The sequence below is a fragment of the Rhododendron vialii genome, chromosome 6a (assembly GCF_030253575.1).
Source record: "Rhododendron vialii isolate Sample 1 chromosome 6a, ASM3025357v1".
Lineage (NCBI taxonomy): Eukaryota > Viridiplantae > Streptophyta > Magnoliopsida > Ericales > Ericaceae > Rhododendron > Rhododendron vialii.
In genome coordinates this window covers 23279651-23340598 of record NC_080562.1, presented here as the reverse complement: position 1 = coordinate 23340598, position 60948 = coordinate 23279651, and the positions used below count along the sequence as shown (strand labels likewise).

The 60948-nt window shown below is 38.2% G+C and overlaps 1 protein-coding gene, 1 long non-coding RNA gene and 1 other non-coding gene across 12 annotated transcripts; all 3 read left to right on the top strand.

The window, feature by feature from the left end:
• Positions 1 to 724: 724 nt before the first annotated feature.
• On the top strand, positions 725 to 11225 carry LOC131328807 (uncharacterized). 4 transcript variants are annotated; one of them, XR_009200523.1, is made up of 7 exons: positions 725 to 867; positions 1495 to 1576; positions 3606 to 5806; positions 5956 to 5998; positions 7886 to 8016; positions 8778 to 8897; positions 10678 to 11225. It is a non-coding gene; the product is annotated as an uncharacterized LOC131328807 (long non-coding RNA). The 4 variants fall into 4 exon arrangements; XR_009200522.1 differs by having other exon boundaries at positions 801 to 910; XR_009200521.1 differs by lacking the exon at positions 725 to 867 and adding an exon at positions 968 to 1106.
• A 1666-nt stretch (positions 11226 to 12891) lies between these two features.
• LOC131331622 (small nucleolar RNA snoR100) lies at positions 12892 to 12999 on the top strand. Its single transcript, XR_009201432.1, has one exon. It is a non-coding gene; the product is annotated as a small nucleolar RNA snoR100 (small nucleolar RNA).
• A 10166-nt stretch (positions 13000 to 23165) lies between these two features.
• On the top strand, positions 23166 to 43988 carry LOC131328806 (uncharacterized). 7 transcript variants are annotated; one of them, XR_009200520.1, is made up of 8 exons: positions 23166 to 23717; positions 24233 to 24371; positions 24505 to 24548; positions 30597 to 30650; positions 33288 to 33352; positions 34365 to 34441; positions 42939 to 43024; positions 43282 to 43334. XR_009200520.1 is itself a non-coding variant. In XM_058361717.1 (7 exons), the coding sequence occupies exons 2-7, from the start codon at positions 24262 to 24264 to the stop codon at positions 43324 to 43326; spliced, it is 396 nt and encodes a 131-aa protein (XP_058217700.1). In that variant the 5' UTR covers positions 23166 to 23717; positions 24237 to 24261; the 3' UTR covers positions 43327 to 43988. The 7 variants fall into 7 exon arrangements, 6 of the variants coding, with proteins under 6 accessions (XP_058217700.1, XP_058217697.1, XP_058217698.1 ...); XM_058361717.1 differs by lacking the exon at positions 34365 to 34441 and having other exon boundaries at positions 24237 to 24371; positions 43290 to 43988; XM_058361714.1 differs by lacking the exon at positions 34365 to 34441 and having other exon boundaries at positions 43290 to 43988.
• The last annotated feature ends 16960 nt before the right edge of the window (positions 43989 to 60948 follow it).

Genomic DNA, 60948 nt, shown 5'->3' with positions numbered 1-60948 from the left:
CGCTATTAGGGTTCGAATGACAGCTTCTTTTCAAAAGGAGCAATTTAGGTTTAAATTATAGCTCCTTTTCAAAAGGAGCTATCTACGTGACGGCCACATGGCGCCTAATCGTTATAATGCCTTTTGAAAAGGAGCAATGACATATTTTTACAAAACGTTTAGAAAAATGGGTATTCTCTCAATTTGATTACAATTTATGGCCATTTCTGCCAAAAACTTACATAACTTACCCCGCCAATTTCTATAGGTATTCTCCCAATTTGATTACAATTTATGGCCATTTCGGCCAACTCACGGTAGTATTTGGTTGGAAGTTTAGTTTAGTTTAGTTTAGTTTTGGTAGTGGGTAGAGAGAGAAATAGAATAATGATTGAAGATAGATGTAATGATTGGAGAGAGATAGAGAGAGATGTGAAAGTAATAATTGAAAAAATAAGGTAATAATTGAAAAAAGAAGTAAGATAATGATTAAAAACAAAACTAAAACTAAAACTAAGTTGAGAACCGAACAAAGCGGTGCACATAACTCACCCCGCCAATTTCTTCAATTAATCCCCTGCTTGCCTTGGTGAAACAGAATCCCAAAGCCCTAGAAACCACATCCACCCGGCCGTATCGTTCTAGAGATTTTGTAGACTCCTCTCTCTCTCTCTCTCTCTCTCTCTCTCTCTCTCAAGCCTTCGTTCGCAAGTAACGCAAAACGTCGACCCCCTCTCCCTTATGAAGCACAACGGCTATTTCTCTCTCTTATCTCCGCCGCCTGTGCTTTCTCTCTCATTGTATTTCAAATTCAGATTCCATCTCCCGTTTCATATCCTCGATCTAGCGTGATCCTCGTTGATGTCCTCTCAGATCGCTTTTGTTCTGGTATTGCCTAGTTTCGTACACGCCGTCGCCAGGCGTTGCGTTGGTAATTTGCACATTATTCTTCTGTATTGAACGCTCTTGATCAATCTCGCTATTCTCCGTTTGGTTCTCGACAAAACTCGAGAAAGGGGAAAACCTAGTGATGAATGCGTTCCTTTTTCTTTTTTGATTTTTTAATGTCATCTCGATCGTCTTACAGAGGGTCTAGTAACGCGCATTCCACGTTATTCATTGCGCTGGTAATTTCTTTTCTCACATTCTTGTGTATTAACCGCTCTTGATTTCGTGTTTTGTACGTTTGGTTGTCGAGTAAACTCGAGAAAAAAAGGGAAAAGTAAAAGAATGCGTTTGTGGCTTTTTATTAAGTATTCTTCAACTCTCTCCATTGAAATCTTTTCGATGTTTTTACCAGTTACTTCTTTCTATTGCTATGGAACTATACGTACGACTTTGTTCCTTAAACAACTTACAACTTGTTCGTATCAGTATTGCGATTCTCTTTTCGCTTCTGTTCTGGTAATGCGCACTCCACGCTAACCAGGCATACATGCTCTTCTATATAACTACTTACAACTTGTTCATATTGTTATCTTAGGATTCTGTTATTTGTTTTCGAAAATTTTTCAGATCAACGGTTGGAAAGATTTCAGATCAATGGTGGAAGGAAGGTGGATGTTTGATCAGATGTGGATATTCTTCCTTTTATCAGGTGCGGATTAATGTTTCCCTTTGTGGTTCTTTACATCAACTGTTTAAAAGAAAACGTTTAAGAATGCGTTATAATAGTTCAGCTTTCCTACAACTTGATGTTTTGGCCTGTTCAAAAGTAATCTTTAGTGTGTCAGTTCAGCTTTCATTCAACTTGACGTTAGCTTTCCTACAACTTGATGTTTTTGCCTGTTCAAAATTAATCTTTAGTGTGTCAGTTCAGCTTTCGTTCAACTTAACGTTTTTAACTTCTGAACTTTTCACCTTACTTTATGGCTTTACTGGTCCCTTTACTCTTTGGCTGGATGATTTATGTGTCATTTGCTGATGTCATGATAATGGCTTTTGGTGTGTGATAAGACAAGATGTATGGTAGTTTTAATTTTCTGTCTTTAGCATAGAGAAATAAAGCTGCTGCCTACTGGTATGACTGTTGATTCAATGCTGCTTCTCCTATGGACTCATCACGTGTACAATGTTTGCATTTTTCTTTCTTTAGCCTGGAGAAAAATAAGCAGTTGTAACTTGTATGGCCTTTTCTTACTATATGAAAATAATTCCTTACTATATGAAATACATAACTTCCTTATCAGTTATGTATTGTATTATACGATAGTTCTTAATATAAAAAAGAATAATCATCAGATCTTACATTTAAAAAAATCCCCTATTACATACTAAATGCATGTAAACTTGTTTATCACTTCATGACAATGAGAAAACATAATGCTTACTTGAAAATTCTTATTCAAAGTTTTTTATCCTCCACTTTTTTGCTGGTTTTGATGTTTTTCTAGCACTTTAATTTATTTTTTGGGCATAGATATAGCAGGTGGAAATCCGATCCCCATCCGAAGGTGGGTTTGGTGATTTGTTCAATATCCCCATTGAGGATGGGGGCGGGGATAGTAAAAGATTCTCCGATTGAGGAACGGGGGTGGAATAGGGTCCCCTGATCCATTTGTCCGAAGAATGGCATGTTGTAAAGTTTTTGAAGTACCATGTGTAGGAAAACACTGTGGCCATTCTAAAGAATTTATTTGTAAGTTGTTTGCTTTCTTTTAGGTCTCCGTCCCTCCCTCCTTGTTGGATGAGTACTCTTCGACCACTTATTGTTGTTCCTTTGCTTCTTCGAGCCTAGCTTGTAATTCAATGCGGCTCATTAGCTCGTTCATGTTAGCCAAGGGAACCGGAAAGAGGACTTCGAAGTTTGGACCCTTAGAATCACAAGGGTCCAATGGTTGTGGTAGTAGTAGTAGGAGAAGTAGCAAATAATGTGTAGAAAATTTTGATGCAGGCTATTTATTCTTGATAATAGATTGATATTTTAAGGACTTGATTTCAATGGTTTCTACAAACCCCAGTTCTACCTTCACCTTTTTAAGGTGAACCTATTGTAATTTGGGAATTAATTTAATTTAGTTAGTGAAGAGTTAAAAATCTATATAACAAGGAAGGGATTCTTTTCAATATAAAATTGTTGCCGTTCTTTCAATCTCAGCCTTTCATTCCACATCACCCAATGGCCTAAATTTATTCCTCTCACAAACTAACTTTTTAATGGTAATTCAGTAAATACTCCAAAGTTAAATGACTAAATTGGTCAATCCACGGCTCAACCTAGCATAGAGCCGCAGACGTCTCAACCTCTTTGCTCTCTCTCTAAACGTCCAAAGCAGATCTCTCTCTCTCTCTCTCTCTCTCACACACACACACATGGGAATTCAAATTTCAAACATCTGTCTCCCCCTCAAACCTCTTCTCTACAAGACGTCTCAACCCAAATTGGAGATTTTGGTCGGAGTGAGTAAGGTCAGCCCCCTAGCAATCTCTATTTTGATTGTAAGTGATCCAATTTTATGACCATCTTGAATGATGCCACCCATTCCTATGCGCGTTTCTTGGGTTCCCCTCGGACCTGCTATCGTTGTTTAGCCTTACCCTTCGTGCGTGAGGGGAAAACATTCCAGTGTTGTTGCCATTAGTTTTTACTTCACTTACATTCCATTTTTTCCTCTTAATTTGATCAGGTTCGTAAATCGGGCTTCTTCTTTTATGTGGGTTTGATCTAGGGTTGGTTAATGGGCTATCCAGAGGGCTTGGAAAGATAACTTTATAATACTCAGCTTCTTTTGAACATTAACTTCTTTTGGGTTCGTTAAATATTTGGATTAATGTACGCAATTTTTGGATTTTGTTATTGGGGTTCTATTTGTTCTCCGTTTCAGATTTACCCCATCTCCCGCAACCCCGCTACACTGATGTCTCCATGCTGCAACCGCTTCAACCCATAACTCAGATTGGTGGCAAATTTTATTTCGGCTATGAATAATTTTGGTGTCCATAGTGGAAGCCTTAAAATTTTGGCTACTCCAATCTTTACTGTTTTTACATTTGGTTTCACTTAAAAAGAATATTGTATTCAAGTTAGGCTTTTGATTGGAAAGCAAGGTTTTGGGTATTTATATGGTGTTGACAAATTAGTTGCTAATGTAAGCTATAAAATCCCTTCCAGATTAGGGGACTTAGAGTTCGAATTGCCTGAGCAACGCTACAGTTTTTGCAGTTTTTTACCATCTTCCTAATGAGTGTACAGTAGTATCATGACAACCAACTGTAGAGTGGCAAAATGAGTGACAAGAAAGACATAACTCCGCGTACGGTAGATTGGCTTATATTTGTTTTATTTTCTTTATAGCACGTAAAAGAATCTGAACTTCTTTATGGATTAGTGGCTCAGTCCTTTTGTAGTAAGAGCTGACCAGGTATGCCAATAGATTTAGCACTGCCGTTTTGAACATAGTCATCCTCCATCACTCATGTTTGTACCACCAGTTTGTGCAGAGTCCCCATCAACATATAAGATGCTGGTGATATGATCTGGAGTTGTCTCACATCGTCAATATGAACAGAACGCAAAATTGTTAAAGCTTCATTTTCATTTAGTGATTTTTCGCACCATTGTTGCCCTTTTACGTAGGGGTGATACCGGTCCGGTTTCGACCGTTTTTGGCCTATTTCTGGGACCGGACCGGAAATTTGGTTTGAAAAGAAGTGATCTGGTTTCAACCGGTTCAATCGGCTTCGGTCCGGTTTATCCAGTTTCCTTGGATCGGACCAATTTCGGGCTAGCCAACAAAAAAAAACCCAATGATTGTAGATCGAGACCGAGAGAGAGAACCGTGATAGAAATCAGAGAGGAGAGAACATTCTTCAACAAATTACAATAATTACAGCAACATTAACAAGAGTTCAAAACCCAACAGACAACAAGTCTTCAAGCTTCAACAATTCCAAGGATCCAACAAAGCAACACTACCAATTTAGGGCAGAACTGGCGTAGATCGAGAGAGAGAGAGTACTTGCTACTTGCTTGTCGTGGTGGTCCACGGAGTCAGCGAGGCTGCGAGAGTGTCACATAGAGCTGAGAGAGAGAGAGAGAGAGAGAGAGAGAGAGTCACAGTAGGGCAAAATTGCCATCGCTGGAGATGAGCTGTGAAGTCTGCGTGTGAGAGGAAGAAAAGAAATGAGATAAGATTTGGATAGGGTTTGTATTTATATACGGTATTAAGTTATATATGTAATGAGTATATTTATTCTACATTGTATATATGTTTGGCCGAGTGGTAAAGGTGAGGCTGTGAAAGGCTTAGGTCTAGAATTCGAGCTCTACTCCTTGCGATTTTTGCATATCTGCATAAAACTGGTCGGGTCCGGTTCTTCAGTCCTAAAATCGAAAACCGGACCGAAATAAATTTTTAAGATTATTTAAAACCGGACTGGCCCGGGAAAAAGCGTAACATCTACTATTGCCATTTTTCGCAATATGTACTGGTTTGGACATCCTTTCTTTTTGTGGGAGTTAAAATGGGAATAAGAAAGGCTTTGAGTCGGGTGAGTAAGTCCAGATTGTTTTGGATCCTTTTGTACAGATCAACTTCTTGGTAGTTTCAGTCAATCATATGGTCTTACACACTTTAGGAAATTATATTTGGCGCAAATGGTTGTATGAAGAATGCTGCAATTGCAGAAAATTAATGTATCATATTCGTAGCACAGCTAAAATGTCTGGTTTCTATCAGTCTAACTCCTTAATTATTGGCATTTGATTCGGGCATTGTTTGATTGAAGGTTGCATTTCATGCTTTCGGTAACAAGTTTACATAGAGGATGGAGGTCGAAGGACCTTAGCTTTCTCTTCGCATTCTAATTAAGTCACGAATATACTAAGGTAATAAACAAATAGAGAAAACTGCAGCCTTCATCTCGTAACTTCTTGATATGAAATCTTCTTTTTGATCCAAAAAATTTAAAAGACTTTTCAACTGATTGTGTGGTGCCTTGATTTTTTATTGTGTGTGAATGATGGTGTAACTGGAGGGCCATTGATGGTGTATCTGGATGCCTCTACAAGCTTGGTAAGGTAATTTCATTTGTTGTAGTCATTTACTTTTGTAAACTCTCTCACCTTTTTTAGTAAAGTCTCCCACCTTTTTTGGGGATCTTAAAATATATATGGCCTTAGATATCAAGGCTCAAAATTCCATGTTAACACTTATGCCCAACCATAGATAGGAGTATCCAGGGGTGGCCTAAAAGGGGGCAGAAATAACAAAGTCCGACTTTGAACAATGTAAGTTTGGAGATAAAAACATCGTGGAATGTGTTCTTTTTACAACTAGGTGGTAAATCTAATGAAGATAGATATTGACCCCAATATAGGTGAAACAATTTCAAACTTCTTAAATTGGAAGATTGCTACCTGTTTGAGTTCTTTCCACGTTCTCTAAATAGCAGCTGGCCGTGTTTGTGGCCTAAATAGCATAGCACTCTGGTCCCAAAACCTTCCCAACACTGTGGTCCTTTTTAATAGAAATTCAACATTTTATTTTATTTTATGTTTTTTTTTTTGGTGATTTTAATTAAATTGGAAGTAGTGACTTGACTGATGCTTAATACTTTTCTACTTATTTTTATGTTTGTCCTAAAATACTGCTCAAGTACATCGAATCGTGACGCTTCAGATCTATTAGTATTTCCTTATTATGTAGAGCGCTGGTTGGTGTGCTTAGATGTACTTATGTTGTTAAATGCAAAGCATTGGTTGGTGTACTTAAATTTGCTTTTATGTAGTTAATTGCAAAGCACTGGCTCTGGCTGGTGTGCTTAGATTTTTACTGATTTAGTTGATGGTTGGTGTGCTTAAATTTTAAAATGTTGGTTATTATCATCTTACTCTTTTAGGTTTAAAGTATAATGGAATAGCAAAAAAAGGGAGGAAAAACTCCTTTGTCGTTCTTTAAACCAAAAGTGAATATTTTATTTTTGTTAAAAGAAATCTGGTGCTTGAGTTTTCTTAGATTGGAAGATTGCTACCTATTTGAGTTCTTTTCATGTTCTCTAAATAGTAGTTGGCCATGTTTGTGGCCTAAATAGCGGTTGGCCATGTTTGTGGTCTAAATAGCATTTTTTAAGACCTGGGTGTTCTTGCATTAGTCGGATTATTTGTCGCATTTCGGCGGTAAATGCCTTCAGGCACGGGCATAGTCACTAGAAGTTTGAATATTTTCATGCTCATCTTTTTAGTTGTTTGATTCGTAGATGTTGTAGTTGACAGCCTCCTAGGATGGGGTGTCCAACTTGAGCTCCTACTTTGTTTTCCTTCGGAAGGAACTGATTTTCGCTCCTATTTCGGACATGACACCATTTGAAAGCCTCCTAGGATGTGGTGTCCAACTTGAGCTCCTACTTTGTTTTCATTCGGAAGGAACTGATTTTCGCTCCTATTTCGGACATGACACCATAATTGGGGGTGTTGAAATTCCTAGAACACAAGTTTTAACTCTAGAGAATTAATGCTCCATTGTAAAGGGAAATCCATATAACAACCACGTTCCTTAAAACCAAGTTTTGTTATCTGTGGGGTAAAGCTTAGTGGAATAGGTTGTGGGAAGCTACGAGATTTTCTGGTGTACATAACTAATTTGGTTTGGTGAAACTCTATGAAGCACCAACACTCCTAGAGATTGCCGTATTCGTATCGGACACTCCAAAGACACTAGACACACCGGAAACATGTGCGTGTCCATTAAATTATATTATGATTAATGGTGGGACAAGCCGGGGACACGACAATGTGAAATATAAATTTTAAGAGCCAACTACATGAACCTAACCGGTCCTCTTTGATGTTGCTTCCTTCACCTTCGTTCCATGTTTCTTAAACTTCAATCATGCGTATGGGATTCTATGGCTCAATATAGTTGCTTTGATTGTGGTTTTCAATGAAAGCTTTTACTCTCTCCTGCAGCGTATTCGAATTGAAGACACTAGGAATGATGAATGGTTTAAAAGGGGTTATGTTCCTGCCAAACTTATTGAATATGAAGATGGTAACCTGGATGATGTTGATGCTGTTTTTGATGATCCTGACTTCCTGAGGTCCATATCACTTGTTCGTTTTCTGCTTCTTTTTCAGCTCAATTGCAAGGGCTAAGAAATGAAAGGTTTCCACAGTTTGGGACTTTACACATAATTTGTGGCAGCAGTAATTTGCATTTTGCTCCTAGCAAAGCCTCTTCCTACTCTTGGTTGCTTTTGCTCTGAATCAACAAATTGCCTGATTAGGGTGTTGATTTTTCTCCACCCAAGGCTTCTCTTCAGAGATTGTGGATCACCCCAGCTATCAACTTCAATACTTCTGCAGGATAGAATTCTTTCACTATTAACAGTTTTAATGACCACCCGGCATCCACAACCCTTCACATCACTGAGTTAGAGCTTTGACGATTCAAATGGAGTTCTTATATTTAGATGTGCATGTTCCTTCAGAGAAATAACCTGTTTGCACGCATAGTGTTGCAGCTCTTTTGAGTATTCTACAGAAATGTTTACATCATCACTTTCGATCTTTCTCGCCTTTAGGTTGGTTGTTTAGGTTTGCATACTATAGATGGAAAATTCAATGAGGTTGGTGAGTTTGTGCCCACTGTTATTAGATGGAGGAATTTCACTCATTTGTTCTGCTATAACCTTTTGGGTATTTGGACGTTCCTTCTGAAAAATGGTGTACCAGCTGATTATTATGGGAGGATCTCTATCATTGAAAACTAGTAGGATCAATGTTAGGTTTCTGCTAGTAGTTTCTTGGTATTCATTAGGGGTTTGCCTCACATTTACCACACCTTAATGTCCTTTTGTAGGAAGACCGGGTCGATGAGCAGTACGCAAATGCAGATTTGGGTCCTCTGACTCTTGATGCATTCGACCTATTTATCCTTTCTCAAGGCTTAAATCTTTCATCGCTGTTTGACCTTCGGCAGGTAAGAGTTTGTTACTTTTAGTGAAGCAATCTCACCCTTAACTTCTATTCATGTCCAAAGTTGTTATGTTGTTTTCCGCATTGTATTCCTTGCTGCTATCAGCTGCTGATATGTTTTCAAACTTGCCAACTCTTGGTAATGAGCATGTTGATGTCTCACCTCACTTTATCACTTTTTTTTTTCCAGGAAGTTAAATTCATTAAAAGCACAACCAATTACAGGTTTTTAGGGGCATAACCCATCAAAACAGAACACAACTGTCCTCAGCGACAATCGACACCAAAAATCTACATGCAATACATTCCCACCTAGGGCCTAAGAGCAGAACACAAAACCTTCAGAAGAAAATCCTTTGAGAATCTTCCGTTTAATCGGTTTTGCATCTGTAGCGGAAACAATGTGGTGGATATTAGTTAAAATACTCTTGTTGATTGTAGTTCATTGTTTGGCGATATTATTTTTCAAGCTAGTGTTGCATGTAACTTTCTACTTGGGGCACTTTCAGGTTAAGATATTTCTTCTAGTTCTGAAGATTGTAAAGTCACTTAGGTTTTCAACCGAGGTTACATTACTAGCCTGTTACTTTTATTTTGTTATCTTGACCCTTCTAAAATCAAGTTTGATCTGTAGTCCGGGCTTTTGTTCCTATAAATTACCCGAATTTGTTAAGTTTATCTAAATGTCTCTTATCTTCAAGATGTAAAGATAATAGTTTTCTTGCTAAATTTCAAACAGCATTTGCTTCCTAATTACCTGGTAAGAGTTTTTATATCTGTCCTGTAGCTCTCCTCTATGAAAAGGTTCTTTATTAATTACTCTTACTACGACATCCATGTCCTCTCAGTTATAAATAGGATGTGTACTTTTGCTTCTCAATTAAAACTGATCCATCCATTTCCCTCTCAACTAAAGAGAGCTTGTCGTTTCGCTTTTTGCAGCAGCTCAATTTCAAATTTGAGGACTAACTCATCAGAACATCTCTTGTTCGGTCATTTGTTATCAGATTTGTTGCCCTTGGCCCACCATATGATTATTTTCCAAGTAATGTGTATTTAAAATATTTGGGTCTTTTTCTGATTTCTGTTCTCTATCATCTTGGTACTGATTGAGTTTCCCCGAAATTTATCAGATTATCACAATTATATACATGTCTGCTCTATGATGGTTGAGAGTTTGCCTCTCAATCAGAAAGTAGTGTGTTGTAAGTGGACTGTACAATCGTACCTATGCATTACTTGTGTACTTGGGCAAGCTAGGAATGTGTTTGTTTCTTCTGGTAGGCTCCACTGCTTGTCTCATAGTCATAGGTCCAGAATGGTTGGAGGGGTTGCCAACTATTTTGAGCTGTGGAAGGAGCTGTAAAATGTGCTTCTCTTCTTCTCATCTTTGCATGGGACTTGTTTTCATCGCTCTCAATCAGCAGCATGAAAGGAGTCTGCTTGATCAGGCCCTGTTTGGAGAATGACCTATTATGGCATGACTATTCATTTTTAGCTGGTCCATTCGTATTGAACTTTATGGCAGATTGCTGCAAGTTTGACAGATTATCTGTTGATTTACAGTTTCAGTTACACTTCAGTACTCCTTTCTTATCATAAGATTGGTAGGGTAAGATCACACTTACAACCATATCTATCAAATTGTATCCATTGGCACCTACTGAAAATTAGCTTGTCTTGTACCTGCATCTTTTATCTACAACTTTTTTGCAGCTTTTGTTCTGTGTATTTATTTTACTATAGTAATCAGTATTGGTGTCCTCCTGCTTATATGTGTGCAGGCACCTATTATCACAATGTAGAACATGTGACGACAGAACTGCTGTTGTTCGAAGACTATGAAGTCAATGATAAATAAGAACATACGCATGACTTTTTCCCTTTTCACGAGTAACTGAATGAAAAATGCATCTATTGTTGACATGGCTCTTTTTTTGTTGAATGGGGGGAGATATAATAATCTTTTGGTTTCTAAATATCTTGTGTTTTTGGATTGTACAGATTTCGACTACATGAAATGCTTCTTGATTTATGTTGATTGCATCGTTGGGAGCATATATTAGTTTTTATATGTGTGCAAGCACCTATTATCACAATGTAGAACATGTGACGACAGAACTACTTTTGTTCGAAGACTATGAAGTCAATGATAAATAAGAAGGAATGCATGACTTTTTCCCTTTTCACAAGTAACTGAATGAAAACTGCATCTATTGTTGACATGGCTCTTTTTTTTTTTGTTGAATGGGGGGAGATATAATAATCTTTTGGCTTCTAAACATCTTGTGTTTTTGGATTGCACAGATTTCGACTACATGAAATACTTCTTGATTTATGTTGATCGTATCGTTTGGAGCATATATTAGTTCCCCCCCCCCACCCTCCCCCCCCCCCCCCCCCCCGATTTTTAATGTCATGGAGTTAATTAAATGTATTAGCAAGCGTGATGGGCCGCACTGACCGAGTTGGCATCAGCTATTTTATCACCAATGGAATCGATTGGCGGCGGTATTACATTCAACCAAATCAATATGTACTTCTTACCACAATTTTCACAAAAACTGTGAACAAAATAGTTATAATCAGTTGTCCATCCCATGTGATAAATATATTAAGAAGCTAAAAATCACCTGTCACATGTAGTGCTTTTTGCCTTTCCTTATTGTTTGTTGTCTCAACTTTACTTACATAGCTGTTTTCTTTCCTTACCTCACACATTCTAGTGCTGATTTCATTGATAACGTTTAATCGAGTTTTTCTGTGTACTGATTTGTGGTTTTTATACCACTTCTCACTAATGGAAGAATAAGTTGTGGTCATTGCAGCCTTTTGCTGATAAGTGATCAACTACGTGCATCCAATGGTTGATCCATCTTCTCTAATGCAGTTGTAGTCTGCCACATTGTCACAAAGAGAAATTGGATCAAAATGATGTGAATTCATTTAGAATAATTCGCAGAGATTCTGAATTGCACAGTTTTGATTTTACCCTAGTTTTGTAGCTCTTGCAGGCGTTTCATAGTTTTGTTGCTGTGGCTGGCGAAGCTGAAGATGGACCGGTACATGCAAGTCCTCTCCAAAGCTTAAACTGCTTGTGAGAAGAGAATTTCTATTTCCTCCATTTATCTCCCTTGTTCCATAGACCAGGGGGAATGTGCAAAACTCTTGCTCTAAGGGTAACAATTCAACGCTTTTTGCTTCTTAAGAGAAGTTCGAGGATGGAAAGAGAGTATTCTATATTGCACTTAAGCTTCTATTAGTTGTCTATCTGAATACCTTCCAACATAACTCCTTTTTTTCATGACGAAGTAGGTTTACCTTCTTTTACAGCTCCACATTTTCATTGTGAATGAGGTTTCCCTGCAACAAATTCCATCAAATTAAGCTAGTAAAGGTGAAACTGTATGAGAATAAAGCACTTTTAGTGGCCAAGTTATTGGAATAGACCTTTCGGTTAAGTTCTTGAATTTCATCAATGAGTATTTGGTCCTACAAAATTAGAAGTGTTAGGATAATCCAGCTGTGGATGTGTGTAACAGATCAACAGACAACTATTTCCATAGGGTATGGAAGTTTCAGACCTTTCTTGAATGAACACCTTTAAGACTCATTTTCAGTTGGTTTCCCAAATTCTGTAATTCGTTGACATTTAAACCAGACAGCTCTTCTCCCATCAGTCGCCTGTAACAGTCAGGAGCAAATATAGTGGCTTCTGTGAGCAAATATAGTCAGTCGCCTGCCATTGTTTATTATCCACAACAGAGGCGCATCTGTGAGATAATAGTGGCTTCTTGTTATTTCAAGTTTTAGTAGGTTAAGTCTTCAATGCCTTTAAGAAGTTTGTCTCTATCTTTAGGTAAAAATCTGGTCTACAAAAGGATGAATTCTACATATTAAGGCGAGCCGATTTTTGGCTAGCTCATTGATCAATTTCCCTTTTTTTGTTCGCATATGCTACCTTGACTTTTTTTGTGCATACCGATGCTCTGGACTATTAATGAAGGAAGCATGGTAATGTGCACATAAATTGAATTGGGTCTCTAGGCCTGCCTTCTCTGATGCCATTTGGTTTTAATTTGGGGGCATGGTTCCGCAGCAAAACAGGTATAGGGGGCCACTGTTTCAGTGGTATTCTGAGAACAGGCACTTTGTGCATATTGCCAAAGGTTAGGTCTTTCTCAAATCCTCCCCCGCCCATACCCCCAATGAATGGGGACTACATGGTTCTGTTGTTGTTATTGTTGTTGTATGTGGGTTTGACTGGAAATGTGTTGTGTTACTTAGCCCCAATGCATTTGTATGGCATGTAAATTATAGTCATGACTATTTTTGTTGCAATTGTCATGTTTCACCACTTTTTGACTCATGTAATTATTGTTGGTCTATGTTGAAGCAAAAAGACCGTCCACATGGCTCACTTTTACTGAACTGATTAGGAAAATTTTCTTCATGCTAACTTTTGGTCTAGTTTATGTTTAATTGATTGTCATGTCATAAAAGGCAATTAGAAGCTTTTTGCATTGACTATATTTCAATAATATTTTTTTCCCTCTTAACTACTTCCTTTTTATCAGTGGGGTTCTTGTTTTGCAGTTTTTTGGTTGTTTGTAAGAACTTCAGTATTACATGAGAGGGAACGGGTCAGGATGTCGGGATTGAGATCCCACTATGAATGTAGAAGTTGGAGACCGACCACTCTTGGCCCTATTTTTGAACTGAAGTAGCAAATGTATTTAACTCAGATATCTCAAGCTAGGCAAGATGCGATGAGGTTTTGCTGATAATTGAGAACTTATGCTAAGGAGTTGGGCTTCAGGGTTTGATAGGCTTTGGTATTCAGCATGGCCGCTTAGTCATAAATTAGGTGCAACGTTGTTGTTTCAGATGTGTTACTATGACTCTGTTGATCGAGAAAATACATACAGGATGAGTCTAAAGTTACCTTTCAGATGTTTGACTATGACTGTTGATCAAGAAAAATACACACAGGATGAGAATTAGGTCTACAGTTACCGCTACATGATGAACAAAGAAACGTGGGCCCTTCAACGTGCTTGTCAGTCACATGAAAACATTAAGAGCAAATAACACATTTTGACACATTTTTTCTGCTCGTGTAATTACTATAGAAGTTTTGACACATTTTTTCTCGATAGGAATTCCTTGTTTGAGATGTTGACTTGAGTGCCCTTTCCCACGATTGCTTGATATACCTTACCTATAAAGGAATTAATTTTGCAAAAACTGTTTCAAGTGCGTGGTGGGATGTGGTTGTTTACATTGTGGCCTTGCAGGTATTGAAAGAAATGGGACAATGATAGCTCCAGTTACAGATAAAGATCAGAGCATAAAGATTTACTGGTGATTCTCTTGCAGGTTCTGCAGTTGTTGCCTCAGCATTGCTGCCTCCCTTTGGCAGAACTATCAAAGTGCAAAAGGTGGATTCAATGTTAACCTCAGATACTCAATCAACACGTCTAGGACTCTAGATTGATTTGATGAGCTGTTCTCTGGGTTGTAACAGGTACACGTTGTGTTTAATATAAGTAGATGCATCTAAAGGACACGAAGTGTGTAATTAATTTGAAATTGTGAATTAATAGAAGTGAGCATGCATGTGGATGGATTTAGGAATGAGTTGCATGCTTCTATGCAAATCTGAATCGTTTGATGAGCCTCAAATTATGTGTCTGTCCGTGTGAGCATGCATGTGGTGGATGGGTAAGTAAGGTCTAAGCTTTTACGGAAATCTGAATCGTTTACAATTAATATCATGTGATAATGCTCCAAGATACTTGTAATAGGTTTGAACTGGTTTATCGATAGTATGTTTAGTTCTCTCTTTGAATGGCAGACTATGCCGTTCATAATTGTTTTATGAAGTTATGAACAGCTATAATAGCCACACATATTGTCCAATAAGAGGTAGTCTACAGCGTTGCAGACCAGCTTATATGATGATCTTTTAACCCGTGATGAGTTAGAGCAGCTTGTATGATGTTAAAATCTCACGGCGTTGTATTCAGTTGGTAATTGTGATGTTCTATCATATCTAAAGAAACAACTCATCTTTGTTTGAAATCTTTCATAATGGGCTCGAGGATCAGTATGTAAGTGACTTCTAGGAAAAAAGTTCACACATTGTTGATGGGGTTGTATTTAAATATATCTGTGCTACTGTAGGATAAAGAACTTTCACTTAGATGATATCTGAATGAAAGCTTCTATAATAGGTGAGATGGTCCTGCTAATAGGACATTGATGTCTTATTTCTAGTTAGAAATCTATTGTATTTTGTTGTAATATATTATGTGAGATTATTCATTATCATCAGTCTTCCTGATAAGAGCTTCTTAGGATTGTAAAACATATGTTGAGGGCTTATCATAAGTAAGTCTTAATCCCGGAAAATGGTAAGTCATGTATTAATTTCTTGTCAGTTTATGAATTACACAGGATTCTAGGCAGTTTGAAAAGAGGTTCTATTGTTTGTTTGTTTCCCAGTAGAAGTTTTACCATGTTTGATGGCAACTTTTATCTGCTGGAGCAAGTTCAAGTCATGGGAAGTAGTCTCCAAATAAGGAAAAAACAATGGAAAACTTCCTATCTGTTGCCTCTCCCTAAACCTACTGTTAAGTAGGAGCCTTATGTCGTGCGTATGACCTTTTGATTTGAAATCGCCACCACAGGTTTGAGGACCCAAATTATTACTGAAGTAATTGTGAGAGTATGTGGAGTGGTCAATCTTGACAAAAAAGTGAAGAACCATTGCAGTGACATTTGGATGTTTGTTGAGATGAGCAAGTATTTATAGTGCCTGGTGAATAGTTTGATAATTAGAAGAAATCTAGTTTATTGTGCCTGGTGAATAGTTTGACAATTAGAAGAAATCTAGTTTTTCATTTTTTTATTTGCAAGCAAATAAGGGAAGTAGAGCTCCTGACAGAAGTTTCATGTCACCCACAACATTGTTGGTACCTACAAGTTTCATCTCACCATGGAACATCTTAGAGCAAACATGGGTTGCATACTGACACATTTATTCTGGCCTACAGGTCATCATTCTACCTTGAAAACCTCTTTTTGAAACTTAAACCATTACCATCGCTCTCTCATGCCTCATGGACACGTGCACCTTCACACTTGAACATTATGATATGGGTTGCATGCTTACACACATCATTGAAGTTGCATTTTTTTATGGTTGCAATATTTCAAACCATTAACAAAGGCAATAAGTAGACTTTTACTGTCTTTAAGCTGATTCATAACCAAAAGACTTTCTGCATGATTCGGTGGTATCTGGTTACTGAGAAGCACAAACATGTTGGGTTGCATACTTGTGTCTGCCATGTGTCAGACCCAAACATGACAAGATACTCTCCGAACACGTGTCAGACATGCCTAAATTCTGGTCCAATGTTTTGTTATTTCTACTAGTCGGACAATATGTAACACGGACACGGACACGGACACGGACACGGACACAGATACAGACACATGACACGACAAATTCTAAAAAAAATGGGGATACGGACACGGCGGGGGACACGACACGTGTGTATTTATAAATAGATATTTATATTACTAATTTTGCTATAAAAAATTCTGTTTCTTCTTGTATGGAGTACATGTCTCTATATGTTTCTGTTTTTTCTTGTAAGACTCGTATGGTTTTGCATATATGTACATATATAAATACATACATGATACATACATACGTATATATGTATATGACAGAGAGAGTGGCACACAAGAAACATGAGAGAGAGAGAGAGAGAGAGAGAGAGAGAGAGAGAGAGAGAGAGAGAGCGCTCTGTTGTCGACTGATCCAGGGCTTCAAACGAGAGTAATCGACTGATCTCTGATGTTGATCTAGTAGTAGTTTAGGTTATAAAGGTTTAATTACATTATAACCTACATATTTGACTCATAGCATATTAATCCCCAAAAATTAAAAACATTACAGATTGACCCTCGCCGTGTCCTCAACCGTGTCCCCTATCAAAAACTAATAAAAATTAAGGGACACGTCACATGGCATGTCCAATATGTATTTGGACTTGTCCCCGCCGTGTCTCCTTATCCGACACGTGGACATGACAACCTTTTGGAGTGTCGGTGCTTCATAGGACATGTAGACACTCTTGGAGATGCTCGAAAAATTTGTGGAACTCATTCGGGACATTCTTGGGACACGCTAAGTTCACATTAGGTGTTTAAAATGTGAATTTCAAAACTAGGCATAGAGTCAACATTTCCATGGGTGTATAGTTCATGAACTCTCATATAGTAACCGTTTGTTTGTATCTTTATAATGTTATTCCCATAGTGGGTTTTATTGTAATCTGGTACCAATAATATTTTGATCTTTTATTTGACGTGGCCACAACATTTCTGCATTCTAATTTGTGAAGGAATGACGTGTCTGTATCATGTCATGTCTATCTGTGTACCGTTATTTGTGTCGTGTCTGTCTGTCGTGTCATGACGTGTCCGTATCGTGTCGTATTTGTTAGTCTAGTTATTTAGCCATTCTTTCCTTTGGAAATAGTTTTAAGGCGTTACATTTGCCTTTGCAAGTAGTGAGTAAATGTTTATATATGACCGTGGAGCTTTGGTTTTATTCAAACTAATAGTGGGGTGATTGTCTTTTCCAACTTTTGTTGACACATGTACCAAAATGATTTGGTTGAACAATTGGTAGAACATTTCTTATCTAAAAAAATTAAAAAATTTGGTCAATAGTGGGGTGATTGTCTTTTCCAACTTTTGTTGACACATGTACCAAAAAAATTAAAAAATTATTTTTTATTTTCATTAGATTTGAGCTTGAAATTACCTTATTTTTGAAAAAGAAGGTTGAAAAAGAAAGCGGAACGGCACCTTAGGTTTAGATTCATAGTATTCTAGTTTCCTACATACATGATTACTTGGATGGGTAAACTTAGTTTCCAATGTGAACCACTCTATACTCAATACAAAACCCAATCTGATTAGTTAGGAAAAATAAAGTCAGTTAACTCATGTCATTAGTCCACATTTGAGCTGGATTCGGCCCCTTAATTTACCTCACATTCGAAACTCTAATTGTGAAATCTCAATGTTGGCATCCGTATGTATGACTATTACGTTTACATTTGCATTTATAGATTACTTTTTTCTCCAAATGGCTCCAAAGAGGCATTGCCTAAGTTTAATGAACACCATGTAATTGAAAAGACAGCGTTGTACAATTCATTGAAGAGCAACCCACTGTTGAAACTAATATACGCATCCTCAATGGAAACATGAGAAGTAGCTTTTTAGTGTGGTTTTGTTAGCATGTCAATAAGTGTGCAAACTATTGAGAGAATGTGAAGTGACTTCACTTCATTGTTGCTAGAACAAGGATCCCAAACCTCTGTAGTCAACACTGCTAAACAACCAAATGATTACTTGTTCCCCCACCTTGCATGTAAGATTATTTAGAAATGATGTGCATATTTCTAATCAAGTATTGGTGGTGTAAGAATCTTCCATAGGATGTAATCTTAATTCTTAAAATAAGCCACCTTGGATCAAGACACACCAAATCCCCTTTTGGGTCAAGAGTCCACAAACTCTTATAAACAGCTTCACTGGAAAACATATTTGCAAAGAGGACATAACCTTATAAAAGCTAAAGGACACCTACGAATCCATATTGTTTATTATACAATGTTGGGATTGGTAGGTCATATCATAGTCCTCAAATCATAAACAGCACATAAATTGACCCTATTTTGCATATCAAGCTAGTACGTCCCCTCGCATGTGACTCTATCTTGCACAGGGAGAGACAAACCTGTTAATTTAAAGTGTGCGCACGAACACAAGCACAGTAGAGTACAGAATGACGATAACAAAGTGACTACTTGAACCCATATCACTTGTGACAACAAAGAGAACTGATCCCTGTTAGATAACTAATTGTTTGAACTTTATGTATCGATATTAAGCCCAAGAAAGTATATCAAGCTAGAAAGGATCAAGGAACTGCCACATGTATTTGAATTTTGAACATTATGGGTACATAAGTGAAGAAAACAAATGTATGTATTAGTATATTTGAGATACTTATCAGTGAAGTGATAATGAGATCATAGAAAGAGTAGTGGGCAATAGATTGGATGGATTTAGAGAACCCAAACCCAAAATTGTTAGGTATTCGGCACGAAGGTTTTGTCGTTTTGGACCTATGTTTGGGATGTCTTAAAGTTTAAACTGTTTATGTTTGTGCTTATTTCATCTTTTTTGGAATTTTTTGACTGTTAGGGTCATTAAGTTTTTATTTTTTCTCTGTCTTCATGAGAGATGTTGGGAAATATGAAACCAATTTTGAAATAATAAGTGAAAATGAGCTAGAGGAATTAAAAAAGTTTGAAAGTATTAACTATCCTTGAAAAATGTTTCATGAAGAAGACATCAAGTCAAAATTTCGAGCTTATTTTTGTGCATATTGATCTTTTAAAAAGTTTGCTTCATATTTATAACTGTTTTGATCCTCTTGTTGAGACGTATCAATAATCATAAAAATGTTGATACTATAAAAGAGTTCGCTAAACTGAAATAAAGTCCAAAAAAGTCAAAAAGTTTAGACATAGCAAACACATGCTAGTAGAATTGTTGTTCCTCAATGTACCATGGAATTTGATCAACTTATTTTGTAATTTACACTATCTTTGTGACAACTGCAACTAAAGTAGCACATAGACATGCGACACCTAGAGTCCGACATGTGAATTTCTGAATAGAGGACATGTTACATTGTGGCCATCGTAAATGTAATTTTGCAATTTAATTGTTAAAGCATTCAACTCAAAACATACTGACAATGAGTGCAAAGGCCGCCGCCCATGCTCATGTGATAGGTTTGAAAGAAATGTGGGACAAACTCTAACTCCCCTTCACATGCGACCTTACCCACATGTGGAGAGGGAAGGGATCACTACTAAACAAGGTGCACTTATGGCATGAACAATGGGTTATCAATCAAGAGAGTCTTGTCCAAAAGTGTCCGAAAACCTTAGCTCTCATACCATGTTAAAACTTAAAGCATCCAATGGAAAATCAATTGGTGAGAGGTACCTAATGCTGATACTAGTTTTGGAGGTTATAATCTATCAATGTGGGAGAAGCTCTAATATTTATTATACATGGGATGTTAATGTAGAACTCATAAACAATACCAAAATAAGGCTGTAAGAGCATCCGCAATGTAATAATCAAAAGTGAATGATCAAAACTTGCTACGTCAGCTTTTGATTATTCATTTAGACGGTTGCTAAAGTTAGCAATGTGAAGTTCTACATTGGTACTTTTGATTATTCAAATGCCTAGATTTGATTATTGGTTAGGAGTAGGGCTGTAAACGAACCGAATCGAGCCGAACCCTGTTAAGTTTGGCTCGGGTTCGTTAAGGTATGAGTTCGGCTCGGGTTCGGCTCGAGCCTGAACAACTTGGCTCGAGTTCGGCTTGTTAAAATTTTTCAAGGCTCGGGTTCGACTCGGTTGGATTCGTTAAGATACTAGTCTGGCTCTAGTTCGGCTCGGATTCGGCTCGGGTTCGATTCGAACTTGAACATCTTGGCTCAAGTTTGGCTCGTTAAACTCAAATGAATCGAACTGAGCTGAATCTAAGCTCGAATTAAGCTCGTCAAGACTCAGGTTTGATTCGGCTCAGCTCATTAAAATCAAGCGAACCCAAACTCTCTCATTGATCGTATAGAATTTGGGAGAAAATTAAATATTGAATTATATGAACAACCTTAAATTTTTTTACATTTACAAATAGACCCCTATTGAATTATTAATTAAATTTAAGTATAGGTTCACGAACCTAACCGAGCCGAATACCGTTTGGCTCAGGTTCAGCTCATTTACGGAACGAGCCTAGAATTGAGGTTCAGGTTCAGTTCGTTTAGCAAACGAATCGAACTCGAACGAGCTCTTACCGAACCGAGCCTCGAACAGTTCGCGAATGGCTTAGTTCATTTACAGCCCTAGTTAGGAGGTTGCTAATTTTGATTATTACAATGTGAGCACTTTTTTAAGCACGCATTGCTAACTTTAGCAATCTTTTGATTTTGATTATTACATTGTGGATGCTCTAATTGTTATAGTAACATGTATAGCCTATGAAGCACCGATACCTCCAGAGGTCGAAGTATCACAGTGTCGGATACGGGGACACATATGGGACATGCCACGTGATGTGTCCCATAATTTAATTTAAATTTTTTACGGGGACACGGCAGGGGCCAAATTGTAATTTTTTAAATAAATTTTGGGGGCCAAACTGATTTTTTTAAAAATTTGGGGGTCAAATTGTAATTTTTAAAAAAAAAATTGGGGCCAAATTGTAATTTTTAAACTTTCTGGGTGTCAAACTAAAATTATTTATTTATTTATATATTTATATAAATAAATAAATATACACGTGGCATGTCCCTCGCCGTGTCTGTGTCCCTATTTTTTTAGAATTTCCATGCCCCCGTGTCTGTGTTCGTGCATCATAGTCTATAGCTTAATTCACGTTTGTCAGTATGCCATTCAAATTTGTCATTGCTTCATCCGCATTAGCGTTCTACCAAAAAGTCTTTGATCTTTCACATGTGTCATCATATTCTATCAACTATTGTCAATCACACAAAAACAAGACTGCCGTAATCTTTAACTAGACTCTAGGGAGTGTCAGTGTCTAGGGAGTGTCAGTGTGTGACACTTGTATATCACACCCAACAAGGTATGTGTGCTTCATACTACAACATGTTAGATTGAAAACACAACTTCTACAAGCTAGCTTTGGTTTATATGTTTTGTGACGGTTGGGTGGGGGAGCTAATGATGTGTCTTGGGGATTATGTTATCTGAGGGTTTGTCATTATATCTATCTTTCAATCTTCTTGCCCATATGCCATCTCGACCTGTTCATAATGACCATACAAATGGATGATCTCCTCACATTGATATTACACGGTCTTGTGTAGAACTCAACCCCAAAAGCTAGCTATTGAAGTGAGGTGCCCTCACGTTTATATACTCCATATTACGTTGGTACCGAGGTGATGTGGGACTTTGCTTCACAATTGAAGCATTAGGATGACCCTACAAATGCCATAATGATGCTATAGCCGTAAATTGGTGACTTTCCCTGCTAGCTCATCCTATACGTTCGTAATATTTGGCATGAATTACAAAAGGTTACGCATGATGGTAGATTTTAACCACAAAGAAGTTTATTACGCAAAGGTATTTCCCTGAAATCCCACTAAGACTCCATCACAGTACTCCTTGTAACTTATCTCCTTCTTTATCATGAATATTAGATCTTTTCGGAGCCGTCTGGTTAGAACTTTAAATTCATTGTTCCTCGTTCTCTTTGGATTGCAATTTGCAACTTGTTTTCCCAAGTTGGTACCCCTAGTCTACATTTGTCTCTTTCTGCTTTGTCATCGACACTTGCATTCATACTCTGCTAAAAAAGTAGGGCGACATGTCAAACCAAGGAATTTTGGTTCCACCACAATCATAATCTATGGGCGGGAAGTATCATTTGGAAGACTATTTTCGTCAGTTGGCTGGTCGATAAAATGCATCCACAAAAGATTGTGAAACAAATGAGGACAGGAAGTACGCAAAAGTATTGTTGGTTGCTTTGAAACCTGCAAGTCCTTTTTTTTTTTTTTTTAACCCTATTTATATGCGCTCCAGAGGTGAAATGATAACAAATGAATACATTAGATATCAATCGATGTAGTCATTTTGTTATACAAAGAGACATGCATCTCGCCCTATTTCCCTCAGTTTTGCCGCCTTCTTTTGCGAATGACAGTTGAAGGTGGGATGGTTCTCATTGGGTTAGATCATAATGCCAAATGGAGATTGGTGGATTCTTTTTTCGTTCAGAATTCATCTTGTCTTTTTCTTTGTTAATGGCAGTTTGTTAAGACTCCTAAGAGGAAAGTCCGGTTTTCTTATGAGGTATTTTTTTTATCGGCATTTTCTTATGAGGGTTAGCATTTAAGGTATTACTCATCTGTATGTAGGATGGAAATATGGCCTATGTCAACATTAACCGTGTGGCTCACAGAAATCCCAAGTTTTGGCTTCCAGAGGATTCATTTCAGACCCTTAAACTGAGCAGCAAGAAGCATGTTGCTCAGTGTGTGTAGTGGGGGGAAGGGGGAAGGACGTTTCCGGAATAGTTCTCCATTCTCCTAGTGATTCTTTCTGCAGATCTCCTCAATACTCTGCAAGTTTCGTCTTTGAGTTCTCCATGACTAAATACATGTTGCATGACTATGGATGTTGGTAACATTGTTGATCATTTCGATCTTCTTTGTTAGAGGTGTTGGTCGCTCCATATTATAATTCAAGCTGTCCAAATTATGAATAGAACATGATTTGACTGTATCTGATTAGCCATGAGTTGAATTTTGTACTCGTCTAGTTAAAATCTGTCTTCTTATGAATCAAATAAGTTGGGATACTTTCTAAATGCTTTTAAATATGGCAGAATTTTATTTTGCTGCCGTTTTTTCATTCTTGAATGACCCTTTCTAATCTCATGTCTCAAGTTATCTAATGGTTTGATACTCATGGTGAAAATTCTGAAGGCTTCAGATTGTCTGTACCTTTGGTTTCTTTACTGATGCTCTGTTGGAGGAGTAATAGTATAGTGTTCCAGGAACATCTCACACTTTTTGTAGAAATTCTTCTAGAACAAATCAATTATTTCTTTCTTACTTGGATTATCTCCTAAAATACCATGCCATGGCCGGCAACATATCCATGCCTGGTAATTTCTTGATCATGATGTTTCTCTTATATCTTCTATTTATCTCTGGTAAGAATGTAACCCACTCTTTCCAATAGTAGGGGCTAGGTGTCCATCTTCTCCTTTTTTTCCTTACAAGAAAAGCACATGGCTCCCTGCTATTGAGCGCGTGCGTGGCGAATAGGCCCTGTTCGTTGGGTTTTGAGGGAGGTTTTTTAGAATAATGAGTAGAGAGATAGATAGAGAAAATTTATTGGTGACCATGCCCATGGGTTTTGGGACCCTAAAACGAACAAGGTTTTACTGTCTCCTATTGGAGGCATGCAATAGGAGCATGAGTGGAAGCTACTAGGAGTACGGTTGTATGCGAAAAAAGGGGAGTCCTAATCGGAAATGGGAATAACGTAGAAGTAAATACTGCTAAGTGATTATAGAGTTGCTGCGTGACGAACCTTCCATTAATTCCTGTTCTAGCCATTTTCATTGCTCCACGCTCTTGTTGAAACGCATCACCAGTTTCTTGACCTCTTAATAAGGTAGTCGGTCGGGGAAGAAATTCCCCTGCATGGTGGTAGCCATTTCCATGTTTAGGAAAACTTTCCAACTTTATGGGAAACTGTGGGTGCTTCACTGCTTTATATCAGTGGTATCACTCAACACATATTTATCTACAACGTAAGTAGATTCAATGCTCGTTCCATTACATTGCTGTTGCGCTTTTCTCTGTTTCGTCTCTTATGGAAGATTCCTGTATTAATCTGTCAACGGCAAATGAACTCTCTTTTAATGGATTTGCTTATCCTTGCAGCTTTCGGAAGCTTCCTCTTCGGATCACGTGCACTGCTTTTCTGGGTTCGTTTTTCTCCCGCTGCAATTTTCAAAGTTGACGTTAATTCTTTCCTGGTCCATTTTATATCAAACTTTGAGCAGGTTCAAAAGAGATGTGCTTCTTTCCAGAATCTATGCTTCTTTCACTGTCCTCAAATTTTCTCTTTATGCTGAACAACAATGAACAACAAAGATCTGCTGATAAATTGAAATAAATAGAAACTAGGGGAAGAAGAGAACAGAAGCCAAAGAATCTGATCAAAGGAAGGAGAAGAAGGAAGAAAGAGGAATCTGGAGAGAGAGGTAAAGATAAAAGGTGGAATCCTTTCAATAATTTGTTACAAAATAATGTAGGATTTGTGCTGCATTCTACCGATCATATGCATATACTATCTAACAAGTAAACCCAAAAGAATTATTGCACTAAACCTCCTAAATAAAGCTAGAGTTCCGAAAAGTTAGGGATGTAGATTAACGCGTATTACGTGTTAGGGACACTCTTCTTGGGAGAATCTCCAAGATTGATATTTATCTGTTCATGTCGTAGATTTGTGTGCCACATAAGCAATGCTTTGGGCATTTGCAATTTAAATTTCTAGTCGGACTTTGAATTTGACTTGGCTATCAAGATACCTCACAACTCTACCAGAGGAAGAAATAATTAGAGATATATTTTAGGATAGTAGCAGATGTACGAAGCTTTTAAGCTAGATAAAAAAATCTAGGGATTACATGATACCATTTTCCTTATGGCACTGTGGAATAATAGATCTTGTGCTGCTGTGACAAATGCTTATGCTGTATACTTGGGGAAGCTGGTCAAAATTACTATTATAGATAAATCGAAGAAGTTCCCACAGAAGTCCTATCAAATTACTGTTCACTTCCAAAAACAAAATTTGATTATATAGGATTTATTTAAACTAGTTGGCATTCGGACCATTCAGTAGTTATGTCTCTTGATATCTGCTGTAATCAAACAAATTGCTGCTTCTAATCTGCTTGTCTGTTCTGATTTCAGATCAGACATTTACATACAACACCCTTACGTAAACGCTTGCTGTGGTTGAAAGTGTCAGATAGTAGTTTGACAAAATCTGAACTTACGACGACGTTGGAAAAGGGTTTTTTTCCATCTATCCTTTGTGACTTTTGTTCCAATCATTGTTCTTGAAAATGGAAATGAATTACTTAACTGTGCCCCTGAGAATTCCCTAAACGTGCCATGCCCATATCTCCATTTAATATGCTTCAACGAAGAGATAGGGATGACAGTTATGGGGAGAGAGAGGGGAGGGATGGGATGTAACGAACACCCTATTTTTGCAGCATGACCATTTGCATCTTGGCCATTGATCAAATGGACTTTAAGTTTGACCAACTGTATCATCTATCTACTTAACCCATGTGCAAATGGCACTCCAATGGAACCTGTATCCTCTTTAGCATTCAAAATTTTCATTTGAATAATTTGCTACTACCAAGTTCCATACCAACGATTGCTGCACTCAAGCTTGCACCTAAGTTTTGCAACGACCTCTCTACCCTCCTAGGCTCTTACCTAATAGGACCTGCCAGTTTACCTAATGGCTGTGTACCTGCACACTTAAATGTGAGCATTTTTTGGAGCTATTTGATTTGGCACTCAGCTGATTTTGCCTTTCATTGCCTTAATCTTCCAACACCATTTATGGGGTTCTAGGTTAGATTCTCAGTTGGGCATTGTAACCTGGCCTCTGGTTCATCCTGCTTTACCTATTTTGCTTATCGAAAGTCGCCCACTTGGAGCTCTTGATTCGGTGGCATGGCTCGAGAAGCCGCTCTTCATCTAAGAACATATAGTAAAGTAACCGATTCAATCAGTAGATTACAATGAATAAAATTCCTAACCCTATTCCTTTCCCATTTTGGACAGCGTCATGGAATAGGTCTACTAACTCTTTGAATTTGAGTAAGATGGATGATGAACTAAGAAGTGGGCTCTAGAAGCTAAAAATGTTTGTAGTGTGTACTATTTGTAGATATCCCAATTTGGCTACGTAAATATTTAAGTCCCACATTGGGGCGATTCCCGATGATGAAACGGTTTTTGTATGCTTGGATCAAAGCATGAAAATCCAATGTAATCTGTGGAACTCTTTAGGAATGAAGATACCCTTAGAGGTGTGTTTAGAGTGCCCGTGCGTACACTTTGGGTGTGTTTAGAGAGCCAGGGTCTGCCCCCAGAAGAAGTACCGGCCACTACTCTGGAAGTAACGGCCACCAAATAGATGTAGTGGTCGCTACTCTAGAAGTAACGGCCGCCAGTTTGTTTTCCATCCTACAGACGACCGCCGTTTTTTTTATCCAGCAAAATCTTCCATATCCCAAATATGCTTCGAAGTGTTCAAATTCGATCCAAGCTCTTTCGTATTTATGCTTTACACTTGTCCAACACTTCTCAACCTCATTAGGATAGAGTTTTGGCCCTGATTAAATTCAATTTAATTCATAGGATTTATCCTTAGCTTTATCTCCTAAACTCTATAATAAGAGCTCAATCCAAAGAAATTGATATGCTTTCATATTGTCTTTGAGCCATATACACAGTTACACACTACACATATGAGAGCACAAAAACCCTTTGTAGTCTAGCGATTTCATGAACATTTGAAAAACGCAGAGAGTACTCAAAAACCTTCTAACATTCAAAGAGTTCATTAGGCTCGGAAACCAAGCTGTTGCATATTTAGCAACTGAGGGATCAAGGTGGGATGTTCACTTAGTCCCTAGACTAAACATATTTGATTTTCTATTGGCTTCCTACCCTCTTCGTTAAGCACTCTCTTTTCTTTGTCCAATTTCGTCTTACCAAACAAGACTGACTTCTTTCAGTTCCATTTGCATTCTTCCTTGTTCCTCCGTGTTGCTCTACAGAGAGGGAGGGATGAGCGGGACAACTCAGAGATTGGACTAGTATTACTATACTTCCAAAGTATTGCTATTTTTCGCTTTTACTACACCCTCACCCTCATCATCGTAGTAGCTGAGTCTTGACGTTTTCAGGAGTTGGATAATATAGAGCATATGGTAACTGCATTATTCTCTTTCTCCTCCCCTTCCTAATACCGCGCCTAGCACACCAGAGACTGATGATGATCCCGCTTACCACTCCACTTATACTTTGTGTATGCGCGTAGGGTAAATCTTGCATGCTTGGTCCCCATGCTCTAGGTGGGAGGTTGTCGAGCTCTGCTCCTAACTGAAGGAGTAGCTAATGGCTGTTGCTATGCCGTCTTTTACGATTGTTGCTTGGTCAACTTGAAGTTTCTTTTGTTGCTAGGCAGCCTCTCGGATACTATTCGTCTTGGCCTTTTATTCGCCTTATGACACATCATTTTGTGGTGTGGTATTGTGCAAGGAAAGTTCATCCGGACCCTTTATTTACTGACTATGCCGTCTTAGGTGATGATGTTATCATCGCTGATGAGGCTGTAGCCAAGGTTTACCGGGTGAAGACCTAGATCGAGACCGAGTAGCTTCACTATTAGATCCGACGTCCAGTCATTTTAGTGCAAGAAGATAGGAAACATACCTCTCAGATCGATGAAATGAGGGATTCGCCTGTACTCGCTCAATAGGAATGCGTTTTATTAATGAAAAAAGAAGAAGAAGACAGATAGCATCAAAAGGATCTTAGGTCGCAGAAGAAAGTCTTGGGTACGAAATAAATCTTCTTTCTTTTTCCATCAGAAACAGAAGACAGGGCATCTATTGAAAGGAAGGTAAAGAGAAACGGTGGCCACTACAGCTTGTGGCAGCCACGAGATAGTTGTAGGAATGCATGTCGCGCAACTAGCGGCCGTGAGTTAGTGCAAGCTGCCAATCCTTTCACATTGTTTGTTTATTTTATATTCAATACCTGCTCCCTTATCCAACTCCCGTTTAACTATTTATTTCCCATTCTCATACATCTCACTGTTTTAATGACTAAAATCAGCTATTTGTCAGACCAAAGAAATCTTTTGAAAAACTTTATGTCAAACAACTAAAGAAAAACCTTTGGGTTGGGCGGAGAGGGGTGCAACTTCCCCTCATATATTTCCGTACATAGTTGAGGCTGGTACGATTAGGATGTTTGGGTTTGCTTTTCCCAGTTCTTTTGTAATCATAGAATCTGGATTAGTTGTCACTGTATTCATATAAGAAATAGATTTGAAGTGTTAGTACAAATGGATTTTTTTTTTTTCATAGATATTGAATTTTCATCATAGAAATGTCCATGCTGTATTTGTGTCCTAGACATTCTGGAATTACTATGTCAGCTTCGTATGTGTTTTGTATGTGGCCCTTGCATGTATTCGTGCTTTTTAATATTGATTGGTTTACAAGACGAAAGGTTAGCCTGGCATTGGCTTCAAGGCACAATGCTTGGGTTGGAGTCAAATTTCTGCTTCCCCTTCCCCCTCCCCCATATTCTCGTACTGATTGTGTATGAGAGAATATTTTTAGCATTTCATTTTCAAGGTTGGCCTAACACATTATGTGGAAAATGGCATAGAGAGGTGAACTTTGATCAGTGATATGTACTTTTCCTTGACAAGTCTTTCTGTAAGCATGTCATGTGTTTTTACAATTTCCTTGTATTACCGCATTTGGATGTCTGATTTTTTGTTTTGTTTGGATTTCTTGACATCTACATACTTGTTTCTTGAACCTAATTCATCTATAAGATATCATCTTTATTTAGTTTCCAAACACAGCAAAGATCTCGTTAAAAGAGTTAGTGTCTTTCCCTCCTACTCCTCTTTGTTCGCCTCTGCAAAGATAAAAAAGAAAAGAAGAGGAAAGAAAATAAAATAAAAAGAAAAAGAGAGAAGGTTCAACAACTAACTACTAACTGCAAAAAATAAGTAGGTGCCTGTTTTTCCAGGCGCTCATGCATCCTACACAGACAACTAGCTTCTAAAGCTTGTAAATCTGTGCATTACAACTCATATAGACGTTAAGATCATACACATACTTTCTAGCAGAAATAGCTAATTCTTAGAGGTTACCTTGTCTCGGAAGTTGGATTTGCCAATTGATGATGTTCCTCTTTTGATTTGTTGTACCGTTCAATTATTGACTACATGCTGGTCAAAAGCAGTAAATTGTGTCAGATGCAGTATCTGAACAATTCCTATACAATCTCTCTGAACTAATTCCATGCATTCATTCTAGGAATAAATACATTTTGAAGCTTCTTGTGCAGTAGTTTTCAATCGTTTCATACTTCAGGTTTACATAAAGCTGCAGTTGCTTATACCCATGGTTAAGGTTGTTTCAACTGACAACTACAACAGTGTATGTAAGGAGAAATTTTGATATATGCAAGTGAACATGTAACTTAACCCAAATTTCATGTTCCCTAGTCCTATTGACTATTTATTAGTATCCCCATGGACACTTGTAAGAAGTTCAAATGTCTAATCAGTGCTTCTTTTAACAGCAAATTAAATTGGCGCTTTTCGATCAATTTGAACTGGAAAATGTGGCCATGCTTAGGGCAGTGGTAAAAGTGTATTTAGCAGTAATTTGAGGCAAACATAGAATGCACATCAATATCCTAATGCCCATTTTGAATCATAGTTGTTTTCAGGTTATGGCACACGCTATGGCCATGAGGGAACAAAGTCTATGGTTGTTTAGCTGCATGTTTAGAATTTTTTAAAACCTGAGGATAGGAAGCCAAGGTCGAGATTCGAGAATGGTGGCTTGGGAAGGAGGTAATTCCAAGTTGCTTCCCTCAGTACACTTAGTGTAGCTATGTAATACCTCTGTCTAAGAGTTTGTAGCAATAATAAAGCCGATGAGGTGTCATTGTTGGCTGCATGTTGAGAAATTTACCATCCCTGAGGAGTGGATATCAAGGTAAAGACTATGTAAAATTCATAAATTGTCATTTCGTACCAACACTATTCTTATATATTTTATTGTTCCTTACACTACCCATGAACACTCAAGCTATTATGACTGTACTGTGTTGAAGTCAGCTATCTTACTTTCTGATGCAAGTTTGACTACTCGTCTTATAATCTGTTCGTCCAACAGGTATGGTCGCTTGGGGCGGTTTTCTACAATCTAGTACTTGGCAATATGTGGAAGGTAAGGCTCCAAGCTTTGTAACAGAATCTTTCCACATCATGTTGATATTTTCTAATCTATTATTACCTCGGTTAACTCCTTAGCAAGAGTTGCACACTAAATTATATATGCTACAAGATTCAATCAAATTGGGAGTGGTAAACTCATTGTTATATTTGTTAGAAGAATATCCAATGGCTTAAACAATAGGTGGAACACCGAATGTATCTATTCTTGAAGGTTTAAGGGGGAGTATAATATAAGTTTGTTCTTCCTAGTCATCATCAAGTGTTGTTCCCTGTTCTCTCTAACAGAATCATCTGTTTTTAAGGTTTCTTTGGACTTGTTAGGCTTTGACTAGTGGTCCCTTCCTGATCACTCTACTTTTGAAGTGCAGCCAATATTTCCTCCAAAATATCTGACTCTGTCTAAATTCAACTGTCACTTTTCGTAGCATTATTCTGCAGATTCAGGAAAATTGGACAGACACATCCCTATTGGAAACCATATCTCAATTTGGGACATATTCAGGAAAAACATTTCAAATTTTGACACACAGCTTTTGTACTTCCACATAAATGGTCTCTTTTACATCTCAAAACAAGGTATCAGTTCCTTTATATCGTTGACACTTGCCAGAAGAGAACTGTTTTTCTTTTACTTTTTTTTTTTCCTTCTAAAAACAACGGTTTCTGCTGTACAAACCACATAACATATGCACGAAGGACATATCACAAAATCAAAGAAATTCAGAGCATGCATGTTTTGAGAGTCCCCCCACCCACCCACCCACACAGAGACACATAGAGACAACAGACCTATGAAGTTATACTCAAGTGACAGTGCTTCAAACTTGCTATGTGTTCAGATTAATGATCCACATAAAACAACTTACACTGCTCTAGAAAGTAAATGTGAAAATGATAACTTAGGATACTGAAAACATTTGGATAATATATAATGTTACGATAGTCTATACCATCATCTCATATAAAATTATGTACATCGTCATCTAAATTTTTTCCATCACATTATGGTTACCCAAGCAAAGTGTCATGCTTCAGAATGTTGTACAATCAATTCTACATGAAACCAATAGTTACCGGATTAGGTTTTATTGCATCACTTGGAATTCAGTAGCAGGCCAATTGCTTACTTTAATTCTAATTAATCTACGTAGTTGTCCTAAATCCGGGGTACAAGGAGAACCAGAGCTCAATATGAACTTCCAACAGACTAGTAGAGGTTCTAACACTTACATATGGACTCAGAGTCCGATAAGAAATGGACAGCTCATGCACAGCTGACCTTAGGGACAGCAACTAGTCTACTTTTGAATTCGTCCTCAGGATTGATTTATTGAAATGCATCTACCGTCTACGCTTCGGTGTCATCAATTGAAACACATAGCAGTTTGTTATGGAGTCCTTGCGCTGACATACATCTATATGGCATGCATAAAGTTCTTGTCAACTAGTACCACATTGCCGACTTGTTAACAAACATTTCACATGTGAACAGTAACGTGATCCTCTTGACGCAAGTTGTGTGAGCTGCACTTGCAAGTAATCTATAATTTCACCGAGCACTTCTCATTTTTCTACCACTAAAGCACCTTCAATCAAACGAGGATTCTTCCCTTTCAATGGAGTTTGGTTTTGAATAAGATATGCAAAGGATACTTGTTACTATAACAATGATAATATTAGACTCCCTGACTCCACCATACATCCTACGCTGCTTAGAGAAGCCTAGCGTCAACGCGCCATATGTTTTAACAAGTACCACATCACCTAATGAGCAATAATGAGACCATGATGATGACCTTTTTGTGTAAGAGGCACTTTGTAAGTTATCTATAACCACACATCATAATGATGTTCTTATTGACCCACTACTCAAGCTCCTTAATACAACCAACATAATTTATACCTTTCAATGGAGTTTGTACTTAACTAAGGGGTAGTATCCCTTAAATTTTTTTTGTCTTCACCATATTGGCAAAAGATGGTCCGTTTCTCTTAAGAATACCATTTAGTCCATTTAGTTAGAGAAATGGCTTGCCTTCAAGTTATAGAAAAACTAGTACTAAATACCAAAAATCCCGTTTACTCGATAGAGAAACTCATACATGTTGGCTTGAAAGAGAGTACAATCATGGTTCCACGAGCCGACTACGTACACTTCGTTACCTATCTTTAATACCTTGACCCTTTTGATGATTTCTTAAGTTTTTTGCTTAGAAGCCTTTCATTTGAAATGTTTTTAAACATGGACACAAGTGAAAGTAATTTACCATTGGCCTCTTACTACGTGAGATTGTTATGTCATTTTGCATCTTATTTTCTAGAATGCTTTTCTGACGAGAGGACTAGTTTGAGAAGATATTTTGGAGGTTTGTATTTGGCCAACGGGTAGGAGGTAGATATTTAGGAGAGTTTACACTGTTTTTTTTCTTTGGTGTTCGATCTTTTTCTCAAAATAGGTACTAGTGCGTTGAAACAATAGAGTTGTTTGTACTTCCCCTCATGCCCTTTTGTGGTAAGCTCTCTCAAACATACGCTTATGTTTATGATTTCAGACAAGTTCTCTCTTTTGAATTTTATGTGGATTCGATCTAATATTGCTAATTGACTTCTTCATCTTGCCTCCTTATAGGTACTAGAAGCAGTTGTTCTTTCTTGGTTGACAAGGTTGGGCATAGCGATGTCCGGGCCATTAAGGTCATGCTATATACCACTATCACTCGCATACACACGTGCACGTTGAATTTGTAATTGAATTCACACACCAATTTAATGGAGATAGAGCTAAAATGATGATGTTTGAGTTTTCTCCGCGCAAAGAATTGAGGTTGGGTTTTTTGAAACTTGGATGATACTATGATAGTAAGATGCAATTCACCCAAAAATGCATTACTAAACTAGCACACCTTAGTGAGCCGCAAACTCTCAAAAGTGACTTCACATTTTAGCCCTTTTAAAAGCAATTATGCAAGTGAAGTTGCCTCAAGATCTCAACTGTTGTGATTTTAAACTATTTTTGGGAAGAAGTGTTTTGACTTGTGATTATATATCGAACAAGAGAACAATGTTTTGAAAACCGGACCGCTAAACAAACCAGAAAAGGGATCGAACTGATGGGTCACTGGTTCAACCGCGGTTGAACCGAAATCGAGCTGTGATGCCATAAATATGTTAAAAATATATTTAAAACAAATACATAATTAAAATGAACATGTATAAATACAGATACGTAGAAAAGCTTGGAAAAATAATTGTCGGGACACTTTTGTTCCAATCCCACATCGGTTGGATTTAGAAATCTTTTGACCTCCTTCATCTACGAAAGGTTCCCCTTGTACCATAGACTTGTGTTTGGGGACTCTAGAAAAAAAGAAGAAGTGTGCATGGTACATCACACGCCCAACTTTTGCATGGATGCAATGGCCCTTAATTGGCTAAGTAACTAGTTCAAAATTCTCGTTCTGGGTTAACTCTCGTTCTGGGTCAACTAACCAAGTGTCGTTTTTCCCGGTTCAGTGGTTTAATTGCTAGTTTGGAATGGTTCTTACCACAGAAGCCAATTTTTAAAAGAAGACGATTTCTGGGTGCAAGAACTGTTCAACCAGTTGAACCCGGTCCGATTTTTAAAACATTGCAAAAGAAATAACAAGTATGTCCATATTAACAGCAATACAGACACATTCTTGCCCAAACTCAATTGTGAGTGCAGAGAACATTGAGGGTTTGCCAAGAAAATGAAAGGGAGCAACAACGTGAGTCTACAAAAAGAATTCGGCTAAGCCAACGGTAATGAAGATGAAACATACAACAGCTCAATATTTGCATGATTGAAGATGATAGCGAATGATATGGAATCAGTCTTAATTTTCTTTCTGTGCTCATAAGAAGCAAAATTGTGGGCAGCAATCCAAATCTATGTAGTACTGACACGGATACGGATACAGACATGGGATACAGAAATAATAAAAAAATGGAGATACGGACACGGTGAGAGACACACCACGTGTGTGTGTGTGTGTGTGTGTGTGTGTGTGAATATATATACAGTCCCGATCAAGTCCATACCTCTTACAGTCAGGACCGTCCACACCTCCCATTTCTCGATTGAATTTCGATAATTCGAGCCGCTTAATGTGTTTAGAACGTGATTTTAAGGGTATCCTCGAGAAATCGGCAAAAAGTAAACAACAGAAGGGCTTGATTTGAGCAGTTTTTTATTGATCCGTTAAATAAAAAACTGTTCTGATGAAGCCTTTCCCAATATTTTTTTTGCTGATTTCGCGCGAGTACCCTTAAATCACGTTCTGATCACATTGAATGGCTCGGATCATCGAAATTCGATTGGAAAAGGGGAGGTGCGGACCGGAATCCGGTCCTGACCTGATCCGGACTGATATATATACATATACTCCCTCCGTTCCAATTTGTGAGTCCCTTTTCGGGAATTCAACTATTTTAGAAAGGCTAATTATTGCATTGACAGAATTTTTAGTTTCCAATTTTGTCCCTAATTATTGCATTGACAGCTTTTTTGAAAGGCTAATTATTGCATTGAAATCATTATTTAATGAGTATTTAAGTTTGGAGAAGAAAGGGCAAAATGGGAAAGCTTGAGCTTTTTAGGTGTTGACTTTTGAAAATGGACACTCATTTTGGAACGTCCAAGAAAGGAAAGGTGGACCCTCAAATTGGAACGGAGGGAGTATTTTTTTTCTTTTCATCCATGTCTGTTGATGAAGACATATCCTATATGAATGTATGAGATTAACATGATTCAAATAAAGGCATAATTACAGTTTAACCAAAATGTTTTGAATAATTTCATATTAACCCTTTAAAAGTAAAAATATATTATATTTTGACCTTGACCCCAGTCGTGTCCCCCGCGTGTCCTATCAAAAAATAATAAAAATTATTGGACACGCCATGTCCAATACGTATTTGGGCATGTTCTCGTCGTGTCCCTTTGTCCAATACGTGGACACGGCGACCTTTTGGAGTGTTGGTGCTTCATAGACCCAAATAGCATTGTCGCTATTACAACAAAAAGACATGGAATAAGGAAGGTGACAAACCAAGCCAACCCATTATACTCCTATTTTTGCGCACAATATCTAATGTCAATTTAGGTCTATCTCTCCCCGTAGCATTGCTATCCAAAGCTATCTTATTCACTTTCTTAACTATTGCATCTCCTGGTCTACTGTAGACAGGCCCAAACAATAAGGAAGGTGACACATATTATTGAATTAAATCCATTGGAGCCAAACTATTGTAGTGGTAACATTGAGCAAGTTGGTACTTAATCATTTTCTCCGAGTAGGTAGTTGGTATCTAAGTCTTTGTAGGGTGATCGAGCATGGTTGCAATTATGAGTTGCGGTTGTAAGACCAAGAAAGTCTCGACGATGGCCCTGTGTGACTAGTTGTGATCCCTACAAACTTGATCGAGGTATAGGGTGGTTGACATTCCACCGCTCTGGTTTTTTTGTTCTCCCTCTCCTTACTTTTATGCCTTATGCATTGAAAACACTGCACATTTCAAGTTGGGGGTTGATTCTACTTATATTATAGTTATGTTTTCGGTTTTTGCACACAGCTTTTTTGTAGAATCTTTCCTTGTAAGTAGTGATTTTGTATGATATATACTTTTGATATGCTTAATTGTTCTCATAATGGCAGGCGACGTGCACCCCGTGGAATTTCAATTGTGTATTTGAATCCATGTCATAAGCGTATACATGAATTTTAATGAACAAGTTAAGCTTAAGGTTGTGTCAAGTGAAGTGCACCACTAGAGTGGAGATTCAAAATTGCTTACATCCCATGTTTTTTGTTCTCATTTTCCGCAATTGTGTAAATAGTATCTTTTGTCCATGCTTGAGTAGTGTAAATATCTTTCATGCATCATATTAGAGTTGTTGGCATGCATAGGATATGATGCAAGGCATTTTTGTACGATGAAACCACATATGAGTCTCCATTGTCCTTGTTTTGAACTGTAGTCTGAGTCTCGTTTATTGATCAAACTTAGGAAATTGGATGTTCGGAGGGTTGAGAATGTGTTTCAATGATTCAAGGATGTTGGGGGGGATTGGGGGGAAGTGATCCGAGGTTAAAATAGTGGAGAAGAGAAAAAAAAATGTATGAAATCTGCCTAGAATGTACCGGTACCAGCGCTGATCAAAAGCAAATTGCAAAAAGTTTGCTTGACTGTTTTGATTGGGCATAGTTTGTTCACCCTAGTTTATAACATGTATGTGTGTGGAGATTGAATTTGATTGAATTCGAAGGGATACTTGTGACTCTTGCCTAGTTTTTTGTTGTCGAGCATAGATTTCGTATCTTGAACTGTGGGAAGAGTGCATAGCTTATAGTTTTGCTATCTTTGTTTTGTCACACACACACAACTTGTTTGATTTGGTTGATATTGCACGAAAGTTGTGTTTTTTGGCATATACAGTTTAATCGTAAAAGTAAGGCACATTTAAACGCCACTCCTGAGTGTGTCCGAATATCCAAGGCCACATGGCACTCTGCTATCGAGTCCCAAGAGTCATGAAAAGTACTCCCTCTGTCCCACTTTGTTTGTCCTCTTTTTGACTTTGTAATGTCCCAAATTGTTTGTCCAATTTGAAATTGACTCATCGAAGTTCCATTAATGCCATTTTCTTTTAAAAATATTACGCATGGGAAAGTGGACACCCTCATTAATTTAATGCTAAAAAGTGTGGGGTATTTTTGGAAAAGCCAAGCTTTTCAAGAGTAATCATTGTGTCCCCTAAAAAAGTTAGAATCCCGAAAATGGACAGACAAATTAGGACGGAGGGAGTATCGGAAAGTGCTCAGGACGTCGAGGGGAAGGCCTATGAAAGCCCGTACCTGTCGATCAAAAGCAAAGGAAGCAGAGCAGCTACCGGTACCTGCCTTGGCAATGGTAGCAATTGATCAGAACTCCAAGTCAAGAGTTGTATGTTGGTACCTCTTGCCTTACTGTTACCAATTGATAGCACCTGGAATTTTTTTGGCAACTTTTGCGCCCAATCCTGCTTTAATTTAAGGGCATTTTGGACTTTTATAAGACTTTTTTTTTAGGGGGGATATAAATACTAGTGAACTCCAGATTTTTAGGTTATCATTCATTTTACTTTCTCTCTATCTTCCGCTTCTCTCTTACTCAATCTCTCTTCCATGGAGCATTGAATGTTAGGGTTTTAAGGTAGTTGTCTTCATTAAAGTTGGAAGTACTCTCCTTAATCCCGCTTTTATTTCCGTGCCTCTAAATGTTTCTATTTCCTCATCTCCTTTATTGATGTTTTCACCCTCCATGAGTGAGTAGTCACCAAGGCTAGGTCACGGTGATTTCTACCCCATGACTTGGGTAGTTTAATGGCTTATCTCATATTTTGTGCTTAATGTTGGTTTGAGAAAGGATAGAACACTCAAATCGTCGATCTAAAGTTAGGGTTGTTTATTTCTTTAATTGTGTGTAGTATATAAATTTCTTTGTCACGCACAATACTTGGAACCACGATACTCTTGGTGTTTGATAAAATGTCTAAATGAATTTCTTTTTATTTCCAAATCCCCATTCCAAGAGTAAACTTGATTTTCATGGCTAAATCTTTCTGAGTGAGAGCAAATGTGACTTTGACTCTCACTCGAGTTATTGATGAGAAGCATTAAATGGCCTAAGTTATGGGTGGATTAAACCCCTAGACCTTGCCTCCTTTAAATTTCATTTCAAACTTCATTTTCTAGTTAAAGTGGGGTAGAGAGAGAATTCTACCCAAATCAATTCAAAGTTGGTCGGCCTGAACACCAAAGCTCTACGTAAAACAAGCCTTCCGCCTAGCTAACTGTAGACACCTTCCAAACGGGGCATCGTCATACAGATTGATCGTGTTTGTTTGGTTCCACTTCATAAACCAAGATTGTGGATATTCCCATGGCTAGGAACATCGGCACACGATAGCGGTCATCATCAAAATAGAGTCGCCACCTAGTTTATAAAAACTAGGAAAAACAAATAGAGATTCTGGATACGGGAGCCAAGGGTACAATAAAGTGAAGGTGTTAGGCACTCCTTTTTGCTCAGTCGTGAGACTGGCCCATAATCATCCAACACGTGATTAATACTTGCTTTATTTGATTCTAAACACAAACTGATTTTAGGCTTTAAACAGCTGATATGGTGAGCTAGAACAGTAATGAAAGTACGCATCAGGAATTAGCAGAGAACAAACAAGTTGTCCCAAATAATGGATCCCTCGGCCGGTGAATAGACGTCACGGCCGAGGAATCCTTCTAGATTGATGTATCGGCCGTGGGAACGACGTCCTAGCCGATGTTCTTCCTCACACCAGAATACGAACAGTTTATAGAAAGAACTAATTAAAAGCAATAGACAAAAATTAAATCAAATCATAGGCCCCTGGGCCTCACCACCTTGATCCCTCAGAGATTGATTGCTCGGATTGCGATTGATTGCAGATAATAGTGGTTGATTGTGGTGGTCAACTTCACAAAATCCTAGAACAAAGTGAGTTCTTTGGGGGTTTTCACTCTCGTATGCGGCTACTCACAAAAGGTTTGGGCTTTTGTTGAGGATTGTTAGGAGATGATTTCTGTAGAGTTTTGGGGGCGGATCATAGAGTGGAGAGATATGTATTTCGGAGCTCTAGAGGACCCCTATTTATAGGGTTTCGAAGGACCGATCAAACGGACGAGATTAACCCAATTGATATGGAAGTTTAAGGCTTCACGACCTCTATGGTAAGTGTATTTGTAGCCCCTAAGTAATCGTTCGTGGCTACTAGGGTTTGGGCGAACGGATCGAAAAGCTGTTGAGCATTCCAGAATCTGGAAAACAACGATCTGCTTCCTGCCAAATGGATGTCTCAGCCACTCAATGGATTCCGCGGGGGTAAAAAGGATTTTTCAGCAAAAGGCCAAATTTCATGGGCTAGCTCCGGACACTCCCGAATTCGGTTTTGTGTGTTCTTTGGACCGTTGGAAAGCTTGTGAAGTCTACTTTCTAACCCAAGTGATTTGGATCAAATATATTTAGTACATCAAAAGATATGACGATTTTACCCTTAGTGGGTCAAAAAATGGATTGTTTTGGTAAAATTCTCGTATCTCCCTCGTTTCAAATTGGTTTAAGGCTTATTATATATCAATAAAGAGGGTTTTGAAAGTACTACAAGATGGTGGAATCCAACCACAAAAATAAGGAAGTTTAATTTATGAAATATGGGCTGAAAGTAGACTTAATTGAAGATCAACGATGCTACCAAGGCTAAAACATGTGTCAACACATTTCTATCCATTCTAAGTGTCGTTGGGACTCCTATCACCTATTCCAAAGTGTTCCTAAATCCCTTAAGAGTTCCACAAAGTTCCTAAGGCTTTCATGAAGTCAACCACAACAACCACATATCCTATTCATCATCGGGATGGTCCCCAAGGTGGGACTTGAAATAATCGTTGAGCCAAATTGGGGTGTACACTAACATTGACCTCCCTATGAATTCGACCTCGTATTTTTGAGTTATCATGCTACAACCGACCTAGCCAACCTAGCCTTACACTTGAGGCAGCCAATTCTACGACGCACGCCAGGTCATAAGCAAAAGCTTTTGTTCCTTGTATTCCAAGTTTGGGGGTTCTTTATCTAATATATTCATTTCTAAAGTTGATAGTTGTATTTTGGTTTGCATCATTTGGTATCACAGCCGTTCATTTCACTAGAAAGAACCTCGTCGAACCCTAGAGTTGTTGGGAATCTCGCCGGAACAACCCTAACCTAACCCTAAACTTCAGATCTACCCAATTTCACATTGTTTAGATCCAAATCACACCCCTACATCTCCAAATTGCAACCAATCAAACCTTAAAAATTTTAAATCTAGACCAACAAACTCAAAATACCATAAATGAAATCCATATCATCGAAAATAGATGCACTGGATGGTTTACGAGGTTAGGGAAAATCAATGTAGACGTTTATAGGAAAACTTGAATAAAAATGAATAATGACAATACCAGGACCCTTGGGACAAGGGCAGCCTGAGGAAATCCGGCGTTGTGTAGAGCAACCTAGTGGATCCAAAGGAGAAGGGCGGTCGATAGGACTTTAAATAGAGAGATTGATAGAACCCTAAGTATGACACAACATGATTAAATTTGGCGGGGTTTTTACCTCTTACTATGGTCGTCGGTGAATCCAAGCTAAATGGATAACTTAGGTGTATTCACCAAGAACTCCGATGCAGGACAACCAAGAGGAGAGTTATATCATGGAACGGTCCAAGTTAGAGTTAAAGGGAGAAATGGAGTCTCAAAGAAGAGAACCCAAAAAATCACATAAGATTGTAAAGAAAACTTATGACATTGTATTCTTTTATTGTTATGAATGTTGCATATGTGTGTTGTGTGGGTTAGTAAGACGGGGGATTATGTACTAACTGTAATGTAACACCCGTCCCGAGCATGCACGGGTATTGCATATGACATCTAACTTTATATTGCATTGGTCATGCTATTTGATACACGTGTTTTGTTATCATTCGCATATCATTAATTGTCTAGCAGTATATGAATAAAATTGAAGGTCTAATTAGGTTTGAGGAAAGATTGGTCTTAGTTGGTGGAATGAATGGTAAAGATGAGTGATGGCCCATTTGAACCATACACTCAATGACTCAATCACATGGGATAAATTTTCCTAAAAGACCTACACCATTTTCCACCGCTTCCTCCACCATTTACTGTGTAACGTAGAGAGAGAGAGAAGAATTGGGGAAACCTAATTGACAGTAAGCCCTAAGCTTCCATATACTTAATATATGTTTTGGTTATAGATTGAAGCATGAATATATACATATTTGTGTGGTTTAAGTTCTAATCAGGCTATAGGAGATTGGATTTTACTCTATCAAATTCGTTCATCTTTGGATATGTCAATTAGAGCTTGAGCAAGGTTGAAATCTGTCATGTTCTTAACGAATTTTTCTCACTGACTTGCCGACCTTGCAATTTTTTGGTATTTTTACTGGAGTTGGATATACGTGTCTAGTTTATTGTGTAAAAATTTTAGAATCTAATTCAAAGAGGGGAAGAAGTTAAAAATCATACACCGAGCTACTGTTGTGAAACTCGCAGTGCTGACTGCACCGACACAAGTTGGGAAAACAGTTATATCTTCTAGCTCGAGACTCGAAAACACCGCTTGTTTTTCTGAAAACTAGACATATAAAGCTTTCCAACGATGAAACCCGTGTGCCGTGATCATGCCTGAGCGATAACAGATTTGCAGTTAAAGTTGATCCAAAATCTGTCTCTGCACCAGTTTTATTGTTATGTTAAGTTATAATCATGAGGCCGTAGTAAGGTTACCCAAACTCCGTTTTTTATGCATGACCTGTCGATTCGAAGAGGAAGAAGTCTACTTTTCAATGGTTTAAGTTTCATTCTTCAAATTCACGTTATTGTATTGGATATGGTCAGAACAGTACACATCGGCCATGGACTAAGTCTCATTCTTGGGAATTCTTGTCTCAAATCTCATTGAGTCATCTTTGGAGCATTGAAACACATCATTCATCATTTTTATTGCATTAGTTGCATTTGGTTCCATACTAGGGATGGAGATTTAAGAATAGGAGAGGATTTTAGTCTTGTTGATGCATTTTACTTGCATTAAAACATGAGTTGGAGCATGAATTATACTAAGTGTAGTGTCATTCATATTCTAGGTTCGGGGGACGACTCTCCACCTCAAGGTTAAGAAGGAGGCTTTTTGCTTTTATCTTTTGGATCTCTAAAGTGAGTGTGTTGTTTCATTGAAGTGGCTAGATAGTATTAAACTTATATTTTTTCTGCAAATGTTGAAATATTTTGACGATTGTGAATATGGATCAAGTTGCTTGAAATATGTTTTTATTTCAAGAGCATGCCATAGCTGTAATATTGGTTGGATTTGTTTTCTACTTGATGTACACAAAAAGGGTAGAAATTGTTTGTTTACTGTACACAAACAGGTTATATAAATTGTTGGAAGTTCCCTTTTCACAGGGACACGATACCGTCATAACTCCTGGTTGTGAGGGAAGCAACCCTATGGCTTCTTGAAATATTGTTGCTTACTTAATTGTTTTGTGAAAAATAATATGTTTCTTGCTAAGTATGATTGGAAGCATTACTCGATCTATGTTTGCTCTTGTAAACTGTTTTTATGTTTTCTGCTTGAATGGAACGGTAATACTCACTACCCTTTTTAGGTAAATGAAGTAGAGGTTTGGTCCACTACTAGTCTGACAGGCCGTAAGAGTTGGGTTCAGGGTCAACTTGATGTCCTTTTGGCATTGTACATATTGTGATATAATTTTGGAGAGTAGTTGTAACATATGTGGATGCAAACTCATCTTGTATAGTTCTTTTTTGTTAATTTTGTCCTAGAAACTGGATGTAATCTACTTGTCGACTTTGTTTTGCGTTTATAGAAAGAATCTTGTTTGGGTGAAACTTAGCTTTCATTGAGACAGATTATGCTAACCCTCTTAGGGCGGGTCGTTGCATGTAATCACTCATGGTGCTACTTTTGGCCTTGGCATTTGATGTCAGGTATTTAGGAATGAGCAGATGAGCAGTATCCACAGAAAGGAGTAATGGCTGAATAAGAGGACTAGAGAGTTGGATCCCATGCCCTTAGATTGCTCTAATCATCTTCCCTTTGAAATTTTATTGGAGTTGTATTTTGAACTTAAGTATTTTCAGTTGGGCTTGTAATTGTACTATGATTTGTTATATGGATTGTCATATTTAAAATAATGAATTCGTGTTAAGTAACTTAATCATTTTTAAAAATTGTCTATTTAATGCCACCGAAAATCAGGGCGTTACACAAAACTAATGGACAAGTAGCTTTTGAAACTTGATTTAAAAACTCATCAAATTTTGAAAGTGTGCCAAATGCATGTTAGGTGATGTCATGATATTGGAATGGTGAACCCAAATTTCTATTCTAACATGTTGATGAAAGGCGTTAATTGAAAAATATCTCTTGAATGTTTGTAAGGTTCATTACTTTTTTCCTTGTGAAGGTGATAAGCAAAACATTCATGCTAAATGAACACATGATAGCATGGTATAAAGGGCGTTAGAGCAATGATCTCCAACAACAAAATGGATCTACTAATTTATTATATATCTCTTTGACTTTAAGCAAAATTTCAATTTAGTTCTTCACGTTTCAATTTGGACAAACATGTACTTCTATTTTTGAATTGGTTTCAATGTCAACCATTGGTTGGATGGTGTTAGGTTTTTCGATGGACCTTTTTTTAGGGGCATAATCGTCCTTTCCTCAACATCTCACATCTCATCTCTCTCTTCCCTTGCAATGTCATACCAAAACCAGTCAAAAAGCCATCAAGATTTTGACGTTAGGCTCTATGATTGTGGCACCTAACCACCTCTTGGACACCCACAAATCCAAGTAGGAGATTTCTCCATTGCATGAAATCTGGGGTATGTATGAGTTTCTCTACTTGTGTTCATGATTTCTTTGATGCAATGGAACTTTTGAATGGATTTGACATAGTTACATTCTCTTGGTTATACTGGAAATTGGTTTGGGTCTCGTGGGTTTTTTCCATTGGTTTGACCCTTCCATATGCTAGAGATCAAGGTAGTTGATACCCAGATTGTTGAGGAAGATGACATTGTTGGAGAAGAAAGCATCCACCACCTTGTTCTCACCAATAACAAGGAATAAAAAAACTGAAGAAAAATCTCTTTCCTCCAATTGCCCAATTATATAGGAGATGGATCTCCAATCCAACTTTGCCAACTGCCTGCTATAGGTGGTTTAAACTCTAAAGTAGAGGTGGCAAACGGGCAGGTCTGGGCGGGTTGAAACGGGTCGTGGGTCAAATATGAGCAGGTTGAAACGAGTCGGGTCGAATATGGGTCAAGTTAAATCCAAACATGCCCGACCCGACCCGCCCCCCCCCCCCCCCCCCTTTTTTTTTTCTTTATTTGGGTTTCCCTTCCCTTCTCTTCAACCCCACCTCCCCTCTGATTTGTGTCAATAAGGGGATTCAAAAAAGTAAAATTTTATGATTAAAACTCTTTCTTTTTCTTTTTTTGAATAAAAATGAAGCAATTAGAGGCTAAAAAAAAATTAGGTTTTTACTTTTTTTTCCATTTCCAAACAGTAATGTAACTTCAACGAGGAGTCAGAGACCGCATCAAAGAATTGTCTAAAAGGCAATGATTGCACAGATTGTACAGTTTCGGTCTTTGTTGTATTCGCCGAAGCCACCGCTTAGGTTTGGATTAAAAAGTCAAATGACTTTTTTTTTTTTTTGTCTCTATTCAGATTTTTTTGTATTTGTTTGTTTTGCGACAAACTTTTTATCCCTATTTGTTCGTCTCGATGAGAGAATCGAAAAAGTAATTTTTTTTACTTTTACCCTAATATTTTTTGTAATATTCAAGATAAATTCCAACAACTGGCTTTTTGGGCTTTATCTTGAGTTTGAAAATGTGAAATAAGTACTTATTTTTTAAAAATGTGTTCTGGAACGGAGCCTTAATAAGGTGAATTGGTTGATTTACCCATGAATTCAAGCTAAGTTTCGCTATGGGATTTTTGGCCTTTATGGGCTTTTTTCATTTTGTCCTTATTCATTTTTTCGTATTAATTTGTTTTGTGACAAACTTTTTACTCTTATTTATTCGTCTTGACCCAATGAATTGGAAAAATAAATTGATTTATTGGCTTATGTTTGTCTTTATTCAAAAAAAGGTTTGAATTTCGATCATAATTTTTTATTTTTTAGATTCTTCTCGTCATAAGGACATAATAATTTACAAAAGAATCAACAAAAAACTAACAAATGTGAAAAAATTTGAATAAAAAAAAAAAGAAAAGAAAGCCAATTTACTTATTTAAGCCAAAAAAAACAGCCTCAATTATAATTACTATATCTTATAGCTCCTGGGGTTGGTCGGTCTTGGTCCTGAGAGAGAGAGAGAGAGGATGTATCTCAGTGAACCCATTTTCTAACAAAAAAACCGTGCTTTTGTTTGCTTTTGATTTGTCTAGTACATGATGTGTACAGGAGGTGAGAGGTTAGTTCACTCTTGTGCAAGATGGGTTTTTTTAATCTCAACCCATATTGAACCCATTTTAAATCCATGTAAATATGGGTTGATATGGGTTCAATCCATCTCAACCCATAATATAATATGGACGGGTTGGGTTGGGTTAAAAGTGGGCGGGTTTGAGCAGGTTAAAAAACATGGGTTGAAATTGCCACATCTACTCTAAAGTAATGTTTTCAAACGTTAAGTTGAGGCTCCCATTAAGATTAGTGATGCAGGGTGAATTGAAAGAATTAATAATCATAGCCTATTTTCATTTATATAGGATAAGTATTTGGCTTTTTTTTTTTTTAACACGGAGGATTAGTATTTGATTAGGTATGTATTAGTGTAGTTAGATCTTCCAAGAGCTTAATATTTGTACTGTTTGTCTATATTATGTGTGATGTACTAAAGTAAATGTCTTTCCCTTTAAGAAGGGGTGAGTTGTATGTATGTTTGTATTGAAGTGTCATAATCCTGTAATTATGGTACCTCTTGTATTGTCATATGTATATAGGTTTAAGTGTGGAGTATTGTCATATGTATATAGGTTTAAGTGTGGACTTTAGTCTGTAGGTCCAGTAGCATGGCAGGTGAACCAATTATATGCAATACTATTTAGTGATGTAAGCTATGATGCAAGCCACCCCGCCTTACGCCTAGAAAAGGAGGACTCTCCCCGTTGTAAGACCCAAGTGAATAAAAGCCAGTGTTTTCATAAGAATATCCTGTGTCTTGTGTTCTCTCTTTGATCCTAACCTACTTTGTGTTTGTACCCACTTCGTGTCTGAAAAATTGGTATCAGAGCCATGGTGTCTATTCTAGCTTAAACCTCTTCTGGGAACCTTTTTTCCAAAAATTATTTCAAATCTTTTCTAAAAGAAAAAATTGAAGCGTATGTTTTGTGGTTGCCTTTTAAGGATCCTCCACATCAGAAACTTCATTAACTATTTTGGTTAAAGAATTTTGTATCAGTGGGTTAAAAGTACCTTGAGACTTTGGGCTTTTGAGCAATGTATCTCGGTTTATCTACCTTAGAATACAGAATTTTATTAATCAAAATTGGTTAAGGATTTTATATTGAAAGAGAAAAGATTTGTTGTATGAGGAAATGAAGAACCCAGATTTTAATCCATAAACAATGAATCATCTGTTTTCCACCTACTCCTCTGCTACGTCATCCTTAGTTCCTTCAAGATTGTCCACCAGTAGAAATTCCTTCACCTCTTCTTCTAATCTTGAGTACTTGTATGAATTTGAATACCTTCCTGATGATAGTAAGGTTCCTCTTACTGATCTTCCTTTTCTCAACCCCTATAATGCCTTTGTCAGACCACAAACCTCTGTAAAAAAATCTGTCACCCAACTCTTCTCCACAAAACGACCAACTTCTATAAAAGAGTATGTCCAAGCCTCCAAGTTCGATCAGTGTTTCATAGCAGTTACAGAGGCTGAATAACTGTTACCCTTGGAAATCCCAGTTGATTTGCCTCGCCTTTGGCAACAACAAGGATTTACCCATCTTCACTTTGGAGCAATCAGATTGGTTGTTACTTTCCATGGCAGAAAAGGTTTACCTGTTACCTCCAGACTTGCTCTGATCGATACCAGGTTTATACAGTACCAGCACGCATGTATTGCTACAGTCCAAACCACCTTAAATGCTGGAACTGTGATTTTTACCTTTTACCCAAATTTAAACATGCCACTAGCAGATCCTCTTTTGCTATCAGCCTTGAAAGTGCAAGTTCAAATTGGTGGTGCCTCCTAAATTTTCACCACATACGCAGCAACCTTTCACTACCAAATGGCCTATCGCCTTCAGAACCATGCTTTCGAAATGTCATTACCTTCCTCCACCAATGAAGCCCTTTTTCTAACTGTCAACGCACCCCACCAAACTTCATGTGTTCATGTTCCACGACAGATTTCTCGTCCTGAACTTCTCAAGCTTCTCCCAGAATCTTGGGTTACAGCTTATGAGAAAAATCAAAACAAGCCCATACTTGTTCAATCCTCAAATCCAACTTTCATCCCAAAGCCTGATGGTACAGCAGAGGTTTCTTTCCCAAAAGAAACCTCTGCCTCATCTTTCACCCATCATGTTATTTTTCCCTCGAGAATTGACATGTTGGTAGACGGTTCTAGACCTGGCCCTCCAATTAAATATTTTCAACCCAGTGGCCTTCCAGTCTTCTATTTTAAAAATTCAGAAACAGGTCATTGTTATTTTGATGCTTGTGACTGTGATGAGTGTCTAGAAGACATTCTTCTAGAAGATGAAGAGGATTTTGAAGAACCATGTCCCATATGTCCTCTGTCACCTCCCACTCCTTGTAAATCTCCACCTCCTCCTCAACCTCCATCTGATGATGGCTCTTCGAGTCAACCAAGTGGGTATTTTATGTTCACCTCATCTCCTTCCTGGACTGAAGCGGATTTCCCTCCTCTGGAATTTCATAGTTCACAAGAAAGAATGACCCACCGTCATAAAATTCCAGATCCTACCACCATTCTTCCTGATGGTAGCACAAAAGCAGTGTCAGCAACAGAAGCAGCAATAAATTGGCAGTCATCAATTCGTCTCAAAATCAAATTCCTCAGAGAATTGCTAACTCCCAGCAAAATTTGGAGAATGTTGTCCATAAGAAGTTATCATCTTTGGAACTTCTTATCAGAGATTTGTAGCAGAAAATTCAAAACGTTCACCAAGAACTTCTCCAGATGGCATATGCCAACCAAGCATTTTCAGCAGATTTTTCCCAAAAGGATGCTGAAATGAAGCATTTAAAGAATCAGCTTCATTCACTCTAAGCTTAGCAATATTCTCAGCAAAAAAACCCATTTGACATGTTCACATCTTCCTCTCAACAAAATTTGTTTGGGTATTCTCAAATGTCTCAACATTTACCTATAAACCCTACCTCAGAATTTGGTGAGTCCAATATCTTTGGGAGCTCATCAGCTTTCCTTCCTACACCAAAAAGACCATCTCCACCAAAACTTCATTTTTTTCCAAAGCCCCAGATAAAGCCTGTCCAACCTCTAACAATTCCGTCTCCACCAACTACCTCAACCTTAACCTCAACCTCAATTCCAACTACCTCAACTCCTTCTAAAATATCTGATCCAAATTCAAAGTCACCCCAGTTAATGGTTCAATCAATTTCTAACCCTTCCAAAAATTCAATCTCCACTCTCCTACATACTTTAGCCACCATACCTGAACCAACCATTGAGTCTGATTCGGATTCTGAATCTAATCACTCTATGCCAATTCCTCATGTTTTCATGATGAACCCAGATCCTCCTGAAGAACATGTTGAAGATCCTATTATTGAAGAAGGTCTTGAGTCTGATACACCTCCAGAAATTCCAACCTTTGATTCTTTCTCACATTCCAACATCCATACCCAAGGTTTCTCCTTTGATAACATTCCCCCATCAAAATGTTTGGATAAACTTTATGAGATTCATGCTTGGTGCACTGCTACTATGCTCTCTCCAAATGCTACACTAAGTATTGTCATTACTAAGTGTACAGCAAAATTCCTTGGCCGTCTACGTCAATAGTACTTAGCTCTTGGTGAGTACCAACAGCTACAACTTAAACAGCTGCCAACTCTTGATCAATTCATCTCAGTCCTGCATACTGAATTTCTTGGCAACCATAACAACACAAAAGAGTTTGTTCGGGAAGAGTATCTCAGCATGAAGTGCTGTTCATTCAAAAGGAAAGATCTCGAGACTCATTATGACCATATGTCTCAAAGATTTTATCTTCTCAACGGCATGGATGATGTAAACCTCAAACAAGCCTTTCTCAATTCCATTCCTGAACTATTGGGAAATGAGACAACAAGGCTACTTCAAACAAAAGGATTGACGCTGAATGCAACCCCTCTTGGCGGTATTTACCAGCACTCTTTGATTGCCTTAGAAAAGCTGTGTAATCACCAGAAATTCCTCAGAACTCTTGAAGAACAAGGAAAACTTCTTGGCAAAGCATGTGACCGACCAGACCTATCTATAAAGTGCAAAGACAAGAAGTGCACTTGCCGTCCTTCATATCGGAAGACCAAACACTTTCAAAAATAGAAGTTCCAATCTCCTGGCAAGTTTTCAAAGTTTTCAAAATCTGGCAAGTTTTCACGCCGGAAAAAATGGAAATTCTTCAAGAAGAAGAAGTTCAGAGAGCAGCGAAAGTCTGATCGCTGCTACATATGCGGAAAGAAATGGCACTATGCAAAACAGTGTCCAAATAAAGCAGCGAGAGACAATATGGTGAGCTCTCTGGCTCTCATTGATGATGATCTTGACAATGCCGACGTTGAATCCTTATTCTCTATTGATGATGAAGCAACAGATGAAGCAGTCCTGGCATTCATCTTTGATGATTCAGATGACTCTTCTAATGATCTTGACTCATTCCCCTATGAAGTCCAAACAATTGGATTCTCCAATATCATGCTAGCTCAACCTTTAGCCAAGGTCAAAATTTTGCTTGGGAAATATGAGAAACCCATACCAGTTATCGCCTTATTTGATACTGGTGCAACAGCTTCCATTCTCAACCCAGCAATCCTTCCCATGTCCTACTGGCAATCATGTTTCAGACCCTTTACAGTAGCCAATGGAGAAACTTTTGTCATCACTCTAATCAGTAAGCCTATTATTATCCAACTTTTTCCTGGATACACTATAAAACACCAAGTCTATGGTTCTGACCTCCTAGGAAAAGATTTATTGTTAGGTTTTGATATTCTCCAAAATCTCAGCAAAGTCTCCTGGCTCAAAAAAGGTTTGAAATACAAAAATTACCTGTTACCCTGTACCACTCAACCAAATCTCTTTTCCATAGAAAATTTCTCCTCCATCAAAGAAGCCATAATCCAAACTTTTTGTGCTGAATCCCATTCTCAATTCCTCACCAAATGCTCCAATCCACTCTGGAAAAATCCAGATTTCTTCATTTCTCTTCTCTTTAAGAAAAATGAAGACATCAACCCCTCAAAAGCCACCCATCATGGAATGAACCCAGAACACTACCAGCTTGCTCTCCTAGAACTCCAGCAACTCCAGTCCGAAGGTTTAATTGAGCCCACAACCTCTCAGTGGGCATGTGAAGCATTTTATGTGAACAAAAGGACAGAGCAGATAAGAGGAAAGCTTCGCCTGGTTATCAATTACCAGTCTCTTAATCATTTTCTGCAGGATAACAAGTTCCCTCTTCCTCGGAGAAGTGTTCTTTTTGCAAACTTGCCTAAAGCTCAAATTTTCTCAAAGTTTGACTTGAAAGCAGGATTCTGGCAGCTGGGCATCCATCCAGATGATCGTCCTAAAATTGGTTTTTCCAGTGGTCAGTAATGCCTTTTGGATTAAAAACAGCCCCATCTTTGTTTCAAAAGGCCATGATTCGAGTATTTGCTCTCATTCTATCCTCAGCCCTTGTCTATATTGATGACATTCTACTTTTTTTCTTTAGATATTGAGTCTCATGTTGTCTTACTACAAATTTTTCATTCCCTAGTCCAAACCCATGGTATAATGCTCTCAGAGAAAAAGATGCTTCTTGCCCAACCAGAAATTGATTTTTTAGGGATGCATATCTCTAAAGGTCAATATGTCCTTCAGCCTCATGTAGCCTCTCAGCTTGACCATTTTCCAGATGAAAATCTCACAGTCAAACAAGTTCAACAGTTCTTTGGAATTGTTAACTATATGGCTGATTTCATTCCCAACCTTGCCCAATACTGTACTCCTCTTTCAGCTCTACTAAAGAAAAACCCTCCTCCTTGGTCTACCCATTGTACCAAAGCTGTCACAGACCTCAAAGCCATATCTAAAACCCTTCCTCCATTAACCATACCTTCAGATGGGGAAAGAACTTTTCAGACAGATGCCTTTGATCTATATTGAGGAGCAGTTCTTTTGGAAGAAGATTCAGAACAAAAGCGCAGAATTTGTGGATACAAAAGTGGTGCATTCTCTCCAGCAGAACTTCATTACCACTCTACTTACAAAGAAATTCTGGCAATTAAAAGGAGCATTGAGAAGTTTGAATTTCATCTAATTGGTCATCATTTCCTAATTGAGACCGATATGATGAGCTTTTCCAACATGCTGAAGTTCAAACAGAAGCACCTTCCAAAGGCGCAGTTGCTCAGACGGGCAAATTGGTTTTCCAATTGGAGTTTTGATGCTGTTCACATAAAAGGAAAAACAAATGTCCTCCCTGATTTTCTGTCAAGGCTCAAAAAGGAAATCAACCAATTTTCAAAAACAAAACCACATTCCTTTGTTCCTGGTTGTTTTCCAATAATTTCTTATTTCCACCCAGTCAATCTTCCTGTCCACCTTCAGTGTCAAATTTTAGAGTTAACCCTTCTTTCCAGGTGTGTCCAAATGTGTCAAAACCTTCAACATCTCTGTACTTTCAAGTATGGTCTTGATGAAGGTCCCATAAAAGGTCTACCTTTCCATCCTGTATATCCCTTCCTCACCCAGTTTGAAGTATCCTACCATAATGTCTTTTATTTTTAAAAAGAACCCTATCTCCTCTTATGGTATTTAGTCGATGTGTATACTATAAGTGCTTGTTTTAATAAATCAGCAGTATTGGTGTATCTGGCACATGCGGCGTTCAATCAAGTCCAACCTCCAGAAGATTTCTTTTTGAAATTTCTCTTATTTTTTGGAAGCATTCCTTACTGGCAACAGAAGATCAGACAAATCCCCAACAGTGCAGGCGGAGATCTCCAATTTGCTTTTTGGACAAGTTGCAACAACAGAAGTCATCCCAATCCAGATGGTTCTATCACATGGAGAAAGGAGTATCACACTATATTCCTCTCTGCATATCAGGAGGCTCAGAGCATCCAATACCATAATGGAAATTATCTGGTCATGACTCAAATACTGTGTTCACTCAATGGATTGACACCTGCAGAAGTCCCTTCATCTTTCCTCCATTATGAAACTGCAAACTGGAAATTCAATGATACTTCTCCGGAAGAATGGCGCCAAAATATTCGTTATCTTTTGGAACAATATTACTTGACTGACAGAACTGAAGACTATTCTAGAAGCAGTGGTTCAGATAATCCCGAATAACATCCCTGTGATCTAGCCAGCTGTCTCTTTTGTGTGGTGCCTCCTTTCCATTTCTAGGAGAGGGTAATATTATTGATGTTTACTATTATGTACATATAATTGGTGTGTACTGTTTGTCTGTATTAGGTGTGATGGACTAAAGTAAATGTCTTTCCTTTTAAGAAGGGGTGAGTTGTATGTACGTTTGTATTGAAGTGTCATAGTCCTGTAATTATGGTACCTCTTGTATTGTCATATGTATATAGGTTTAAGTGTGGAGTATTGTCATATGTAAATAGGTTTAAGTATGGACTTTAGTCTGTAGGTACAGTAGCATGGCAGGTGAACCAATTGTATGCAATACTATTCGGTGATGTAAGCTATGATGCAAGCCACCCCGCCTTACGCCTATAAAAGGAGGGCTTTCCCCGTTGTAAGACCCAAGTGAATAAAAGCCTGTGTTTTCATAAGAATATCTTGTGTCTTGTGCTCTCTCTTTGATCCTAACCTACTTTGTGTTTGTACCCACTTCGTGTCTGAAAAATTTGCTTGATTTGAGTGGATTGAGCCTTTACCTATTTCCTAGATCTTCGTTTTGCTAATATTTTTTTTTAATAGGAGATTTGCTCTTGTTCAAGTTATATGATGCATTAACTAGGCTATCAAAAAGTGTATCAAGGAGTTCAAATTTGTGCGTTACCCTTAAATCCTATGCCATGTTTATGGGTTGTTCGCACAGGTTGCACTTTTTGCATCCCCTTCTGTCTAACCCTCCCCCTTCTCTCTCGGTACACACCGGTGGCTGGGGTTTCTGCTTTGGGGAGGCGACGACTCCCCCAGGCGCCTTTATCTCTCCCTCTTCCCCTCTTCTTTTTCTCTCTACCCCTTTTTCCTACCATTGAGATACTTTTCTCTCACTGTCTGTTTGTCCCTGGCACCGATCTCTTTCCTCTAATTTCAAGTATACCAGTATCCTCAAAGGAATCAAATGCATCTTCCCTAACATCCCACAATTTGGTATCTCCCTTTGTGTATATTTGAGTTGTCCTTGTTAGGAAACGAAAATTGTTTTGCATGTAAACCAAATCTTCCGCTCGTTGTGTTGTCATTTTGTTTCTTTAGATAATAAGAATAAAAGAGTAGGTACACCAATTTCTTTCACAACATGATGAGGAAGATTGTCGACTAAGCTACTTCAACGCTAAAGATTTGTTGGTGTTATATTTGCACTTTGTTTCGCTATGATCCAAATCCTTTGTTAACCTCTTTACGTGCGAGTTGGGAGCCGCACATGCAGGGAAGTGTTGAAATTTTTTCACATCAGTTAATTATCACCTCGAAAACTAGTATATGAGCCTAGGTGATCTCTTCCCACAATGTCGGAATTTGTCCACATCAGTTAATTATCACCTCAAAAATTGGTATATGAGTTTAGACGGCCTCTTCTTTTATTGCCAATTAATTTCAAGAGTTGGATGCCTCATTTTCATGAGAGTCTTTGCGGCCTCTTCCTTCATTGTCAATTAGTTTTTTGAGATGAATACCTCATTTTCATCATTTCACACCCGTGGCTTAATTGCATGAGCACCCCCTAAACGATCACTTTTTGGCAACTTCACGCCCTTAAGTTTAAATTCGAGCAACTTCACCCCCTCCCCCATTTTTCGTCCAATTCTTGGACGGACTAAAATAAAAAGACCAATGTACCCCTAAGGTTTAAAAAAAAACACGGTTTATACTTGGAAGAAAAAAAACGATTGATCACTCCCACCACCTTTTCATCTCTGTCTCTTTCTCTCTCGCTCGCTCTCTTTGTCATGGGTCGAGGCCTACCGAGACCCTAGAACCGATCTCCCCATCTCCCACCTCCCATCTCCAATCGAGGAGAGGTGTAGAGGAGAGAGGAGAGAGAGAGAGAAGGGGGTCTATAATGGGTGAGAGAGAGAATGGGGTCTATAATGGGTGTATAAAGGGCATTTTGGTATGTTAAATTACTTTTCCATCCAATTTTATAATTTTCCATCCAAATCCCTAACAGAATTGGACGGAAAATGGGGGAGGGGGTGAAGTTGCTCAAATTTAAACTTAAGGGGGTGAAGTTACCAAAAAGTGATAGTTTAGGGGGTGTTCTTGCAATTAAGCCTTTCATGGGAGTACATGTTGGTAGAGGTGTCAAACGTGCCTATCGTGTCGTGCCGTGCAATTTTCTTCCGTGCCAACCGTGCTTCATGTCGTGCCATACCGTGCCCGTTTACTTCATCGTGCCATGGCGTGTCGTGCCCGTACCATGCCGTACTGTGCCGTGGTGGGCCATTTTGCTTTGTCGGGCTATGTCTTTTTTAAATCACGTCGTGTCGTGCCGTGCCCGATTAATTAATCGTGCCGCGTCGTGCCGTGCCTTTTTTTGTCAGGTCGGGTCGTGCCGTGCCTTTTTTGATCGGGTTGTGTCATGCTGTGCCTTTTTTTGTCGGGTCGTGTCGTGCCGTGCTTGTCGGGTTGTGTCGTGCCGTGCTTTTTTTTGTCTTGTCGGGTCGTGTCGTGCCATGCATTTTTTGTCGGGTCGTGTCGTGTTGTGCCGGCCCTTAATTGTGGGTTGTGTCGTGCCATGCCGACCGTTTACTTGATCGTGTCGTATCGTGCCATTTTTCAATTGTGTCGTGCCCGTTTTGTATGGTACGCACAACAAAATTGCTTTGTTTTTTGTTTTTGGTTTCTTATGGACGGTATTCCTTTGAACACTTAAGAACCATAGAAGAATGCTGTGATGTGCTGTGATGGAGTCATGTATTAAAAATAGGGCAGTACCCATTTGCTTCTTAGAAGCTCCACACGAATCTGGGTGCCAAACACCAGGTTACTATCACCAAATGAACGACTTTCGTTCGTTTGAGTAGGCAAAACCTGGAAAACTTTTTATTGATTTTTCCATCAATCATGTGGTTTAAACTTGCACTCTAATTATCTTCATATACCGGTGGAGGATTTGGGCAGCAATATTTAACTAACACTCAAATAGAAATGAAGGAACAATCTCCAAGACTTGAAATTGAAGCCCAATTCACCTCAGGTAACTAGTTTTGAAGTTGTTGGCCCAAACAATTTGATGTGTAACATGTTAAATGACTTTGGGATCAATATGAGTGGAAAATCATTTTTGTTCGTTATGTTACTAGTGGCAATAATTTTCTTATCTGGTTTATGGTAAAAAGCACATACTATAGTAGGTTGATAACAACCCCACTACTCGGGGAAAAAAAAGAAGCAAAAAAATAATAGAAACTCCTAGAAGTTCGGAAACTTAAATAAGACATGCAACGGCCGGAAAACAACAACTTCATCCATAATGCACATTCAATCTTGACATCATTGATAGTACACGAGCTAATGTCTGCTGGGTAGCAGCAATATTCTGAAAGCCAATTCTCCTAAGAAGAATACATTTCAAACTCCTAATTTCATCACAAAAAGAACATAATACAAAATCAAGACATCCATCCTGTAGCAATCCATTTTGACAAGTAAATTTTCCTAAGAATAATAGTACATCGCAAACTAATTTCAACAAAAGAACTAGTATAGAATACAAAATCAAGAGATGTTCTATCATGTAGCTATCCATTTTAATCTTCACAGATACTCGCAATCAAGCCAACTGCACCAATGACCAAGATCGAAGAAAAGCAGCACAAAATACCAGCAGAAGACTACAAGAACATCTGTATCATGTTGATTTGCTTGCCCATATCACGTTGGATGTGAACTTCCTCGATCACTCCAGCCCCAAGAGCATGGAAGTGGCAATGCAGATCAAACTGAGTGACCTGCAGAATACACATCATAGGCTGCATACAAAAAAAGGCTGAAACTGGAAGGAACTCATTTTGGCTCAGCTTTATCACACATCATAGCCAAAAGTACTCATGGCTGGCTGCAACAAAAGTTACCCCGCCAAGGCCATTAATAGATATTTCAATAAGAAATGGACTGGCTGCATATATGTAATTCCACTACTAGTCCAGACCTGCATAGGCTGCTTACACACAAAAATAGGTGAAAACTGGAAGGAACTCATATTTTGGCTCAGCTTATCACACATCATAGCCAAAGGCCCAAAAGTATTCATGGCTGGCTGCAACAAATATACACACACACTTGGGCTCAGAATAACATCATAGCCAAAGGTCCAAAAGTATTCATGGCGAGCTGCAATAAAAGTTACCGAGCCAAGGCCATTAACAGATATTTCAATAAGAAACAGACCGCCATCACATATTTCAATACGAAACAGACCATATCCACCAATATATGTCAAAGAATTCTATTCTTAGGCTCAGTAAATGACCAAATGCCCAGCAACGACAGTGAATGAGCCACAGAAATAAAGAATAAAGAATGCCCACATGGAGGCAAGTGGCAATGTTAAGTTGCCATTAAGGCCTTCATAAGTTGCCTAATCGTACCCTTCAAATGTTTTTTTTTATCATCATAGCCGATAAATGGTTACAGTTTCCTGGGCATTTGGTAACAGTACACACACACACATACACACACACTCTGATGTATAAAGAATTACACCACCTGGAAGCTGCAGCAATGTTAAGTTGCCATTAAGGCCATCATAAGTTACCAGCAGCAATGCAATCAAATAAAACTAACTATACTAACTAAAAACAAACTCAATATTTAGTCTGGCTTCGTTACACCTCAGGTTTGGCATAAAACCATGTTAGAGGTATCCACCAAGCTACTAACATATAAAGATCAAGAACAAAAGTTGAAATCCCAACAAAGTTTTAAAGAAAACTGAAATAAGGTGATAAGCCCTCAATAGTGTAAATAAATGGGCTTATCGACCCCTATTTTGTCACTCTCACGTGCGTAACTTGCTTTATTTAGATGATATTGCACGGAGGTTGTGTTTTTGTGAGTTACAGGTAAAAATGTGGAAATAAGACGTTTTGAACACCAAGGAAACTAATCCGGGATCATCCAAAGAGTCAAGACCATGTGGCATCCCGCCACCGAGTCCCAAGAAGCATGTAAAGAAGGGTCGAAGGCTATTCGGGGCATCAAAGGGGCCGTTGGAAAGAAGAAAATAATTTGGAAGTTTTCTGCCAGCAATGTACCGGTACCGCGGATCTGTGGTACCTGTACAACTTGGACAGATTTGGTCCAAAATGCTGAGAAACAAGACCTATACCGGTACCGGGATTTCGTGGTACCGGTACAACCTGGAAAAAATCTGCATTTTTGTACCCGACTGCACTTTGACTTGGGGGTATTTTGGACCTTTGTAACCCGACTTTGAGGGCCTATAAATACTTTCTAACCTCATTTTAGTAGGTTATCCTTCAATTTCACTTCTTTCTCTACCTCCCTCCTCTCCTTAGCTCTCACTCTCTCTTCAAAGGAGGTTGGTTTCTAGGGTTTGGAGGCTTGTGTTCTTCATTAAAGTTGTAAGTTCACTCAAGATCTTTCTTAATCTAGTTTTTATTTTCGTTTTTGTGAATGTTTTCGTATCTCTCCTCATTTCCCTTCATGTTTACACCCACTAAGGGTGAGTAGTGTTCAAGACTTGGTCATGGGGTAATTTCTACCCTATGATTTAGGTAGTTTAATGGCTTCTCTCATTTCTTGTGCTTAATGTGGTTTGTGAATGGATTAAGTTCATTTTTATGTAACAAAACCTAGGGTTGTTAACCTCTTTGATTATGTGTAGACAAGGACTTGATCTCTTGCCACATGTAATGCTTGGAGCTATGTCACTCTATGTGTTTGCCAAAATGCCTCAAAGAACTTGTTAAGCTCTAATCTTTGGTCTAAACCTAGAGATGTTAACTTTTTTGATTGGGTGTAGACAAGTCTCTTGGCACACCCAATGCTTGGAACCATGGCTCTCTTTATGTTCGATAAAATGCCTAAACGAGTTTTCATCCATTTCCAAACCCCGTTGTATGAGTTAAACTTGATTTTCATAGTTAAATCTTCTGAGTGAGATCGAATGACTTCGATTCTCACTTGAGTTATCAAAGAGAAGAATTAAACGATCTAAGTTATGGGCGGAATGAACCCCTAGACCTTGCCGCTTTTAATTTCTAGTCAATCTTCGTTTTCAATTAAAGTTAGGAGGTAGAAAGAATTTTCATCACTCAAAAGTTAGCCGTCTCAAAGCCAAACTAAAAGTTGGCGGTCCTAACGCTAAAAACCCTTCGTAAAGCAAACCTTCCAGCCAAGCTCCATTGGCTCCCTGTGGATTCGACCTCGGACTTCCGAGTTTATTATGCTACAACTGACCTAGCCCTACGCTTGGGGTATTCTTATTGACGCACTTTGGTCGAGCAAGCATAAGGTCCACAACACGTAAAGCCAATTAACGACAAACCTCCGAAGAAAACCAAATTCACCACAAACCTGATTGACTTGATCAAGTTTGCTGATAATGTTGAGGTGCACATCAAGAAATTCATCCTTCAGAAGGGAAAGGAATATTGGCAGAAGCTGCTCAATAGTTGTGTCCTGCATAAACCATCAAACCAAAGTACGAAAATCTTAAAACTTACACCACCATGTGCAGGATTAATGGAAACAATTCTAATATAAAGAATCAATAAGGAACCCAAAAAAAAACACCGTTCAGCAATGTTATACAAAAAAACATTACAGGATATAACATGCTAGGCCAAGCCTTTGTCTCTGACAAGATATGACATGTTGTCTAAGACTCTAAAGTAAGAACGATAAACAAGTCCAATTTTACAGGAACGTGTAATTAAATTGGTTCCGTCATAAAGCTTACAGTTGCAGCTATCATACTCCTATAAGCTTTGTTTACAAAATAAAAACATTTGGCAAACAATCCAAATCGTATCTTCGACACACCCGTCCTATGTTAGTAGCACAGATGAAATGAAATTTCTATTCTTAAGTCCTTTACTAATAAAAAAAAATGATTATCACCAATCATCTTACATTTGGAGAGAATGCATATATCAACAACTCAAATCCACTAAATTTAACCCTCTAAAGGAGTCTGTGATAGATGAAAACAGTGGATACTATCATAGTAGGTAGTAGCAGATGTTTAGAACAGTAGAACTTCTAATTTCACGAATACCAATTGCTTCAGCCTTCACGTGGTCTGGTCCCTGGCCTTTAGGCCCTCTACAATGTCCTACAATACATGAAAACAAGAACCAGCAAGCCAAGCATGCACCAACAGCAACAAAAAAACAGGTATATGAAAGCCAAATGAACAAGAAAATAGAATTTTGCTCAGATATTATCATCATAGCAGAAAATTGAAATGGATGCAACATTAAGTTGCCATTAAGGCCTTCATAAGTTGCAACACCACTTCTTATCAACATTTGGAGAGAATGCATATATCAACAACTCAAATCCACTAAATCTAACCCTCAAAAGGAGTCTGTGATAGATGAAAACAGTGGATTACTATCATAGTAGGCAGTAGCAGATGCTAGAACAGTAGAATTTCTAATTTCATGAATACCAATTGCTTCAGCCTTCACGTGGTCTGATCATTGGCCTTTAGGCCCTCTACAATGTCCTACAATACATGAAAACAAGAACCAGCAAGCCAAGCATGCACCAACAGCAGCAGAAAACGGGTATATGAAAGCCAAATGAACAAGAAAATAGAATTCTGCTCAGATATTATCATCATAGCAGAAAATTGAAATGGATGTAACATTAAGTTGCCATTAAGGCCTTCATAAGTTGCAACACCACTTCATAGAATCATAGTTCATAACAATACCACTACGGCTCAGACATTACTTTTTTTTTATCATCAAAGCCGGAAATCGAAATGGATGCGGCAACGTTAAGTTGCCGTTAAGGCCTTCATAAGTTGCAACATAATCACACTTCGCTTAGCCAAAAATTGGGGTTGTGTCTGTGGCTTATTCATTTTAGACTAAAAGGAGACACACACACCACACTGCCACACACACACACACACACACCACAACGCATGCAGGCAACATCCACTTTAGTTAAGTGAAGCTAAACAAACCACAAGGCATG

Excerpts from the sequence above, each read along its gene's own strand:
- LOC131328806 (XM_058361714.1), top strand. The coding sequence starts at position 23,693 with ATGGCCGGCAACATATCCATGCCTG. Across the intron at positions 23,718-24,232 it reads CGGCAACATATCCATGCCTG|GTAGTCGGTCGGGGAAGAAA; the intron begins GTAATTTCTTGA and ends CCTCTTAATAAG. Across the intron at positions 43,025-43,289 it reads CTTGATGTCCTTTTGGCATT|GAATGAGCAGATGAGCAGTA; the intron begins GTACATATTGTG and ends TCAGGTATTTAG.